The sequence below is a fragment of the Cajanus cajan genome, chromosome 6 (assembly GCF_000230855.2).
Source record: "Cajanus cajan strain Asha chromosome 6, NIPB_CcT2T_4, whole genome shotgun sequence".
Taxonomy (NCBI): domain Eukaryota; kingdom Viridiplantae; phylum Streptophyta; class Magnoliopsida; order Fabales; family Fabaceae; genus Cajanus; species Cajanus cajan.
This window is the reverse complement of record NC_138522.1, coordinates 19,936,221-20,008,309: the sequence shown is the minus strand read 5'-3', so window position 1 is coordinate 20,008,309 and position 72,089 is coordinate 19,936,221. Positions and strand designations below refer to the sequence as shown.

Below are 72,089 nucleotides of genomic sequence, written 5' to 3'. Positions count from 1 at the left end.
AATAAATTATTAATTAACTTAATATATTTATTCATCTTAAATCTAAGATATAAAATTCAAAAAATGTATTTATTCTTGTTTTATTTTCTAATTATCAACCATTAATAAAATACATTTATGCTAATTGTCACACATTTCACATTATGTCATGCTTACGCCACCGCTGTCGTATCACACGCCCAGTGTCATGCCACACATACATTTGTGCTAATTGCCACACATTCAATATTATGTCATGCTCACGTCATCGTTGTCGCATCATAGCCCAACGTCGTGCCACCTATACATTTGTGCCAAGACATCACACCATAGTCCACAATTAAATTTCACATCACATGCACAACTAACATTTCCACAATAAGTCATACACATATCTTGCGCAACCTCCTCATACACATCAATCTTTAATTTATAATTAATTTACATTCCATCCAGCACACATCATTTATACCTCTTCATACAATAGTCATTATTGGACATCTTATGATTTACAACCATCATCAAAATCCATCAATATAATACCATAGTTCACAATCTCACATCAAACTCATTCAATCATATCATAAGTATTATAAGACATCACTAAGAAATCATAAAGTATCACAAACATGCCAAAAAGGGAGTCCCAGAACGTCAAAAACGCAAACTAAAATATATTACCCGCGTTGGGCATCGTAAATTCTGATAGCTTAACCTCTACTTACTAATTTGACCATAACTTGAGTTACACACATCCTTTTTGAGTGATTCCAAAGCCATTAGAAATCTAACACCCAAAGCTACAACCTTTGTGAAGAACATGAAGCCTAAAAATCTCGTTAAGGTCACCTTTAATATTTCACGCACTAGAATGGAGATTGAACTTATAACTCACATAACTCAATCAATTCTTAACATTTTTACACAATTATAGAGTCTAAATTATAGCCCCAAGTGTCTATTTTCTAACCCAACAAACGAAAATTGATTTGGTTAATCACACAGAAATATATTACAAAAATACTAAGGTATATTCATAAGTAAAATCTCTTAATTAATCATTAATTCATATAATTAAGGGTGCTCATCAATCTACAAGAACCCTAACTTACAGAGCATATCCTAATAAATCCAATTATCATCTAGATCATCAATTTTATCAAATAATATAACAATCATATTTACAAATTAATATAAAACCCGATTGAATCACTAATTTTATAGAATCTTAACTTAAATAGTAAAACTCCCAATTTTTTCAAAATCTAACTCATAGACACTTTTCTACAATTTCGTTCTCTCTCCCATATCATCATCTTCGCTAATTTTTCCCATATTGCTAATCCTGATCAATACGTATAACTTAATGGAATCATCGATTCTTCAAACAGAAACAATTGTAAATTTACCAATAGCCCTACGAAATTTCTCCTCTACCCATTCCCTCATGTGACTTTGCATACAAATAAATTCTTTTCCCTCATACTTGATGTAGACACCCAATTTCATCCAGACCAACAAAAGCAATGAAATGGATGTCCATTATCAAAGAAAAATAGCTCCCAAGTATAGAAACAATAGGACACGAATAGTAATTATTTTCTTTCTCTTCTTATAGCTTGACGGAAGAATGAGAATGGAGAGGTGAGAAGGTTTAGCTTGAATTTGAAGGGATAAAATAAGATTTGGGTAAGATTATAATTCAAATCATGAATAGTAATTATTTTTCTTTTTTACTTTTCTCCATAGATTTTAAATCCTTCTCTCTTCTATTTTAAATCTACAAGATTATAAAATAATTAAGAAAAGGAGAAGAGTTAAAATAATTAAAATAAATAAAAAAGATAAATATAAAACACTTACTCCAAATTAATAGTTATAAAAAAAATTGTTGGAAACTAAATTTTGATTCGTATTAAAAATATTCTTTCAAATCATAATTAATGTTTCTCATATGAAAATATTTAAATCTCATGTACTAAAATAAATAATTTCTGATAATTAAAAAAAATTATTTATACAAATTAATTTAAACCATACAAATAAACATAACAATTAAATTCACATAACAAATAAAATTACATACTTGAACAGGATGAATAAAATGGTGAAAACAGCTTCTATCCAGTTAATTTGGAACAATCATAAAAAAATTATATTCTATAATAAACAAAACAGTAATATTTTTAAGGAACGATATCTATTAACTACAATTAAACACAAAATCATGATAAAAAAATGAATGTATAAATATTATCAGAAGTAACGAAGAACGAAGGTAAGCTTAAGAAAATTGAGGTAACAAAAGATATTATAAGAAGTAATGAAGAAAGAAAAAAACTCAAAATTGATCTCACAAAAGTATAACGACATTGTGAGATCATAAAGAGATTCAATTGAAACAAAAATTCATCTCAATAATAAACAAACAATTGCAATTAACAACTAACTAGTATTTTAGCTGTATAATCTATATGTTAAATATTTATTATATATAATTAAAATTGATAATAAAGGCTAAATGCCTAATTTGGTCCTTTATAATATTAAAAAGTTTTAATTTGGTCTCACTTTAATTTTTTGTTTCAATTTAGTCCTAATGTATTTTAAAAGACATCAATGTGGGACTTTCGTCCAAATTCCACAAACGACATTTAAGAGTGTCCAACATGGAAAACAAATAAATGTTTCATTATTCATTGAAATTCCAACGTGGCTTCTTTCCCAAACGTGAGAGAAGAATTGTTCACCCACCGTCACCAACGTTCGTGAACTCTAAAGGGGACATTCGTGAAGAAGAAGAATCATTCATGGTGAGTGACTCCTAAGAGCGCATTCGTGAAGAAGAAGTCACGTTTGGATCTTATTCACATTAGATAAGTGTTGTGTTTAGGGTTTTTTGATTTAGGGTTATTCCATTGAAGGGTCTTATTGGGTTGTTGTTCATATATAAGTTTCGATTTAGTGTTTGAAATCGTGTGGGACCGAAAATGGGTTTTGTAATAAAGGGTTTTTTATTGTAGGGTTTGATTTTGCTTTTCGTGTGGTCCCAAACATGGGTTGCTGACATCTTATATTCTCTTTTGCATATGTTGGCATGTATAGATGCATATGTTGGGCCACTGATACAGTGATAGGCTTATCCTAATTTAAGATGGAGGTTCAAGTATGTTTCCAAGTTTTAAGATACCCAGCAATATGGAAGATTATAAGTGGGAAGTGGGGTTGTATTTTTTGAGTAGAGAACAATTTAAAGAGGCATTTACAACATATGTTGTTCATTCAGGGAGAAATTTAAAATTTACAAAAAATGATAAAAGAAGAATAAGGGTCATAAGCAAACAAGGATGTCCATGGGTAGCATACTGTGACAAAGTACCTTATGAAGAAAGTTGGCAATTAAGGAAGATTATTGATAGACATACATGCAGTAGGGACCACAAGGTGACTTTGTTAAGTTCAAAGTGGTTAAATGAAAAACTTAAAACTTCAATTAGGGAGAATCCAAAACTGAAATTGAATGATATTAGACAAAGAGTGTAAAGGAAATGGAATGCTAGCATCTCTAAGGCCATGGCAGTAGGTGCAAAAGTTTTGGCCATAACATATCTACTTGCAAGGGAAACCCAAGTAATATGCCAATACCAAATGAAGCACCTCAACCCACCTAACCATCTCAACCCACCCAACCCTCTGAACCCACCCAACCATGTGAGCCCACCCAACCCTCTGAACCCACCCAACCATTTGAGCCCACCCAACCCTCTTAACCCACTGAACCCTCTCAGCTTACCCAACCCTTTCATCCCACCCAACCCTCTCAACCCATCTAGTCATCTCAAACATCTAAGGAAAAGAAATCAACAAAGTCATCTCAGCTAAAGAACAATTTCAGGGAGAAGTTGAAGCCTAGGAAAGCACGACCACAATGGAAATCATAACAAAGTTGAAGATTGTTGTGTGTTGGTTTTATTTTGAAATAAACAGTATTTTGTATTTAGGGTTTATTGATGATTTATGATGTAGTAGACTTTTGAGACAGTGTTGTGTATGACAATATTAAGTTTTAATTATATGAAAATATTTAAGTTTATGAGACTATTCTGTATGACATTATGTATGACAGTATTAAGTAAATTTGATAAAAAGAATGTGCTAAGTAAGAGCCGTGAGAATCACCCCTGTGATTCTCAATCACACTCGTGATTTTCACGGTGTGAATCACATAAATAAATATACTAAGTAAGAACCATGAGAGTCACGCCTGTGATTCCCACGATGTGAATCACGTCAATAATTTGCTATATATGTACCAGCGCGCGAATCACGCCTGTGATTCTCAATCACGGCTGTGATTCCCACGACGAAAATCACTTCTGAAATGTGCTATGTACCAGCGTGAGAATCACGCCTGTGATTCCCACGGCGTGAATCACTTCAGAAATGTGCTATGTACCGGTGTGAGAATCATGTCCATGATTCTCAATCATGCCCGTGATTCGCATGACGTGAATCACATCAATAATCTGATATGTAGGAGTGCCAGAATCACGCCCGTGATTTCCACGTATGCATCTAGTTGGCATTTACGTGATCAATATTTAGCACCGTTTGTGAAATTTGGACGGAAGTCCCACATTGATGTCTTTTAAAATAAATTGGGACTAAATTGAAACCAAAAATTAAAATGAGACCAAATTGAAACTTTTTAATATTATAAGAGATCAAATTAGGCATTTAACCTATAATAAATTATATATAAAAATAAATAATATGTTTAAATTTGAATATATAAATTATATTTTAAATTTATAACAAATAATTTATATTATAACACAAATTTTATTTATTTATTTATAACTTATTTTAAATATATTAATTATTTAATTTATAAATTAAATAATTTTGATAAATAAAAAACAAATTAGATATTAAGTTAAAAAAAATCTCTAAAAATTTAATTGTCAAAGAAATTCATAAAAATATTTTCGTATAAAATAATGATTCATGTTTAATATATAAGAATTGATTCGTATTTAATATATAAGAGTTAATATATACTCACAAAACTTATAATAAAGATAGAGTTAAAATTTAAGAAATTAAAATTAATGAGTGATAGAAGGTATAATGTGGATTGTCACCAGAAACAAAACATTAGCCTCTTGAAATAAAATAGCCAAGGTAAAACATTCATATTCTTTGTCTATCCTCATTTTCTACATGTCAAGAACATTTTACATAAAATCTATTTAATTTAAAAATTGAACTCATGCTATCCAAAATTTGAGTCACTCGTAATAATGAATTATATATGAATCGGAAATTATTTGTCCAATTACAAATAGATATTTAGTTGCAAGCACATAGTGCTGCCATAACAGTTTCACATCTTGAATACACATTTCAATATTTGCTCTTTACATGGATATCAACACTCAACCTTAAGCAGAGGTTAGCCACGAGACAAAGGATAACAACTAATAAAAAGCTCAAATGTAACATATCTATGAATTTGATATATGCTTAATAACATTCATCAGGCATAGTAACTAATAGCATGTTTGTATAATGGTTTTTCTCCGTCAAATAAGAAAGTTATGTGAAATAGCTTTTCTGTTCAAAGGAATTTTGGAATTCGAGATGATACTTAAACAAACATATCCCAAGTGACGGGCATTGATGACACACAAGACAAGGAAGTGACAGTGATGCGTGAGGAGGAAGGGAGGCTTCACCGGTAAAAGGATTTGCTTTCATTATATACACACAAACCATAAGGACGTTGTAGCAATTGAAGTTTCCTCCTTCTATTTGGTGGTTATGATTCATTCATCATTTATATGTACTCTTAATTTATGTATAGTATGTCAATGTTTTTCTATAAATTTTTCAATCAATTTTGTCTCTCAACACAACAAGAAAAATTATTATTATCTACAAAAATTTTTCCGTAAATAACGTTTAATTATCTACGGAATTTTTTCTGTAGATAATATTTAATTTTCTACGAAATATTATCTACGGAAATTTTTCCGTAGATAACGTTTAATTATCTATGAAATTTTTTTTGTAGATAATATTTAATTTTTTATGGAATATTATCTATGGAAATTTTTTCGTAGATAATGTCTAGTTATCTACGAAAATTTTCGTAGATAACATTATCTACGAAAATTTTCGTAGATAAGTTATCTACGAAAATTTTCGTAAGGGATATTTTCGTAGGTAAAACATATTTTTATTATCTTTTCATTTTTATTTATTATAAAATAATTAGAATATTTAATTTAACATCATTAAAAAAATAATCATTATAAAATTTATTCTTTTTTAGTTTAATTACTTATTATAATACTTTTTAGTTACCGTATTGACCAAAAAATTATTTTTAATTAAAATATATTTTAAAATTTTAGTTAATTCATTATCATTCACTCACTTTATTAAAAAGTGATAAAATATAATTAATTTTTAATTAATTTAATAAAATAAAAACTTTAAATATATATTTAAAATCTGTAACAATTTCTTAAATACAAATATTTAATTAATTAATTTTAATATATACTAAATTTAATATTAGAAAATTTATAAATATTTTAGTTATAATTTTTTATTATCTTTTGATTTAATATTGGATTTCTTTTGATTATGAAAGATAGTAAATAAAATCTAAAATCTGTATGAGTTTGTTTGATAAAAATGTTTAATTAATTTTAATATATAATAAATTTAATATCAAAATATTTACCTGGATTTGAGTTATGATTTTTATAATCTTTTGATTTAATATTGGATTTAACTGAAATAAGTCATTTCTTCAAAGACTTGTGCTCTACCACATTGAAGGTTGAGGATTTGGATAGAATGGAACTAAACATTCCAATTATTCTTTGCAAATTGGAAAGAGTATTCCCCCCGCATTCTTTGATTCAATGGAACATCTACCTATTCACCTTGCATATGAAGCACAACTTGGTGGTCCAGTTCAATATAGGTGGATGTATCCATTTGAAAGGTACTACAATTATCATACTGTTCTATATAACAACTAGTATTGTTCAATGTTTATGAACCCTAACCTATTCATATAATTTTATAGATTTATGGGAGATTCTAAGCGATTAGTGAAAAATAAGGCGAGGGTTGAAGGATCGATATGTGCATCTTACATACACCACAAAACAACTCATTTTTGTTCTCATTATTTCCACAACTCCATGTTGTCATCGCAAAGTAGAAATGAATCGGAAACTGAAAGTGATAGGTGTCTATCATCGTTGTCCATATTTAATCAACCAACTCATCATTCTGGGAATCAAAAATCTCATTGGTTAAGCCGGCAATAATGGGAGTCAGCCTATGTTCATGCTTTGATCAATTGTACAAAAGTTAAACCATATCTTGAGTCAGTATTTTCCAACAATTGATTTTGTAGTATAGTAAATCAAACTTTATTTTTGAACTGACCACCTCATTCATATTTTTTGATAGTTCATTCCTACAATTAGAACAAATAAGTGAATCAATAGCTTCTTCTCGCATACATGATGATTTCCCCAAGTGGTTTAAGGATCATGTACGTAGCACAAATTTTATTTTACTTTAACATTACTTATATAAAACATAACAAATACTTTGTTGAATATTGTAGGTTTACAATGAACCTATAAGCGTCAAAAACCAACACTTGAGAGAATTATCACTTGGTCCGTTCATTGAGGTTAAAGAATGGCACACACTATATGTGAATGGGTATAAATTTCATAACCATGAATGGAGTCAAGGTAAAAAGACAATAAACAGTGGAGTTTATGTCAAAGGGCTTACTGAAGGAGGTGATGATGATTTCTATGGGGTCATCCAACACATATATGAACTAGAGTACAATAGTTCAAGTTCTCCCAAGAAAGTCATGCTATTTTATTGTGACTGGTATGATCCATCACGAAGAGGTACAAGAGTAGATCCCAAATATAATGTTGTCAATATTCGCATGGACAGAAGATATGTGGCATATGATCCATTTATTATTGCTCATAATGTAAGGCAAGTTTATTATGTCCCATATCCAACATCACGAATAGATAAACGCGGTTGGTGTGTGCCAATCAAAACAAAGCCTAGAGGTCGTATAGAATGTCATGTGGAGGACGATGTACCGTACCAAGTAGACCAAGTGTCACACGTCAATGAAGTCATAGAAGTAGAACCTATTTTAGGCTTCCAAGATTCACAAATTCTTGTTGAAGAAGAAGATGAACCATTCGAGATACAACCAGTTCATTTGGAAGAACATATTAGACAAGGGGAATTTGAAGACAATGATTTGGAGCAACATTATGATGATGAAGAAAGAGAATTTGAAGACTATGATTCGAAAGAGGACAATGAAGAAATAGAGATGGATAATGAGAATTCTGATTCGTCTGACTAAGATTATAACTATTATAGAAATTATGAGTAGGAAAATATCATGTTCAATTGTAACATCAATGTTTAATTAATATTTATATAAAACCAATATATATTGTTTCTCGTAGTAATCACTTGATATTTGCATTGTTTTAATTGCTACATAGTATTTAATTATAATGTTTTAAAAACCATTAGCTAACATAATCATGTTTAATTCTATATTGTGAAATGTTTAAATATTGAATCACCACAATTTGTTAATTTTTTTTTTTTGCAGATAATGGCATCAGGAGGTGCTGATAAGTTTCCCAATGTCCTTCACTTGGTGGCAACAAAGGAAAAAAGGGGAAAAAACCAAGTTATGTTCTTAGACTACCTAAACAAACAACCCAGCCACTTGTAGGTTTAGAGCCCATAACTCCCCAAACTGAACTCCTTGCACCCATGCCTCACCAAACAGAAGTTGCTACGAGCACACCTCCCCAAACCCAAAATACTGGAACCGTACCTCCTAACACCCAAATTGCTACACCCCCATTACCCCAAACCCAAAATGCTGAACCCACATGCTCCTAAAAACAAAATCAGTTACCTTCTTCTAGAGCTTCACATTGTGAACCTAGTAGCAATGCATCACCAATGTCAGTACCCTCCAGACTTATTGAAATTCCTACTGGAGATGAAGAGCAAGTGTCCAACAATGATACATCACCATTCAACAATGAAGATCCACCAGCTGGGTCTGTTCTTCCAATGATTGAGCCTTGTAATGATGGGTAAAACTTATAATTTTTGCTTTCTAAATCCTATTTTTTCTTCCCCATCATTGAACTGATTAATTTTTTTTTCCAATTTAATTAGGTTTTATCCAAGCAGAGTAGCATCTAAGGCAATCACATTGACTATTAAGCAACAATTTATTGAGCCATGGATTACTTGGGGTGCAATGACGGAAGAACAAAAAGATATATTCTTTTAGTGTTTTAAGGTACATAATTTGTTTATTATCATTCTGTTATAAAGGGATTACGTTAAATGCACTAACTTTGTAGTCATGAATAATTTAACTGCTTCCTTATTCTGTTAATGCAGAAAAAAATTTTCATGGAGACCTGAACATGAAGAGAAGATAAAAAAAAATATTTCACACAAAAGCATCTCATAGGCTTTCTGAAATGTTCAAGAAAGCTCGTCAAATAAACAAGAAGCCTGATTGGATGTTTGATACAGTTTGGCAGAGTTTGATTGCCTAGTGGATGGCCCCAGAATTTAAAACAAAGAGTATCCAAGCTAAAAAAAATAGAGCATCTGAGAAAGGTGGAAGTCTACACACAGGTGGCTCCATCACCCGTCACGAGCATGCTATCCGGATGGTAATTACATTAAACTACTATATTTTATTTAATATAATTTTAGAAATATGATGATTAACTATTTATACAATTATAGTCACAAGAGTTGGGTCGCCTTCCACATGTTGATGAGTTGTTCCACCAAACTCATGTACGGAAGCTTACAGGTGATTTTGTTGACCAAAGATCTAAGCGAACATATGTGAGTTATTTTTTTTTCGTATTATTTCTTTATTCTTTTCAATTTTAATCATCTTTAATAAATGTCACTTCTAAACATCTTTATTTGTGAAATAGGATCAATTTGAGACTATATTTAATCAAGCTAGGTCTGAGGTTGCATCTTGTACGGGAGGTTCTGAAACGTCTTCTATGGACCCAGTTTAGGAAGAAAGACTCCACAATAAGAGTTGGATTGTTGCTGCTAGTGGGGTTACAAACAAAAGGTGACTTTATGGGGTTAGAAAAGTCACTCCTCCATTGACATTGGTGGATACCTTCACAAATATATCTTCTGCTCGTGCTACTGACATTCAGACAAAATTATTCAATTGGAAGAGAAAGTCCATAAGTCTAGGGAGGAGGCTCGTCAATCTAGGGAGAAGGCTCGTCAATCTAGGGAACAAAATGAACGCTTGCAACGCCAGTTTCAATCCCTGTTCAATGTTATTCTACCTCTCCTATCTTTTGATACACAACATATTTTGCAACAACAAGTGGATCAACAATTTCATGACAACCACAATGACCAACAACCACCACCTACTGGACACTATGAAGATGACTATTAGTTAGATTTTTTTTTAGATTATGGATCCACAACTATTTAAATATTTTTATTAATATTTTATTATGTATAATTTTATGCAAAATAGTCTTATTTTACACTATGACATGGAAGCTAATTATGCATAATTGCTATGGGTATTTAGATTTTAAAGATGTTTGATTTCATATTGTGGTTATAGGATATTTAAAGAAATCTGAGAAGTGATTTTATTAATATTTCTGACTAGGTAAAACTATTTATAATGATTGGTGTGGAAAGGTAAAACAAAACAATCTATGCTATGTTGAAATCAGTTATCTACGGAAATTTCCGTAGATAAGTTACCTATGGAAATTTTCGTAGGTAAGTTACCTACGAAAATTTTCGTAGATAAGTTGTCTACAGAAAGTTACCTACGAAAATTTTTGTAGGTAAGTTACCTACGGAAAATAAGTTACCTACAAAAATTTCCGTAGGTAAGTTACCTACGAAAATTTCCGTAGATAACTTACCTACGGAAATTTTCATAGGTAACTTATCTACGAAAATTTTCGTAGATAAGTTACCTACGGAAATTTTTGTAGATAAGTTATCTACGGAAATTTTCGTAGATAACCTCATCCGTAGATAAATTCTGTATCCGTAGATAAAATTCGTAGATAATGTTACCTATGAAAAATTTTCTATAGATAACGTTATCTACGACCTTATTATCTACGAATTTTTTTCCGTAGATAATTATCAATTATCTACAGATTTTTATCATTATCTATGGAATTTTTACGTAAATAATACTAATTTTTCTTGTAGTGCAACAAAGTTGTATTATTTTGTTTTATTATGAATTCTTTCTATAAAAGTTTTATTTATAATAGATAACGAGCTCACAATCATAATTGGGGATGATAACAAACAAGGTAATTAAAAGGATGAGCAGATTTGAGTTCGAATTTTAAATAGATGGTTTTATATTTTTAAAACTTTTATCTATCCTCATCAAGTTTTGTTATTTATACATTTTAAATAAATTAAATTTTAAGCCAATCTTTTATACTAATATATAAAGAGAATAGTTCTTTTAATAATCATCTTGATCTTCATATTTGATAGATCATTATATTCTTTCATTATTAAAAAATGTAAAAAAAGTTAATATTTTTATAAAACCAAAAATCTTAAAGTTTGAGGGTTAATCACAACACTAGTTTAAATAAATTAAATTTTAAGTTAATCTTCTATACTAATATATAAAGAAAATAGCCTTTTTAATAGCCACCTTGACCTCCATATTTGGTAGACCATTATACCCTTTCATTATTAAAAAAATGTAAGAAAATTAATACTTTTATATAATCAAAAACCTTAAAGCTTGGGGATCAATTACAATACTAGTTAGATCAACATACTTTTATTATTTAATCTCAATTTTTATTTCATTTTTAATAGAGTCATGAAGTGTATTGATTTCACTAATTATATTATAATGTAAATAATATATGAAAATAATAAATAAAAAATAATTTTGAAAAATAATTAAAACGTATGATTTTAAGTTTTTTAATTAATTCCTCTCAAAAAATGTTTTTTTAATTAATTATTGTATATTTATATATACATATAAATATTATATGTATATATATATATAGGGTTATAATTACACCGGCGTAACTTTTACCAAGTATTACACTGCTTAATAACTTTATATTAAATGTGAATTTTGTAAATCCAAGCGTTAGATTGAAATTTCATATCACTTTATACGTGTATATCAAGTTTTGTTAAAATTAAACAATAACTTAAAGATAATCAAAGTATTCATATTTTAGTGTATTTTGAAATGAATATATTACATCAATTTTGTTTTATAAAAATGAAGTATCAAATCATCTTAGATTAATATAAAGTTTTATATATATGATATAAGAGATATGAACTTTGAATCTAATAGTTAGATTTACAAAATTCACATTTAATATAATTATTAAATAATATAATATTTAATAAAAGTTATATCAGTGTTATTATAATCCCTTATATATATGTGTGTATATATGTGTATGCACATGTTTCTCTATTGTAACAAAAAGATATATAAAAATTAAATAGACGGATACGGAAGCGGGGTAGAGACATAAATACCTGAACCCAATTTTTTAAGTCAGAAAAAATCTTTACTCAATAAAAATAGTTTTTTCCTGTCAAACTTGAGTCAGAGTCAAATAAGTTACTTATGGATGTAAATTTATGATATATTTGCATTCGAGACATTAATTTTCACGTTTAACTTAAAATAATAAATATTAAATTTTAAATAAATTCACACTTGAATATAAAAGGAAAAGAAAAAATTACGTTAAAAAATAATACCAAACACACACTTAATCTAACCTAATTTTAAATATCACAAAAGTTAACGTGAAAACCATAAAACTGGCAAAGCCCGTGGGTCCAATTCTGAACCATAATAATTTCTCTGAAAAAAAAAAGTTAAGAAACATAATTCACTCATTTTTTGGTCCATTAGTTCCTCAAAATTTCTAGCATGTGGCCACGATTCATTGTCTTCAGATTCCATCCCCATGGCCATGGCCACTTCCAACCTCTCTCAGCCAATTTGGCGTCCATTCCCCACGGCGTGCGCCGCTTTCCGACCAACCAGCACCGCCGTCAGCCTCCGGCGGCACCGCAGAAGCAACAGCCACTTCAAGTGGGCCATTCAACTGGGCCTAGCCGAGCAAAGCCCACCAAAATCAACCTTCGACATGCAACAGCTCGTGGGCTTTCTCTACGAGGATCTCACGCACCTCTTCGACGATCAGGGTATCGACAAAAGGGCCTATGACGAACGCGTCTTCTTTCGAGACCCAATCACCAAACACGATACTTTGGATGGCTACCTCTTCAACATTGCTCTTCTCAAAACACTCTTTAGACCCCAATTTCACTTGCATTGGGTCAAACCGGTTCGTTTCACCTTTAATTTAACCGCGGTTAATTGTTGATACTGTTTTCTTCTTCATGTTAATGGAGTTGCTATAGACAGGACCGTATGAGATAACTACAAGGTGGACCATGGTTATGAAATTCGTGCTGCTTCCGTGGAAACCGGAACTGGTCTTTACCGGGACCTCGGTTATGGGCATTAACCCAGAAAATGGCAAGTTCTGTAGCCACGTAGTAGGTTCCAAGTTCCAACTCTCTATGCCGTCAAATGATGAGTTATTTAAGTGTTTTTGATGTTTTCTAAGTAAATTAGAAGTTTTGCCTTGTCAACCGCTTGTACTAAAAATCACTAAAAGAACATCACAAGAAGCAATGAAGGAATTGCATCTAAATTTTTTATGTTTTTAAGTGGAGAGATGTAACTAGTTTCGTATGGGTGTTGAACTTATTTATTATTCCTCAATTTCCCAGGATTTTTGGGATTCAATAGAGAAAAATGACTATTTTTCGTTGGAAGGTTTGTTGGATGTAATCAAACAGGTATCGCTTCAGTTTCACAATCGTTGTATGTATGTATGTATGCCTTGTATGTTCATTCTCTCAAAGTCTTCCAAATTGTATTCTGACTTGGAAGCCCTGGCATTTTGCAGTTGAGGATTTATAAAACACCGGAATTGGAATCACCCAAATATCAAATTTTGAGAAGGACAGCAAATTATGAGGTCAATCTTGTCTTTCATCAGCATGATTTATATTGCGTGATAGTTTAATATATTATCCGTCATTTCTGATGTAGTAGTGTGTTCCGTGATGAAATAATGTGGCATTTTGTTTAAAGAGGATTGTGTTAATGCTGCTTATATCAAAAGGTTTGTGATTGCATACACTGCCACACTACTGCATATCAAATGTCAATTTAAAAAGAGTTTGTTCATCATTTCATCAACCAATACACCAAAAATTCAAGCGGCAAAACATAAAGATTGGTATATGTCTGAGTACAACATTAAATTTTCAGAATTGTTGTCTGATGAGTGTTTGTTCCTTTTTGAATGATGTAACAGGTTAGACAGTATGATCCATTCATAGTAGTAGAAACAAATGGAGACAAGCTATCTGGGTCTACTGGCTTTAATGATGTTGCTGGGTAAGATATGACATATCAAATGAAGCTGTCTTTTGTTATTAGACTCTCAACCTCAGATAATGTGGAAATGTTAATCATCCCTCTCTCTACACAGATATATATTTGGAAAGAATTCCACAATGGAGAAGATACCAATGACTACTCCTGTGTTCACTCAAGCCAATGATGCTGACCTGTCCAAAGTTTCGATCCAAATAGTTCTTCCGTTAGACAAAGAAACAGGAAGGTATGTCCACTGAGTTTGGCTTGTATCAAAATTTGAAGAAATTTTGTGCTAAGATGCATGTCTTAGCTTAATAAAGAAATGCAGTTTTGTAGAAGAAAATAATCAACATGAAAAGAGTGTAGTATCTTTAGTTGAATTTAAAGGTTTGTGCTTTCTGTTTAATCTTTTTCCCAGTTTACCAAATCCTGATAAAGAAACAGTTCGCTTGAGAAAGGTTGAAGGAGGCATTGCTGCAGTAATGAAATTTAGTGGAAAACCTGCAGAGGATATTGTTCAGGAGAAGGAGAAAACCCTGCGGTCTAATATCATTAAAGATGGTCTTAAACCTCAGCCTGGTTGTCTACTTGCACGGTACAATGATCCGGGTCGAACATCAACTTTTGTAATGGTATGATTCAAATCCTGCTTGAGTGTTCACTGATTTTCAAAAGTGAAAAATTATCGATGTCATACCCATGTCAGATACCGATTCTCCTTGGATACTTCTAGATTCATATCCAAAAAGTATCCAATCGTTTTTCATTTATTTTTTTAACTTTTTTTCTAGGATACTTTTTGGATATGTATCGGAGTAGTATACAATAACACCTTTCCTTGAGCTTCTTGTTCAAAAACATCTATTTCTTTACTAAATTCTACATCTACTTAAATTTTCCTATAATTTTTTAGTAACGTATCCAGGACGTATCTTATTCTAAATTTAAAAAAATTGTCATATCTCCATATCCGTGTCGTACTAAGTATTCGGGCTTAATAGGTGTTTTCCTTTAGAATCCTGTAGGCAGGTCTTTATTATCTAGCTGGAGTCTATGTCAAAATAGGAGTATGATAGGTCTTTATCCGGACTTGGGGATTTCTTCTTTTATTTTAGTGAGGTGGGATAGACTGATACTGTGGATACACAATTATGCCAAGTACATCTGATCACAAACCAGACTATGCCATTCACTAGGAGAAAACATGAGTGTGCTCTTTGGTTCTATTTTTCACGCAACAATAGAATTAGCTTTTTGGCTAAATATGAAAGTGGCATATTTCTGTTTTTGTTATCCAACATTATCAAAATCAAGTTGGTGGAGGCAAAGCAAGATCCAAAAGGAGGAAGATATCATCATGATCGAGAGCCACTGAACAAAGCTCTTCTTATTTGGAAGTTTAAGAAATAGAGGTTGCAAGCAATCTTAAAGCTTTCTTTTTTGGAAGCATTTACAAAATCAATGGTCAAGGCAAAATTGCCCCTTTAGATTGGTTGAGTTCATGCCCTTTGTTACATGTTCAACATTTAGACATGTCTCGAGACATTCTCCAACAATGGTGATTTTGAATTCAAGACTTATTGTAGCACCAACTTGGTGATAGGTGTTGTATTTTTTAGTGATATTTTAAAAAGATTAATATGTTTATTTTATTTTAGTTGGAAAATTAGTTTAAATTAATTTTGTTTTATTAAACAAATATTTTCCTTAGATTTAGTCTTGTTGACTTGTCTTTTGGACTAAGTCTTATCTTATATTTTGACTTGGTCTTTCAATAGTTGGTTACATGTTATCTTATGACTTGGTCAAAGGTGTTTTTGAGAGTTTTTCTTCATTAAAAATATAGCATACAGAAGGTTTTGAGAAAGCCTTTCACACATCTCCTTTTTATCACTTTATAAATTTCATGGGTTATTCTCAGTTAAACTCTTGCTAGTTTTGTTATCCCAATTACTATTGGGAAGAACCTATTATATCTTGGGGGACTTGTGCATCACATGAATAAGTCCTTAAGGATAATGCTATCTCACATCTCAGGTTATTTACATTTTTGATGATACAGATTTTAGTTTAGAAGGTGAATCGTGTTTCATGATTAATCATGGAGATGGACAACAATGTACAACAATCTTAAGGACTTATATTGTCCATGCAAATCCCTTTGGACTGTTGTAATTTTACAAAATCTAATCTTTATGTTCTCGAGTAGAAGGATTTCTTTTCCAAATAATAGGTGCAAAAGGATTCTTTTATTTTTTTTCTACTCACATTGAAAATTGAAGTTCATGCAAAGGAGCTTCATATTCTGGGACATGTGGAGCATATTCTATTAATGGAGCCAAGTTTCAATGTGACGCCATTTTTTTTAAAGAGAAAAAATAACTTGCTTTGTAGTTTCTCCATTGTGACAAATTGAGAAGAAGATGGAGGAGAACAACGATAAGTCAATCACAGGAGTAGTGGTTCTCGGTGCACGTGCTCCCAAGAGACTCTAGATTGGAGCATAACGGAGGTGCTGTGGAGGTTGACTGCTCTAGGGAACTTTCCTCATAATAGCAATGGAACATCATCATTGAGAATTGTGCCGTGCTCGATGTGCGGCGGAGCCTTGCATTTTGTCATTGCAAGTGGATCGCATTGCTCACCAGCTACGAAGGCTTCAAGCAGAGGTCGCACTGAGCTTCAACCACGAGCTTTTTGAGGTTGTCAGACTTCATTAAGGTGCCTGGTTAATCCCATGGAGTGATAAAACCATGGTGGTTGACATCTTTATGTTATTTTCATCTCTATCCTGTAAGTAATCCAAATTATCCTAATTTCTCAAATAAGCCAAATGTAGCCTAAGATCTTGGATTGGTGATCGAGATGTGGTTGTGACTATTTTTCAACGGAACCATTTTCTAGGCTTATTGTAAAAAAAATGAGAATGTGGGGGAGTGTGGTGTTTGTGAATGTTCGCATGGAACTAGTCCGTGAGGTTAATTCCGTGTAAAAGTGCCATGTTCGTGGTGAATTGTTTCAAATAGGGTTGAAGGCACAATCAGATGGACATTGTGACTGATCTGCATTGGTATCCACACATATTATGGAACAAAATTTCAATCATCTTGGAACCAATTATGTTTATGTCAATAGGCTTTGGAGCATTGTCCTTTCTAGAAGGTGAATTGTGTTTTGTGATTAATCATGGAGGTGGACAACAATGTACAACAATAGGGAACCCTAATACTTGCATGAATGTCTTCATGACCTGTGATTTCTTTGATTGGAATCTTGCTTCCACCTAAGCTAATGGGTTCAGGATTTGCAAATTGGGAAGAGGGGGTGAATGGGTGATAAATATAAACTGCAGGATTATAAACAAAATTTGAGGTATGATTTTAATGGATTGGAGTTACATGATGATTGTCCTGATTAAATTGTTATGGCTATGTTTGATTTGTCCAATTTAATGGGGTTTAACCAAATTGATGGTGATTAAGACAGTGTACTATTAAACCCCGAAAGCCCGGTGTTTGACAAAATATCAACATCAATTGAGAAAGGTTTTTCTTCTGTAGTTCTTAGAAGCTTTGCCAAGAACCTGGTTCTTGCCTTCTATTCAGATCCATATATACCCACTTTGTTGGAGACTTGAACTCAAGCAGTAGATCTCCACCTCCTCTCCATAGGAATTTCAACAAAAGAGCTTTCACTGTTTACTGGAAAAATAGTTTCAATGTTGGTCCTTTATGAATTCTTACGGGATAAGTACTGTCTCTCAACTGTAGCTGATAATATATTAACTGTAGAGAATGGTGAGTTCTTGGTGAGACACAAAGAACTCCAATACGAAAGGATAAGCGCTGTCGAAATTGAAGATTACCCACATGCCACAATTTTCCATCACATACCTTGGCAGGTGCATTGGGAGAATAAGGTGTTCGATTAAAGTCTTGTGATATTGTTGGCTATGAATTGTGTTAAATATAATGGTTTCTTGATGGGTTGTCTAATTCTAGGAGTGATTTTAGGGAAAAAGTTGTAGTACAAATGAGCATTCAAGGATAGGAAGGGACTTGGTTTTGGGATTGAGAAAGTTGTCAATGACCTTGCTTAAGGCCAACTTGATGGCACAACTTTTGACAAATTTTGCATGGTACTTTTTGTTGGCATTGCAGCTCGAGCTCTTAGGTGCCGTGGACCATTGTCTAGTAGCTATCACGAAGAGTCATTCTTTTCTCTTTATGCCTACCAATGCTACCACATAGACTATTTGTTACAAAGAATAATTGGCAAAACACTGAAAACAACAAAGCCTTCCTTTTTCAGTGTATAAGTTCCTTGTTCAAGCTGGTTATGGTTCATTACCACCACCAGCTTGAGAGGGGCTGTTACAAGTTGTTAGTTAGTTGTGGTTAATTGAGGTAGTTTAGTTTAGTTAGTTGGTTGGTTCAGATTAGTTAGTTTCTCTTACACTTTTGTAGATACTTGTATTTCTGTATTGTATGATGCTCCTTTTTCATATTAATCAATACAATGAGTTGTTTCTATGGAACTCCTCTTTTGTTCTTTGAACTTTATGATGTGTGGCCACATCAAATAGGTGTTACTTGCATTACCCATCTAGATTCTGATTGTAAGTGATTAAACTTTATATTAAGGACTTAACTTTAAAAAATAAAAAAAAATGTAAATAAATTTTAAGGACTCAAATATAAAGGTACATCTATCCATGCACCTTATCATACATTATGCATGCATAGTAGAATTGTTCCATCTTCAGCAATGTTCTAATTGCTCGTTTTAAAGTTGTAACCTTAATTTGTTATCGTCTGCTTAACTAATGACAATTGCTTCATTTATTTTGTGGCTCATGACATGGTAGAGGAATGAAGTGCTCATATGGCTAGATGAGTTCTCGTTGGATTAGCATCAATGCAGTAAACGTAGCTGCTTTTTATATCTTTGGCTGAGTATATGAAAGATATTGTTAGAAATTCTCTCATACAAGAAGGGTTGTTTGGAACCAAAAATAGGCTATTTACTACACATCGAGTAAAAAGTTAAATAGCGGATGATTGAAGTACATGTTTATTAGTTGCTACTCATCAAATTGTAAAAGAAAAGTAAGTGTGCAGTATGCAGTTTCATTTATTCTTTGTCCACCTGCAATTTATGTAATTACATTATTCAACAAAGGAAAAGTGCTGCGTTATGATACCTACTTTTAAATTCGAATTCTAATTTCTATTCAAGTTACTTCACTGAAAATAGACCACAGCAAGTGCATGCATGGATGAGTAGTGTCAATATCACACATAATTACTTAAACTATCAACTATTACCAAATTACACTATTTGAGTAATCAAAGAATGAGTAATGAACAATGAAAAGAAAATAAAGTATTGAAAATCAGGACAATATTTAAATTTTAATGTATAGAGGTAGAATGTTTACATTTAATGTAGATGTTTATACGCAACAGAACCAAAAAAATAAAAACGAATACTTAATATAGGGGAATCAAAATACCCTCTAATTATTTCTAATTAATACAAGGCTTAAATATGTGTTTTATTCTTTTGCAAAAAGAAATTGTCAATTTTAAATCATTGACATTTTTTTATGATATATATATATATATATATATATATATATATATATATATTTTATATCTTATCATTACCTTCAATTAGTTGTCCTAACATGATTAAATAACTAAAGAATATTAAGATGATTAAGGTAACAAAATATTTTAAATCAAGATATTTAAATTATTTATAAGTTCATAATTTAATTAAGTAATGTGTTTATTAATTTATATAATAAGGTAAATTTGTGTTTTTAATCTATTTTTTTTAATTTTAATATATTATGAATACTGTTTTTTTATTGACTATAATATTATTCATACTTTTTCAAGTCACTGATTTACTTTAAATATTATATTTTAAATATATATGAAACTTATTTATATACTTATAATTTACTTTTAATATTATATAGTGTCTTTGTAGACTTAATTATTTATGTGATATATTATAAATCAATAAATTATATTATAATTTGACGAAATTGATGAATTGTAATGTAAAAATGACAAACAAGTATTAAAATTACATTTTAAGCATCTAAGAAAATTATAATATTTATAAAAAAAATTACAATGTTAAAAGTAAATTAATAAATTGAAAAGTAGGAACAATATTAAAAATAATAAATATTGTTGTTCATAATATATTAAAAAAATAAAAAGATTATAAAAAAAAATTATATTAACTGTCTTATTCTTATAAAATAACAAATACATTATTTAATTAAATTATCGACCTTAAGATAGTCAAATTATCTTAATTCAAAATATCATTTTTTACCTTAATTTTCTTTAACACTAGACTAATTATAATTAATGGTAGGACTAAAAAAAGTAGTAAGAAAATGTAACAAAGATCTAAAACTAACAATTTTGTTTTTGTAAGGATTAAAACGAGATAGAGACATTTTTGCAAGGACTTGAAAAATATTTTAAGCCTTAATACAATAAGCATATATAAGCCTATATTGTGATGCCTCTAGACACACGATTTCAATCCAATATGTCTCTATCTTTCCTCCCTTTTAACATGGTATTAAGAATCTAAGAGAGGTAAACCCTTCAATTGGCTACTTGCTACACTCACTATCTTATAATAAGCACGTCAGTACTTGAAAAATGAGAAAAGTTGTGCAAAATTTAGCACAACCGTGCTTAGAGGCAACATGCCCATGCTGAACCTTATTTGGCCAAGCATGATCTTCTAACATGCCCATGCTGAACCTTATTTGGCCAAGCATGATCGTTCTATGGAGTGACATAGTCATGCACAATTATGTGAGCAATGTGTTATTTTTCTTGTATTGGTATTCTTACCTTTGGAATTATGGGAGTAGATAATGTAATTTTTATGAATGAAATAGAAGAGAATGTAAAACAAGAATACAATGTTTTTAAAGATTAATAATTTAAGAGATGGTGAATATGAGTCATGTGAAGGAATTATTTGTAATGTGATATATGTGTATTGAGCAAGAAGTATGAAATTGTGTTAAGTCTAAGTTGTTACTTAGTCTTGCGTTAAGTCTAAGTAGAGACACTCAGTCGCCCGTTAAGTATAGGCATTTATTAGACAGATGTTAAGTCTAGGTCATAGGCTTAGCCATGTGTTATGTGTTGTATATTGTATTACAAAAAGGAAGAAGTCTTATATCGATTGCTTTTGGAGAATGGTTTATATATCAAGTTGTGTTATAGGCATACTAAGAGGCTAACAATAATGAAGAGGCTCGCATGCATGTATATGGGCCAAATGGATATGTTGTAGTGCAAATCAATCGATTTGCCCCCCCCCCCCCTTATGCGCAAGATACATGGTTTTTTTTTTGTAGTTTTTACATCTTTTTAAATTATTTTTTAGAGTAACAATTTTAGCATCTCCAGGAATTCATTACTCATACCTTTTTAATGATGGTTAGGATTTGAGTCACAATCGATCAAGATTTTAGCCACATTAATGGTTAATTATCCTTTATTAGCTTTGATTGTTTTTTAATTCATGCAATGTTGAAAGGGAAAGGAATACCGAGCACAAATATCTCTTCTCTCTTTTTACTCTAGGTTCTGAGCTTTTTTGATTGCTAATTTTGTAGCCTCAGTTACAAAACTGAGACATTCTTATTGTATCTTGGGGGCTTGTTGATATTGTAGATAAGTCCTTTAGGATAGTGCTAAACATGTCTCAAGAAATTCATCTATTCTCAATTATTTTTACTACAATCTAAAGAACTTATAAATGGTTATCAACATGATTCTCAACCTGCCAACCACTCTTGTTGTTGCCATTGTTGCCTTGACATACGCGAAGCCATTACCCGATGTCTCCAAAATCAATGTCTTTGCTAGTCAAAACTTTCGTTGGTGGTAGGAATGTGTTCATACCTTGCTCGATATGTACAGAGTTGTGTTCACTCTTACCACTTTAAAACCAAATTTTGAGACAACTGCCAAACATATTGAAGATTGGAACCAAGCTAATAAGGTATGTCGACGTCACACTTTATTGAGTGCATTATCTAATGATTTGTTCGATGTGTACTGTTCCTACAACAAAAGCAAGGAAATTTAGGAATCTCTCATCCTCAAATACACTACTGAGGACGTGGTTAGGCAACAGTTCATCATTGGCAACTACTATTGTTGGACGATGATTGATGACAAAGACATCAAAAGTCATATCAACTAGTACCATAAGCTACTTGAAGATTTGAAGTTTGAAAATATCACACTGTTCGATGAGTTTGTATCCTAACTACTGATTGAAAAGTTGTCTGAATCATGGATGAACTATAAACAATAGTTGGAATACAAACATAAACAAATTTCATTATGTACCTGATCACTCATATCATCATAAAAGATACCAACAAGAAATAATGTGTTGTTGCAAGATTGAAGGCACTATCTACTAAAAGCAAATATTATACAAGATAAACCAACTTGGAAATGGTATGATAACAAATCTAATCATAATGGAAAAAAGAAAAATCATAATAATGTCCCACAAAATGTTGCACCTAACCCTTCCTTTAAGAAAAATGGAAACTGTTATGTGTGTGGAAAGCTAGGACATCATGCATCTCAATGCAGATATAAAATGACGAGATTTGACAATCCTTCTAAGCCTAGGGCCAACCTAGTTAAAGGAGATTATATTATTGTTGCATTATTTCTTAAGTAAATGTTATGACCAATGTAAGCAAGTGGGTAGTTGATTTTGGAGCTACCAGACATATCTGTGCAAACAAAAATGTGTTTACCTCCTACACTCCTATGGAGAATGAAAAAGAAAATGTGTACCTTGGTGACTCTAGTACTACTCTAAATCTAAGGAAAGAAAAGGTTCTTCTAAAGATCACATCTAGGAAGACCCTGACTTTAAGTGATGTGTTGCATGTGATGACTATAGTTAATCTAATTTTTGTAGCATAATAAAATAAGGATGGGGTTAAAGTTTCTTTCGAATTTGACAAAATTGTTAAGACTAAGAATAATGTGTAGGGATATTATGATCAAGGACTGTTTGTCTTGAACCTTTCAAAAATTATGAATGAATATACTTTTTCAGTGTTAATTGATTCGTATGACATGTGACATGCTAGATTAGGACTAGGGATGACAATAGGACAACGCGTGTGCGAGTAATATCCCCTTGCTACCCACTCAGTTAGATAAATATCCTTCTTGTACTCGTCCTCATATCCGTGTGAGTATTCATTAAGAGGGTACTTACATATTTTTTTTAATATCCATGATACCTAAGGATATCCATGGATATTTATGTTTCAAAAATAAATATTTTTTTAAAACCATTTTAATAATTATATTTATTTATTATAACAATTTTTTTCCAAAAATAATAGTTCAAAAGTCAAAACTTAAATTATTCAAATAATATACATAATTTTATTAATCAAGATTCTTCAGTTTAAAAACTAAATTTAATTCTTAAAGTACTTTATTCCCATAAACTTAAAAAATTTAATATGTAGTTATGTAATTAAATATTAACGAGTATCCACAGGTATAAATATTATGATATACGTACCCACCCGTTAGCATGTGGGTATACAAAAATACTTGTACCCATTACGCGCATTTACTCATTTACAATATTCATTTTTCACTCGTGGCAGATTATATCCGTGATTATCCATGGGTACGAATTTTTTTGATATCCTTAATTAGGACATACAAATTCTTCTTATACTATTAAATTACAAAGTTTGGCATAATGAATTTGCATGATACAAATATTAAAAAAATGTGATGTTTGTGTTGAATCAAAGTTAGCTAAGACATCTTATCCTTTTGTTCAACGTGATTCTGAATTGCTTGATTTAATTCATTTTAATCTTGTTGATTTAAAACAAACTATGTCTAAAGGTGGTAAAAATTACTTTATAACTTTTATAGATGATTACTCAAGATATACTAAAGTTTATCTTCTTAGACATAAAGATGAAATATAAAATCAACTTAATAGAAAGATTAGAAGGATTAGATTAGATAAGAGAGATGAGTACAACTTGTTTAATGATTTATGTGAAAAAGAAGGTATTATCCATGAGGTAACTCCACCTTATCCACTAGAGTCTAATGGAATAACTGAAAGGAAGAATAAAAGTCTTAAGGAACCGATGAATGCTTTGTTTATTAGTTCCTATACACTTGATAATCTTTGGGAACAAACTTTTTAACTGTTTATTTTTTACATAATAGAATCCCACATAGGAAAACTAGTAAGACACCTTATGAGTTGTGGAAAAGGTATCTTCCAAACTTAAAGTACTTGAAAGTGTGGGGGTGCCTAGACAAAGTGTTATTATCTTATCTAAGAAAAAAAAATATGAATTAAGACTTCCAATTGCATGTTTATTGATTATGTAGAACATAATGTTGCCTATAGGTTTCTTGTCTTCAAAAATATTGTTATAAAATGAATACTGTCTTAGAAACTAAGAATGTTGAATTCTTTGAGGAGATATTCCTTTAAAGGTTAGAACCAATGCTAGCATTAGAGAAGATCTTGATGATAGTTTTGAACAACCTAGTGAAGCATGAAGTGAAAATATATGTGAAGGTATTAGAAGTAAAATACAAAGGAAAGTTAAATCTTATGGAGATGATTTTTGTACTTATATTATTAATGGTGATCCTTTGAGTTATCATGAGACTATTAGTTCTTCATATGCAGATCTTTGAAAATAAGCCATTAAGATTGAAATTGATTATATAAAAAATAATAACACTTGGACATTAACGGATTTACCTAAAGGAGAAAAATCTATTAGGTGTAAATGGATCTTTAAGAGAAAGTATAACCTGGATGGATCTATAGACAAGTGTAAAGCTAGATTGGTGGCTAAAGGGTTTACTCAAAAACCAAATACTTTGACACTTTTGCTCCAATTACCAGGATTTCCTCTATCCGTGTTTTGATAGGCTTATTGTCTATCTACAAGTTAACAATTCACCAAATGCATGTGAAGACGACTTTCTTAAATGGTGACCTAAAAGAAGAGATATATATGTCCCAACTTAAAGTGTGTGTGGTTCTTGGTGATGAAAACAATATGCAAAATTTTTAAATCAATTTATAGTCTAAAACAAGAACTGAAACAATGGCATGAAAAGTTTAATGATGCTTTGCTAAGTGATGATTTTAAATCTAGTGATGTCGATAGATGCGTGTACACAAAATCTGTAAATGGTGATTGTGTCATAATATGTTTAAATGTAGATGACATGTTAATTTTTGGTACATGTTTTGATATAGTTTCAAGAACTAAATCTTTTATGGCATCTAATTTTGATGTGAAAGACATGGAAGAAGCAAGTGTAATCGTAGGAGTTAAAATTATAAGGAAGGGAGATAGTATATTACTATCCCAATAACACTATGTTGAGAAACTTCTCAAGAATTTTGATTATTATGACTCTAAGTTAGTGAGTACCCCTTATGATGCTAATTCTCAATTAAAGAAAAACATAGGAGACCCTATTGCTCAATATTAGTATGTACAAATCATTAGGAGCCTATTAAATCTATGAATTTCTTTAGACCTGATATTGTATATGCAGTTAGTAGACTAAGCATATTTACTCAAAATCCTAATGAGGATCATTGGGATGCACTTGCAAGATTGATGAGATACTTGAAAGATACCATGGATTATGGCATTATATATAGTGGATTTTCTTTTATACTAGAAAGGTATAGTGATGCTAACTGGATCTCATATTCAAATAAGACAAAATTCACTAGTGGTTATGTGTTTGCACTTATCGTAGTGCAAATTAATCAATTTGCCCCTTACATGTGAGATACATAGGCTTCTCTCAATTTTTATGTCTTAAACTATTTTCAAAAATTAAAAGGTTACAAGAGAGTAATGGTTTTAGCATCTTCAAAAATTCATTACTCATAAAACCTTTTTAATGACATCAAGATTTAAGCCACGGTTCTTAATTACCCTTTATTGGCTTTGATTGCTTTTTAGTTCGTGTGATGCCTCCAACCTCCTATATACAATAATCTTTGTTGAAGGAAAAAACAAATCGAGCACAACTGTTTCTTCTCTTTCTCTCACATCTATACTATGGGTTTTAAGCTTTTTTTCTTGCTAGTTCTACAACCTCAGTTAGAAAATTGAGACATTCATGGTGTATCCCAGGAGGCTTGCATAGATGTTACATATAAGTCTTTTATGATAGTGCTAAACATGCCTTGGGAAATTCATATGTTCTTAGCTATTTTTACTACATTATGTGTGAGATACGTGTTATGAGTTTGAATGAGTCCATGCGTAACATCCATATTTTGCTTAGAAGTATTGGTTTGTGAATTCCATTAGGAGGGTCTCCATGATCTTTTATCTTAACCTTGGGCTTTTTTTGTAGTTAAGATTTTCTTGTCAATGTTGGTCCTAGTAGAACATAAATCTAGAAGGGGAGTTGAATAAATTCTTCACTTAGATGGCTTTCTATGGTCTTTAAATTTTTTTCTTATTCTCTTCTTTCTTATCCCAATATCAATTAATCAAATTTAGATTACAAATCATTACAAAATATCAGATATAGAGTGCAACAGATCAAATAGTTGTAATCCAAATTGATTTTAGAAATTACCTTCTTTCTTTTATTATTACCAACAAAGTACAGAGATATCTTAATGCCCGTCATAGAAGCACACAAATGGTACAAAAGATATCGAGAAGCGTAGATTCAGCAAGCGAACATTAAATGCAAAGTCAGAAGCATTAAATGTCACAATCCATGAAGATCTACAAACCAGATGATAGGTAATTAAGCATAAAAACGAAGTTTGCTCACAGACGAAAGAGGACTACAATCAGAATGAGACACTGAAATATTAGACGAAGCCTAGAAGGAATAGTTAAGGCAAGACATGAACTAGACAAGTTGAGACAGATGAAGCAAGTGATGTAGGAAACCGAGCGTCAAGAGAAGAATAATTGGAACACGTATATACGCCAATTGATCATAAAATACTCAGACAAAAATGTGTCTAGTACAACTATCCCAGAGCGCAAATCAGACAAGGCATATGACTAAGGTCAAAAAGAAAGCCAACTATGCATCAGACGAAAGATAACACAGACTGAGAAACACTCCAAATGGAAACAATGTTTGTCTATTCACATTGTTAATCATACCAAAGAAAAGTCAAAAACTCAGACGCTGAAGCAAAAGTCAAAGATTGAAATACACAGGACCAACAGATGAAGATGAAGACTAGCACGCAAGCAAATAAAGAATTAAGTCTCAAGAAACAAGCCAAGACATCATCTATGACCACACAAAAGCTTTCAACGTAAAACACGTGATCTAAGTGAAGAAACAAAGAAGAAGAGAAGCACGCAAAAGCATAGCATGCATGTGTCAGAAAAGTACATTACTTTTTCAGAAAAGGACAACGACTATATTGTTGCATGACCAGAAAAAGACAAATAATTTCTTGGTCTTAGATAAAGTCAAACAATGCTGCAACAGGACAGAGAAGAATACACGCAATGTCTAAGAACAAGAAGCAAAATTTAATGCAAGGTCAAATGCATTAAATGAAAGGATCAAATTAGTCATTAACGACTATATTAGCTTTAACGGACATATGCAACGGGAAGCTCCGCGTCAACGGACATATTCAAAATCAAGCAATGGGCAGATTCTACAAGAATATATATATCATTACCTAAAACCTTAAAAAGGGGAGGCAAGAAGCAATGAAAGAATGATTATATGCCTTGTCCTGGGCTTTTTGATTAGAAGAAAAAGAGTGATATCAAGCCCGCGAGACAGAGACCAGAGATGAGCATACATAGTCATATGTACAATTTAATATTGTATTTGCATCTCTGTAGACTAAGGTGTTTGAAATGTAAATAATGGACTAAACCTTAGTGAGTGTTGTAAACCTATGTATCCTCTCCATGAGAGTAACCCAAACACTTAAACACAAGTCTCTGTAAAACTAAGGTAGCAAACCTTAGTGACAGTAGGAAATTTCCAATCCTCTCTGTGAGAGTAAAGTATGCACTCAACCAAAACTCTCTAGCCAACATTGTAAAGACTGAAGAGGCTAGGAAAACAATACTTGTAAAGCCTGGAAGGGCTTGTCAAATAATACTCATTGCTAGCTAGAAGTGGCTGAGAAGAATATGCTAGCATTGGTGAGTGAAGCCGAAGGGCCAGGAGTGGTCGAGAATACTTGGAGAACTAGAAGTGGTTTAAGAATACTAGCGTTGGTGAGTGAAGCCGCCAGGAGTGGTCGAGAATACTTGGAGAACCAGAAGTGGTTTAAAAATACTAGCGTTGGTGAATGAAGCTGACAGGCCAGGAGTGGTCGAGAATACTCAGGGCTAGGAGTGGTCGAAAATACTCAGGTCCAGGAGTGGACGATAATACTCAATGTTCTTCATTTCATATCTAGTGGAACCCTTCAATTTGAAGGAGACTGGACGTAGCTCTATTGAGCAAACCAGTATAAAATGATTGCATCCTTTTATTTACTTAGACGCAAATCTTCCATACTGATTAAACATTTGTGAAAGACTTTGTCCGGTGTTTATATATCTTTAAAACAAATTTTAGACGAAGACGCCAACTTTGCTTGACAAACTTATTACACTAAAAGTTTCATCTGCTACTTATCCTTAAACGAAACTATCTTGAAAAGGAAAATGTAAGAACTTTAATTAATATTTTTACGAAACATTTTCCCTAGTGGACAATAAACCCTTCAGACGCATTGATTGTATGTTAAGCAAACTCTGTATAAACGTCTGATATTCAAAAGTGCAGTGGACGAAGAGCACTACTCTTGTGAAAATGTTTAAAATACCTTTGTTCACACACACGCATTCAACCCCCCTTTCTATGTGTTTTTCCGCTAACCTCAATATGTGTAGAATGATCTTGTACAAAGATTAGCTCAAAAGTTTCTTGAAATCTTTTCAAGAACTCATCTTCTTTAATCAATCTTTAGCACTTGTATTCTTTCTGAAAATTTTGTGATATATTTTTGTTCTAAAAATGTTTTTTAGAGCATATATGATCTCTCTTTTAAGTTTTTGAAAAAATTTATATTTATAGTGCAAAGAGGATTTCAACATTTAAATTTTTTTTAACAGTTGTAATCTATTACCTGTGAAGGTAATCTATTGCTGATTCTTACAAACCGAAACCACATTGATTTTGGAATAGAGGTAATCTATTACCAAGCATGGTAATCGATTATCCTGTGCTTCTTAGTAAGCATATAACTTAATTTTCACAGTGGTAATCGATCACTACATTGGGTAATCGATTAACCCGATGCTAAATCACTAGTTTCACTTAAAAGTTACCATGGTAATCTATTACCAAACATGGTAATCGATTAAAATAGTGAGGATACTAAGTTTTAGTAATCTATTACCTGAAATGGTAATCTATTACCTCACTTAACATTTAATTCTTTTGAATGATTCAAGTTTCATTTAATGTTAAAACACTTTGTAATCTATTACTAGACATGATAATCTATTACATTATGTTTTCACATAAAATGAAAATCATTAAGATATGTTTACTAAAAAACAAGATAAGTTTTGAAAATAAACAATCATAACAATCAAACACATACAAGCCTAAGTCTTGTGAAACATTCAATACAATATCCTTTTAACATAGGTCAAAAATATAAAATGAAGCAATCTTAAACAAAGCTACATCAAAACTAAAACTACATCTTCAAAAAGGCTTCAGAGTTAACAATCTCCCCCTTTTTGGTTTTGATGAGCCAAATACCAAAAGTGCTTCATGATATAAGACTTGTGTTGCTTGAACTTGCAAAACTAATGAATAGTCCCAAAGCAAAATGTTATGCAACTCTAATATCAAGATTAAAGACTTGTGTTCAAACATATATCAACAAAATTATATCCAATAAACATAAGACATAGTATCATCAATTTAAACATGACATAGTATCATCAATTTTCTTCAAACACAAGACATATCATCAATTTTCTCCCCTGTTTGGCTTAATCCAAACCAAAAAACAAAGTAAACAGAGAAAACAAATGGTGTCCAACATAACACAAAACAAATATTGACATAAAAGTAAACAATCATAAGTCATTATAATCTATAAAATATAAATTGTTCAGACATAGAAACATAAGAACAAAATACAATCCAAAAATTAACATTGTTCTAATCATAAATTGAAATGCAACAAAACATCAAAACATTAAAAATGCAGTGCCTAAAGATATGTTCAATCCAGGCTAGTGTGCTCATTAAGATAAGGAATGTTTATAGCATCCAGGCATTCTGAAATGGACTCAAAACATTCATTGAGTTCTTGATAGTCTCACCTTTGAGATTCCCTAATGGCATTAAGTTTTGCCAGCACAGCGGCTCAAATGCTGAAAGAGGCTTCGACTCTTCTACTTCAACTTTAGCTTTTGCTTCTGCTTCCACTTTAGCTTCAAGTTGAGAAGGCTCTCCAGCTTCCACATCGAGCACCAATAGCCAACCAACATTTGTCTTGACCAGCTTCATCATCTTCAAGGCTTTATCCTTGATGTCAAGAGTTTCCCTTGTTGATTCCCCTAGCTTCACCTTCTACAGGCACCTTATAATGTTCCAACAACTTGCTAACAAAAGATCACATATGGACACTTGTAATCCATAAGCCATGAGAATATTGATATCTAGTCTTCAACATTGTGTCTTCCACAACATAGAGCCAATCAATCTGAATATTGTTCTTAATGGAAGCCATGAGAATCATGTCATCTTCACTCATCTGAGCATGATTACTCCCTCTTGCTGCAAAAATCCAGACTATGACATAATGTAGCAATTTGTCTTCAATGAATAAACCACCTATATTAAGGGTTATTTTCTTCTTTTCACGCTTCTTAGCTGCCTTATCAGCTTCCCAAGCAGACACATCCTTCAATAGACTTCTGAAAAATGCATCTTTTCAATTACGAAACCTTTTTTTCTTAATATTTTGAAAATTTAGAGCAACACCTTTCCTTTCTAGACCAGTAATAGATTTAAATACTTCATTAGACAAAATAATTTCAATTCTTTTCATTTTAGACACAAGAACAACATCATTATTCTTTCTCAAATTGGCATAAAATACATGGACCAAATTAGGATAAAATAAACTGCTCAGATAGGAAAAATTCTAAGCACCCTGACTCTTTAATAGAGACTGAAAACCAAAACCTTGATTACCGAGCCAAGTAGGATAGAGTACCTTTGGAGGAACAATGTCCTTACAGACAAAGGACTCATTGAATGCTTCTTCTTGGATCTTTCGTGTGAACCGTAGATGAAGAAACTCTTCAGCTATTTCAGGAAGAGAGTTTGAACACTTCCTTCTAGAGGAACTATGGCCTTGAGTAGTAGTGAGGGGCATTGGGTAGTCACGGTTTGGATGGTTCTTAATGCACTTGCCTCTTCCGAATTATGCCATTGATAGAGCTTTAGAAAGAGAGAAAAAAATGGGTTTTGAGGAGAGGAGAAAAATGAGGTCTCTTTTAGGGTTAGTGATGGAAGAGAATGGACCAAGAGTCCAACCACCAGAGCCATGGCCAGGAGATTACAAGAAGATTTGATTGCTTCAGAGCTTGGTGGGCCCAAGCTATTCTTCACATGGGCTTTACAATGATCCACCTTATTTGTACTTAACATAGTAGTGTAGGATTTATATGTTTTGGTCTTGTTTTTTTGGGCCACCTAGATTAGGTTTTAGGCCATAGGCTCAGTGGGCTTTTTTTTGGGCTTTATGGGCCTTAGGTATTTTGGTACCCAATATTGGACACATTTTGCTTCTTTTATTTTTTCCTATTATTTGTATTTCATAGGCCATTAGAATAGGAAAATAGAGAGAAAACTTAATTAGCCAAACTTGCTAAATCAAAATTACATTTAGAGGAAATTTGAGTTGCATTTGGTTCACATGTGTTAAGCCAATGGTGGTTGCACATGGGACTTCCCAAATCAACTCCAAATTACATCTAAATGTAACTTTGATTCACAATGGAACCAAGTACATGGCTTAACACATGGTGTGACCAAGAAATTTGAATTCAAATCCCATTTAAATTCAAATTTTTGGCACCAAAGCAAGGCATGGGATTGGCGCCAATTGTGCTAGCTTCATTGCCTATAAATCAAGTTATTCTCTCTCATTTCATTCACTTTTGAATATATGAGAAATATGATCATTTTGCTTCAGCAAAACTCTCTCTCAAAAGTCTTCTTTACGCCTAGTTCTTAGGGAACCTAGAAGGCTTATAGGTTAGGCACCTTCTGAGAAATCCTTTGCTCCTTTAGCCTTGGTGCTTCCTTCATTTTCAATTCCGCAATTCATCTTCATCATCTAGATCTTGAGCATCCAGAATCTCCTCGAGGAAAAGATCAAGACATTGGAGCAAAGTTAAGGGAAGTACATCATTCACTTCACAAAGTTTTGTCATCGGTTAGAGGGTTCATGGAGATTGGGAATGAGAAGGGGTGAGAGAAATTTGAGCGTAGAGACATTTTTAAGTTCAAAAGAGGAGGTTACCAGCAGTTATTGTCGTAGGTAATCGAATACAGGTCGTGATAATTGATTATAAACTAGGGTAAAGGAGTAGAGTAGGGATGGAAAAATTACCCGCACCCGCGGGTATCTGCGGGTAAAATCCGCTACGGATAATAAATGGATAGGCTAATTGGGTACCCGCGGATAATGGGGACAGATAATTTTTTACCCGTTTATAAATGGGGCGGGGGCGGGTATGATGATATCCATACCCGCGAGTACCCGTTTAATAATATTTCTTAAATATCCTAATTATCCTTGTACCACATAACCCTAAAACTACACTCTCTCGTCTTATTTTCTTACAAAAGTGAGGTTGATGAAGTTATCAACATGTGTCAAGCATATTATAGAATTATGTTGGATATAATTTGATTAATTTTCTAGCTTTGATTGGACCAATAAAATTTATGTATTTTAAGTTGTTTACTTTTGTTTGGAATTATGAGATTGAATTATTGTAACTTTGTGATGAGACTTTAACTTACTTGTGAGATTGATGTATTTTAAGTCATTGATTATCTTACATTTTTATTATTATTTCAACAAAATTAACGTTAAATACAAGTTCAAAATTAACATTGAATTTTTATTTTTAATATTTCAATGACATTAAATATAAACTTAAAATTATTTGTAATATAATTTTTTTAATTTCTTAAAAATTTATAAATATCCATGGATATCCGTGGATATTCAAGAAATTCATGGATACCCGCGCGGATATGGGATGGGTATGGGGACAATTTTTATCTAGCGGGGCGGGGGCGGATTTACTATTACCCGCCCCCGTGGGGCCCCATTGCCATCCCTAAAGTAGAGCATGTATATTGTGAAGGGTAATCGATTACAATATGTGGTAATCGATTATTCCAGTGAGTATGCATCAGAATTTGGTTGAATCAGCAGAGGTAATCGATTAACTCGAGTGGTAATTGATTATCTCTATTATCTTTGAGCATAACTCTTCATTTTAGCATGTTGTAATCAATTAACCCATGTGGTAATCAATTGTCATAGAGAAATCAAGTGCATATACCATAAACAAAGTGAAAAATGTGATTTCCCATGAATGAATGAACATCTATCATATTTTTTTGCTTCAATTAATCATTTGTTTCATGCATAAACATACTATAACACATAAGCATTGAGATATATAGCTTAGGCAAGATTTGACTCACTAATAATACCAAGATTCATTCTTAGCTTGTAAATGAAGTTAGATGAAAACATATAGAAGGGGGGTTGAATATGTGTGAGTGTGAACAAAGGAATTTTAAAAATGTTTTCACAAGGAAGCTCTTTTTCGTCCAGTAAAAATATTATTTTGAATGCTTAACAGAAACTGTGCAGGCTTGGTTTAAGAAAAGATTTTAGTGTCTGAGAGTTTATCGTCTGCATAAAGAAAATTCTTCTTAAATGAAAACCATTCTTTAAGATAGTAAATTAAACAATTGTGGTTTTCGTCTGAAGATAGTTGTAATGAACGATAAGCATTGAACGAAGTTTTCAGTATGATAAATCAACTAAACGAAATTGCGTCTGAAACATAGAAAAATAGTGCAAGTATTTTTATACTGGTTCGCTCAAGCTGAGCTACGTCCAGTCTCCTTCAATTGAAGGGTTCCACTAGATATTCAATGAAGTACAAGTATTATTTGTTCAACCTCTTCAGGCTTGCAGTGAGTATTCTCGACCACTCCTAGTCCCGAGTATTCTCAACCACTCCTGGTTGGCTAGCTTCACTCACTAGCTCTAGTATTCTTTGTTCAGCCTCTTCAGGCTCTTAGTGAGTATTCTCGACCACTCATGGTCCCTAGTATTCTTAACCACTCCTTGTTGGCTAGCTTCACTCACTAGCTCTAGTATTCTTTGTTCAGCCACTTCTGGCTTTTAATGAGTATTATCGACCAACTCCTAGCCCGCTAACTTTACTCATTAGCGCTAGTATTCTTTCTTTAGCCACTTCTGGCTCTCAGTGAGTATTATCGACCAACTCCTGGCTCGCTAACTTCACTCATTAGCGCTAGTATGCTTTGTTCAGTTGCTTTTGGCTCGCAGTGATGATTCTTTGACAAGCCTCTCCAGGCTTTTACAAGTATTCTTTCTCTAGCCTCTTCAGGCTTTACAAATGATAGATATATGTTTTGGTTTGAGTGTTTGGTTTACTCTCACAAAGAGGATACAAGAGTTTGCTACACTCACTAAGGTGCATGTTCCTAAGTTATACTTAGAACTCCTTAGTATACAGAGATAAATACAAAATTTGTCCATTGCAAATGTCCGTTAAAGCAGAATATAGCCGTTCATGACTAGTTGGATCTTTCATTTAATGCTAAAGATCTTGCATTATATGTTGCTTCCTGTTTATAGACATTGCGTGAAATCTTCTATGTGTGTTAGCTGTTGTGTCTGACTTTAACTGAGACCTAGGAACTTTTTGTCCTTTTCCGGTCATCGTAGCTATAGAGCGTTTTCCTTTTCTGAAAAAGTGATGTACTTTTTCTGACACATGCATGCTTTTGCTTTTGACTTGTTTTTCTTCTTCTTTGTCTTTTCCTTTAAACACGCGATCATGTTGAGAGCTTTTGTATGATCGTAGAAGATGCCTAATTTGTCCCTTAAGACTTGATTCTTCAAATACTAGTATGGCAGTCTTCGTCTGCGTCTGATAGTCCATATGCATCTCAAGTTTTGATCTTCGTCTAAGCATTAGTCCTTAATGCTTTGCCTTTCTATGGTCTGGTCAACATTATAGATGGATAGACTTTATTTCTGTCTAGAATACTTTTTAGTCTGTGTTGTCCTTCATCTGATATGTTGTTGACTTTCTTTTGATCCTTGACCAGCCTTCATCTAAGTTCTTATGTCACGCTCTAGGTTGTGTTTGACACACCTTAGTCTGATATTTGATTCATTATCGTTTGGCGCACATTTCATGTTCCATCTATCATTCAACTTTGTTTACTTTTTTTTTTCACAATATTGATGACTTCGTGTGCTCTTCTTATGAGTGTAGACGATATATGATATCTTTCATTGTGTATAGTGGACTTTAGACGCTTTTCAATATTCTTCGTCTACGTCTGGAATTTGAGTCTCCGTCTAAGAGATAGACTTTGACTTTTCCTTTCGTCTGGGTTGACCTTTCCTTTAGTCTGATTTGACTTTTCCTTTTATCTGTTCAATCGTGAAGATGGAAGATTTTAATTCCGTCTAGAACGTTTCTTCGTCTTGTATTTTCCATCGTCTGATACTTTGTTGACCTTTGTCAATAAACTTCATTTGATGTCTGTACGGACTTCATCCGGTGCTCAATCAACTTTTTTCTTGTTCTTGATTTAGCCTCGTTTGATACTTGTTTTGGCCTTTCATCTGATACTTCAAGATTTTGACTAGTAGTATGCCTTGTCTTGTATATGTTGTATTTTCTTCTTTCTTTTGATTGTCTGATGTTTTGTACAGACTTCATGCGATGCTTAACCCACTTTTGTGTTGTTCGTTATTGGCCTTGTTTGGTACTTGTGTTGGATTTTCGTTTTGACTTGGGATGTATCGTCTAAAGCTTGATCATTCTCCTTCTTATGCTAGACCATTAGGCTTCATCTGATGTTTGTACTTTTGTCTGACTTGGATCATGCTTAGTTTTGATGTTTGATCAATTTTCTTCTTGTGCTAGGCTTGACTTCATTTGATCTTTTCGTCTAATGCTTGAAGCTTTTACCCTTTATCTTGGTTCTGGAGTAGGAAGTGGCACGTGCACTTGCTCTATTCTTCGTCTTGCCTGTACTTATATTTTTTTGAAACACTAACACACTTGTTAGAAATAACACCATGTATTATATTTGTCTCATTCAAAACTTGCTGGGAATTGCTTCGTCTGACTTAACTGTAAAATCTTTCCATAAGTAGGGGCTTTGTGAAGATATCAACTAGTTGTTTTTTCTAAATCTATAAACTCGATATTGCGATCACCTTTCTCTACATGATCTCTTATATAATGATGATGGACTTCAATGTGCTTAGTCCTTAAGTGTAAGGTAGGATTCCTTGAAATGTTGATAGCACTAGTGTTGCCACACTTAAGTGGAATTAATGATGATAATGTGTGGATGTTACAATGAACTTATATATGAACTTATTTTATGAAACAAAAAAGAAACTAAATAATTGAAAGTTAACTACAATTAAAAAACTAAACATAGGTGCAACCCCAAGCGTGTAGTTCAACGGTAGGGGTTGATCCACGCTTAAGCAAGGTCAAGGGTTCAAATCCTGCCTTGTGTATGCAGCCGCATTAAATCTTGGGGCCAACTATCCCACCCTTTGAGATGCCTCCAACGTAGCGAGAAGATTAGTCATTGCTATCGGCGGTGGATACTCTAGGGACGAACAAAAGAAAACTAAACCTAAGTGCTTATATATCAAACGAGAATAACTGTATTTTTAGGTACTATTCTTTTTTAGAATGTTTGTAAGGATTATTTCAATTTCTTATCAAATTCATTTTTATTTATTTATTATTTGTGAATTAATTCAACTTTCATCTTCTATATATTAAACATGAAAGTGAGAGTGTTTGTAAGAGTTATTCTCAACATGAGTATTTTTAGGGATCCTTCTTAGTTTTTATCTAATTCAATCTTTTTATTTATCATATTTATATATGAATTAAGTTTTAATATTTTTAAAATAAATTATTAATAATTAAAAAATAATCTTGTGACGCAATATAAATTATTTCATATATATAAATTATAATCTATATATTTAAAAATATTTATTTATATAAATTTTAAATATAATTTATATCAGTGTTTTAAAACCCGGACCGACCCGGCCGGTCGGACCGGTTGGACCGGGAACCGGTGGTCCAGCCGGTTCGACTCTGAAGTTGGATCGGTTATGCAGTCAACCCGTTTTAAACCGGATTGAATCGGTTAATTTTCCAGTTCAACCGGTAAACCGGTGGGTCAAACCGGTTCAACCACTTTTTTTTCTTATTTTTTTTTAAATTTTTTTAAGGGACCATAAATCACAAAAATAATAATGAAAATTGAATCTCTTAATGAAAAAGTAAGGAGTCTTATTAAATATAACAATGACTACTTATTCTAATATATTTGTTTGCAATATATACAACTTAAATAACTTTTATAGTATATTATTAATTTTAAATTATATATTTAATAATGCAATATTTATGTAAATATTACATATATTATTTTGTGATATTAATTGCAAGCATATTATATATGTACATATTATTTATATTTTTAATTTGTATTAATATACCGTTTAACATGTAATTTTTTTATGTATTTTTTTACAAAATAAAAATAAAAATAATTTTAAATAAGATAGAAAAATTAAAATTTAAAATAAGATATGAATTTATTAAAATTTATAAGTATAAAATATATTTAATATAAATATTTTTTAATAAAAATCGAGTCATGCGGTTCAACTAGTGACCCACCGGTTCAACCTTTGACCCACTGACCCAGTACTTTAACCGGTTCGATGACCGGTCCGATTTTTAAAACTATGATTTATATGTTTAAATGTATTATTATTTTTATATAGGATCTATTATAAATCTTATTTATCTATTAATTACATTAATTAAATTTAATGTAATTAATGAATTTTTGAGGAAAACAGTTGTAAAAGAAATTATTTCTTTTATATATACTAATTTTATATGTAATTTTTCATTTAATTTTATTTTAAAATTGAAATAATTAATGGTTTAAGATGTTGTTATAGTTTACGATATTAATGTATTATTATTCTTTTTATAAGAATATTATTTTAGAAAAAAAATCTTTAGAGTTAGCATTTTTGAATATTTTACTTTAAAAATATTTACATAAAAGTATTAATATTTTTATGTAAAATTATGTTTAATTATATTTCTTATATTAACATAATAAATAATAATTTTTATAATTACTATTTATGATAATTTAGAGAGAAAAGATTGATACAGAAGTTGTTCACTTTGCTAATGTGCTATTTTTTTTCCTAATTATTTTTATGTAAATTTTATAATTATTTTTACTTTAAAAATGCAATAAGAATATTATTCTAGATGAAAATTTTCTAGATTAACTTTATTTTTAATATTTTACTTTAAAACTATTTACATAAAAATCACCACTAGAATTTCTCTTATTACATGCGACTTTTCCTGCAAATTTTTCATAAAAATTTGCAGGAAACGTTGTTCCTACAAATTTTTCTGCAAAATTTTATTTGCAGGTAGTACCTTCGTGGATAATATATTTTTGCGAATTTTAAAATTCGCATGAAATTTTCCTACAAAATTTCTTGCGAAAAAAATTCACAGGAAAGTTTCCTGCAAAAAAAATTCGCAGGAAATCTTCCTGCAAAAAAAAATCCGTAGGAAAATTCGCAGGAAAGTTTCTTGCAAAAAAAAATTGCAGGAAATTTTCCTGTAAAAAAAAATTTGTAGGAAAATTCGCAGGAAACTTTCCTGCGAATTTTTTCGCAAGAAAATCTACAGGAATGTTTTTTACGAAAAAATAAAAAAAATATTATTATAAATTATATATTTTAAGAATTCATAATCTTTTTATTTTCATGCCTCATACATAATCTTTTAAATTCTAAGATCGTAGATTATAAGCCTAACACTTAACCATACAATTCAACTTATAAGGTAAGTGTTGCCCCAACTTATATACTCTTTAATTGTTTTATTTTCAATCGATGTGGGACTTGGAGATTTTTTTAAAATATTAAACTTATGAATTTAAATAATTTTTTATTTTTCCTGTGAATTAAAATTTGCAGGAAAATCTGCAGGAAAAGTTACCTGCAAAATTTTTCTACCATTTAGTAAACATTACTTGCGAATTTATTTTTGCAAGAAAATTTGCAAGAAATAAAATAAAATTCTTACAATATTTTCTGCAAATTTTTACCATGGAAATTTTTTTTCCATGATTATTAAAATTGTAGCAAAATTTGTAAGAAATATCTGTAAATTATTTTTTTGCAGGAAAATTGGCAAAAAAATTCTGCGAATATTTTTTTGTAGGAAAATTCGCAAAAAATTTCTGCGAATATTTTTTTACAGGAAATTTCGCAAAAACTTTCTACGAATATTTTTTTGCAAGAAAATTTGCAAAAAAAATAACACTTTTCTAGTAGTGAATATTAATATTTTTTATTTAAAATTATATTTAATTGCTTTTCTTATATTAACATAATAAATAAAAAATTTATAATTACTATTTGATATTTTAGAGAGAAAAAATTATTCCAGAAATTGTTCATTATACTAATATATTTTTCCCCACTAATATTCATTTTTTTAGTATGTAATTATAATTATTTTTATGTAAATTTTATAATTATCTTTTTTAAAAATTATAATAATTTAAAATTAATGTCTATTTTATGATACCGTTAATTTCTTATATTAATGTATTATTCTATTATATAATTATATAAATAATAGAATTTTAATTTTATTTTATAAAACTTGTATATAGAAATATGCTGGAGGGAAGTTTTGCAGAGAAAATATAACTTATTCTCTTTATATTATTAATAGATATCAATATTTTCTTTGAATATTAAAAATATACTTATGGGAGTAAAAATGTATCACAAATTTCATTTATGTGAATCAAGTGTGACAATAAGTTTTTTTTTTTTTTGGTAAGAAAATACAGAGAACAAGATAAAGGAAGAAACTAAGGCTTGACAAACAAAATGTTGATAACATCAACTAAAACAAAAGGAAGGAGAGTTGATGGACATATAACTATAATATTAAAATGAGAAGCAGATTTAGCTACCTCTTTTGCTAACAAATTTGCAACAAAGTTGTCTTGCCTTAAGTATGCTTGAATGAGAGGTTCAAAGAGAAGCCCATGAGAGACTAAATAACATTAATGATGCTAACGTGTGGACGTTGCAATGGATTTATGTATGAACTCATTTTACGAAACAGAAAAAGGAACTAAATAATTGAAAGTTAACTGCAATTAGAAAAACTAAACACAGGTGCAATTAAGTTAACTAAACTTATCATAAGTCCGTAATACAAAATCAATCACAAAAAATAATCTTGCATCAAAACATTTTTGAGGACTAGTTTTCCCTTAACATGTTTGTGAAGATTCTTTTAATTTCTTATTAAATTTATTTTTTTTATTTATCATTTGTAAATTAATTTAATTTTCATCTTCTATATATTAAACATAACGTGAGAACATCTGTAATGGTTATTTTTCAACATGAGTATTTTTAAGGATTCATCTAAGTTTTTATCTAATTCAATCTTTTTATGTATCATATTTATTTATAAATTAACTTTTAATATTTTTAAAATAAATTATCAAGAATTAAAAATAATCTTATATACAATATAAATTATCCATCTTATATGAAATATAAATTATTTATTTGTACAAATTTTAAATATAATTTATATGTTAAATATATTATTTATTTTTATATATAATATATTATAAATTTTATTTATCATTACTAGAAAAGTGTTATTTTTTTTTTTGCAAATTTTCTTGGAAAAAAATATTCGTAGAAAGTTTTTGCGAATTTTGCTGCAAAAAATTATTTGCTGAAATTTTTTCCGAATTTTCTTGCAAAAAAATATTCGCAGAAATTTTTTGCGAATTTTTCTGCAAGAAATAATTTACAGATATTTCTTACAAATTTTGCTACAATTTTAATAATCATGGAAAAAAATTTCCATGGTAAAAATTTGTAGAAAATATTGTAAGAATTTTATTTTTTTTCTTGCAGATTTTCTTGCAAAAATAAATTCGCAAGTAATGTTTACTAAATGGTAGAAAAATTTTGCAGGTAATTTTTCCTGTGGATTTTCCTGCAAATTTTAATTCGCACGAAAAAAAAAAAATATTTAAATTCATAAGTTTAATATTTTAAAAAATCTTCAAGTCCCACATCGATTGAAAATAAAACAATTAAAGAGTATATAAACTGGAGTAACACTTACCTTACAAGTTGAATTGTATGGTTAAATGTTAGACTAAAATAATCTACAATCTTAAAATTTAAAAGATTATGTATAATGCATGAAAATAAAAGATTATGAATTCTTAAAATATAGGATTTATAGTAATTTTTTTAAAATTTTTTTCGTAAAAAATATTCCTGCAGAATTTCTTGCGAAAAAATTCGTAGGAAAGTTTCTTACGAATTTTTTTTTGCAGGAAAATTTCCTGCAAATATTATTTTGCAGGAAAATTTCCTGCAAATTTTTTTTTGCAGAAAAATTTCCTGCAAATATTTTTTTGCATGAAACTTTTCTGCGAATTTTTTCGCAAGAAATTTCGCAGGAAAATTTCCTGCAAATTTTAAAATTCGCAAAAATATATTATCCCCGAAGGTATTACCTGCAAATAAAATTTCGCAGAAAAATTTGCAGGAACAACGTTTCCTACAAATTTTTATAAAAAATTCGCAAGAAAAATTGCATGTAAAAAGAGAAATTCTAGTAGTGTATCTATATTATATATCTATACTATATATAAAAGAAATATCTTTTTCAGTAATTACTTTTTGGTTTTTATACTTTTTGTTCTTTATATATATATATATATATTCTTTCATTTTACTGTAATACGTAAAATGAACCAGTCACAAAATAATATTTTTTATTTCTTAATGGAGGAAAAATAAATAAGATAATACAACAATCGCATATTTATTTAATTTCTTAGTAGAGGTACTACCTTTTTCCCTCCCATTAGCCGTATAATGCACGTGCTTAAAAAAAATAATTAATATATTTTCCTTCACTTCTTTTATTTTTAATGGCAACCTCCGATATAATCCATTCGTTCATCAAAATATCTGCCGGGTAGGTAGGTGAATTTTTCTACTATTATAATATTTTTTTAAAAAAATTCTCAAAATAAATCCTCCCTCTTAATATTTACAAAAATTAATCTCGTAGATTTTCCGAAAATCAAATTCTAAACGGCATTTTTTTTATGTAAAAATTATTTTATTAATTATATAAATTTATATAAAATAATTTGTAATATTAATAATTTTTAATTTTAATAATTTATAACTTTAACAATTTATAATGATTAAAATGGGTCTTGTTTTTTTTAAAAAAATATATAATTATATTTTATTTATTATGTAATTTTAAAATAAAATATTATTATTATAATTAAAAAAATATGTATATAAAATAAGGTATTACGTGTATTTGTTTATTTAAATAATTTAACTTTATAAAAAAAATTTAATGGTATAGAAAATTTTATAGTGCATATATAATAATAATTATTATTATTTTATAATATTAATAATTTATACTTCTATAAAGTAATAAATTTAATAATTTATAAATTTAATAAATTATAATTTTAATAAGTTATAAATTTAATAAGTTATAATTTTAATAAATTATATTTATAATAAGTTAGAAATTTAATAAGTTATAATTATAATAAGTTAGAAATTTAATAGATTATTATTTGAAAAATTATAAATTTAATAAGTTAGTATGTATTATAAATATATATGTGTTTAAAAATATTAACAATATTTACAATTAAAATATATTTATAATAAATAAATTGAATAAATAGTTTTTTAAGCATGATAAAAAATAGCATGTATAATAAAAAAAAATAGTTATGTATTTTCTTTATATTATTTGTATAAGTTATATTTATGGAAGTTCTCTTTAGTTACGGATTTGGTCACAAAGTTGAGTCGTTGTAAGTTGGCCAATAATCTTCGTGTTTGAACTCTCCTAATTGTTCTTTGTATACCTTTAAAACTTGTTGTAAGGTATAGATGAGAGATATATAGCTTTCAAAGTTGTGTTGCGTGCATGTAAGCATGAAGTAAGTACATGCAAGTAAGGGATATGAACTTTTTGAAACTTGTCACAATCACATCACATCTCATCTAGCCTTACTGTAAATCTCTCAGTGGGTCAAACTTCTCCTAGATGTTGCGTTTCTTCCACTAAAAATCTAATGCTTGTTCTGTCAAAGTTGATGACTCTATGAGTTCGCCTTTGATTGTGTATCTTGAATAGCTTTAGCTGCAATCTCTGAGTAGACATGTCTACCATTAGTCATTACATCCACCTCCCTACCTCTCTCAACAAAGAACTTGTTGTAACGGGTGTATGTCGCCATTACCATGGAACAAATTGACAAGTTTCTTGTTTTCTTTCAGACTGAATTAATAGAATCTGTTAGGTTTGTTGTCTTGTGTCCCTAGTGTCGTCCATTGTCTCATGCCAGCATCCATTTTTCCCTTGGGATGTTACCCAACCATTGTGTTGCTTCAACATTATTATCTCTTACTACGTTGTAATAGTAAAAAAATCTAGGTTCAGTCATCCCATATGCTGCAAAAAAAATTATAAGTTAAATCATGAAAACTAAGTAAGAAAGTTTAAAAAACATTAATGATAATACAAACTATAGGAAAAAATAAAATTATCCATGTTGACGACATCCTTCTTGAGTACTGCATTTTTGAATCATTGCATGAAGTTTTGTGCAATGTGTCTAATGCAATAGACATGGAAAAATTTGTTTTCTGCCCAACCACTTCCATTTCTGGCGTATGCACTTCTAATAGTCTCGTGACAACTGAAATGAGGCACAACACGTCTTGCGGTGTTACATACCTCCTTAAATTTTTTTAGAAAAAAGAACCATGAATCGCTTGTTTCACCTTCAACAACAACAAATGCAATGAGAATTATATTGTTGCGTCCGTCTTGCGGAACTATCACCAATAGCGTCCCTTTGTATTTATCATATAAAAATGTTCCATCCACTTGAACAATTGGTTTGCAGAAGGAAAAACCATCAATGCATGGCTTGAAGATCCAAAATAATCTCTTGAAGAAAACACTCCCCTCGTCCAATAAGCCACCTTGGTATGCTAGTTGTGTATTTAATTTTCAGATGAAGCCTAAAACATATATTTGCATTGCTTGTAACATAGCTGGTAACTTGTGGTATGACTCCTACTAGTTTCCAAAGATGTTTTCAATGGCATGTTGCCTCCCTAGCCATCCCTTTCTGTAACTAATTGTGTAACCCATCATGGACTTGATATGGGCTATGATGGTTGATATCGATGTGGATGGATCAACCTCAATAATTTCACAAATGATTTGAAAAATCATTCGTGATCCCAATTTATTATGATATTGTGAGATGAGTGGGGAAACACATGTATGGAGGCCTTCAAGCTTCATGATTTCCCAATGTTGCTCTCTGGTGCGCAATATAGCATGACATCTTCAATCACAGTCATGATGAACGCATTCCATGACAAGTCTAGTTGTGCTTGACATCTTAACCTTGTAAATGTAATGATTCACAATGTGAAATCTGTTTATGACATCTTGCACTTGTTCTTTTATCTGGAGGCATTGGCCAACAAAGAGTGTTACAGGCGGATACACAACCATTTCACGATTGAAGACATGGCTAAACTCAGGGTCATGTTCTTGGATTTGATTGGCGAAGTCTAGAAAATGTGTAGGTGGGTTGTATATGGCTAATGGTTTTGGTGGTGGAATATTTAGAAGTGGGAGGGAGTCTTTTTCATCATCATCTTCATGTTGGGAGAGGATTTCGTCTTCGTTCTCGCTAAAAGGATCAAAGAAATTTTCTGTTGGGAGACCAACAATGACATGTTCTTCAATGGTGTTTTGTACATTTGGCTGAGAGGGTATAGTTTGTTCAAATGGATGGGAGGGTATTTCATTGAGGTCCATGAATGGACCAGTTAAAAGTTGCGTGTAGGATTGAATGTCGTATTTGGAGGGAATATCATATGAAGGACCAAGTGGGTTTGTGTTTTGGTAAGTTTGGTAAATTTGGTAAGGTAAAGGTGAAGGTGAAAGTTGTGGTGGATGTGATTCGTTTGTAGCAAAGATAACATATAATTCAATACATGATTGAAGTTGATTAGAATCGTAAACATCGAAAAGTGCCTCAACATCTTCGTCATCATTCAACTCAACATAGATGTAGTTACTAACCCCTAGGCCAAGTCTAATAGGGTAGCGAAAATGTATGGTAGCCAACAATTTGGACGATCTCTACACAATTGACATGAGAGAAAGACAAGATGAAAACTGGATCACAAGACATGCACAATAGATAGATTTGTGGAATAATAGATGTGAGCTGACATTAACAGGTCATCCAATGCAAGGCCCATTGTGTCACACATGAGAATACATGGAATGGTACATTGCCAATTCCATCCATTTCCTATCTGTGCCACCACTAATAAAAAATTCAAGGAGGAGCCATCAACAACTGCGAACTACCACATCATTTGATACCGGTACGTCTTCCACACTATCATATCACAAGATTGCATCATTTCCTCCACCAAACATCACGCTTGAAGAAAACATAATTGATAGAAGGCATTCGTTTGCAACAACTTCGGAGGATTTCTTTACAAGCTTATTTGGAATTGATTTTATAGCTCCATCTTCAGCATAGAGTTACATGCAGTCTCTTTATTAATCAGATTTTACAAATGAACCTAGTAGTTCCTTAGCTGCTTTTTGATAAATGGCCCTTCAAAATGACTCAAATCCTCCACAAGTTCGTCCGTGATTCCAAGAGCAAGAACTACAACGAAGAAATCCACAACATAATAGATGTCGTCCTTGTTGTAGAACTGACCATCATTACGAAGATATTTAATTAATATATGTAATTATGGATTGCTTATGGATTGCTTTCTATTTATGAATGGTTTCTTTTATTAATAAACACAAATATAACTTATTAAAATTATAACTTATTAAAATTATGCATTATTAAAATTCTAAGTTATTAAAATTATAATTTATTAAAATTCTAACTTATTATAATTCTAACTTATTAAAATTCTAAATTATTAAAATTATAAAATAATAATAATTATTAAAGTTATAAATTATTAATATATAAACATAATATTATTTATTATATTTAATAAGTTATACATTATTAAAATTGTACTTATTAAAATTATAACTTATTAAAATTAAAAACTATTACTATTATAAAATTATTATTATTATTATATATGAACTATAAAATTTTCTATACCATTAAATTTTTTTTTTATAAAATTAAATTATTTAAATAAACAAATACACATAATACCTTATTTTATATACAATTTTTTTAATCATAATAATAATAATTTATTTTAAAATTATATAATAAATAAAATATAATTTTGTATTTTTTAAAAAATAAAAAAATTAGACCCATTTTTTAAAATTATAAATTATTAAAATAATAAATTATTAAAGTTAAAATTTATTAAAATTATAACTTATTAAAATTATAAAATTATTTATTATTAAAATTATAATTCATTAAAATTATAAATTATTAAATTTATTACTTTATGAAAATATAAATTATTAATATATTAATTTTTATAATTATAAATTATTTTATATATAAATTTATATAATTAATAAAATAATTTTTACATAAAAACGGTTTGGAATTCAGTTTCTGAAAATCGAATTCCAAATGCGATATAAGTTCAGTTTATAAATACTAGAGAGGTAGAGACACTTTGTGTCTCTAATAATTATTCATTAATAAAATATTAAAAAGTTGTGATATTTATTTAAAGAAAATTTTAAAAAAATTTACATTGAGAGTATAATGATCTATTAAAAAATGGAGACCAAAAAACAGTTATATCTCCTATATCTTCTTTATAATAGTTATAGATTAGGAGAGAGGTTTATTTTGGAATTTTTTTTTTCTAAGTATTATAATAGTAAAACATTGTAGGTAGGTATGCGACTAGGATTCAGTCTTGAGATTCAATACCAATGTCAATTCCACGGCCATTCTCCACGGCCATTCTCGACGGCGTGCTCCACTCCCGGCCACCAAGCGCCGCCGTTAACCACCGGCGGCACCTCCGATCTCCTCCCGAGCCCCGAAAACGGGCTCTCAAAGCTGAAGGCAATAACAACTTAAAGTGGGCCATTCAAGTGAGGTCAGCCAAATCAACGTTCGACGTGCAACAACTCGTGGACTTTCTCTACGATGATCTCACACACGTGTTCGATGACCAGGGTATCGATAAAACGGCCTATGACGAACGTGTCTTCTTCCGAGACCCAATCACCAAACTCCATACTTTGGATGCTTACCTCTTCAACATTGCACTTATCAAAACACTCTTTAGGCCCCAATTACGCTTGCATTGGGTCAAATCGGTCGGTTTCATCTTTAATTTAATTTTTTAACCCCACTCAATGTCGTTTTCTTTTTCTATATATGTTGTCATATTATTTCTTAAGCTTTAGTTTATTTGACTAGTGGAATCGCTATATATAGACAGGACCGTTTGAGATAACTACAAGATGGACCACGGTTATGAAATTCGTTCTACTTCCGTGGAACCCTCATGTGATCCTTTCAGGGACTTCCGTTATGGGCATTAACCCAGAAAATGGCAAGTTCTGTAGTCACGTGGTACGTTCTAAGTTTCAACTCTTTAGTAGCAATTATTTAAGGTTTTTTTTTTTTTTTTTGTTAATTAATCTAAGTCATGGCGTTTAAAATTAAAAAAAGAAACTGTGCAATAAATTTATTGTTGTAATAAATTTTAATAAATTTATTTAGTTATATTTATAATGTTAATATTCAATAAATTTAATTACTTGATGGTAGTCTCTGAGTTTTGATATTTGATAAGTGAAAATCAAACTAAATTTTTTTTATTTATAGGCCAGAACGGCCCGTTCTGGATGCAGAATGACCCATTTTGGTTCTACTTTTTATGTGCTAATTTTGATTTTGGAACAATCTGTTCTGATCCATTTGCCATGTGTTATTTTTTAATCCGGAACGACCCGTTCTGATTTTAGAACGATCCGTTCTGAACGTGAACAATAAATGGTGTTAATTGGAAAAATAAATTTGCACAGTTGCTATTTGGGTAAATTTTTTTAAAAAATAGTATTATTTGTGTAAAAAATTCTTGTTTAAGAATCAAATCAAATAAGATTTATTCCTTAAAAAAATTCAATTGTTTTAAAAAGATCAATTTAAACAAAAGCGTAAACAAATGGAAAATTACTTATTTTATTAAAAAAGTTTTTTTTAAAGTTTTTTAAAAAAGGGTTTTTAATTTCTTAAAAAACAAGAAAAAGCTATTCTTTTTAAGTAATTCAGACAAACCCATAAAAAAATAGAAAAAGGTTTATTTTATTAAATATGTGCTTTTAAAAAAAAAAATAAACAAACTTGTTCAAAATCTTGTACTGAAAATCATTGTTGGTTAGTATATTGATTATTTAGGTGAAACTCTAATTCAACTCGATAACACAAAAAACAATAAAAGAATTGAATCTACGTATTTTATGTTTTTAAATAGAGAAATGTTACTATCATATTGGCGTGGAACTTATTTATTATTCCTTAATTTTCCAGGACTTTTGGGATTCAATAGAGAAAAATGACTATTTTTCTTTTGAAGGTTTGTGGGATGTAATCAAACAGGTATCCCTTCAGTCCTACAACCGTTGTATGTATGCCTTGCATGTTCATTCTCTCAAATCCAAAATCTATTCTAACTTGGAAACCTTGGCATTTTGCAGTTGTGGATTTATAAGACACCGGAATTGAAATCACCCAATTATCAAGTATTGAAAAGGATGGCAAATTATGAGGTCAACCATGTCATTAACCAGCATAATTGTTCTTGCAATGATAGTTTAATATATTATCCATCATTTTTGATGCAGTAGTTTGTTCCATTATAAAATAACGTGCCATTTTGTTTATAGAGGATTTCGTTAATGCTTCTTATAGCAAAAGGTTTGTGTTGCATTTTTGTCAACACTACCACACTACTGCATATCAAACGTTAATGCAAAAAGAGCTGGTTCATCATTTCATCAACCACTACACAAAAATTTCAAGTAGCAAAACATAAAGATTGGTATATGTCTGAGTACTAGATTGAATTTTCAGAATTGTTATCTGATGCCTTTTTTTTCCCCCCCTTTTTGAATGATAAAACAGGTTAGGCAGTATGATCCATTCATAGTAGTAGAAACAAATGGAGACAAGCTATCTGGGTCGGCTGGTTTTAATGATGTTGCTGGGTAAGATATATCAAATGAAGTTGTCTTTTGTTCTTAGGGTTTGTTTGGATAAATTTCTCTATAAGTACTTCTAAGAGAAAAAAATAAAAAGGAAAAATGAAATAAACTTCTCCTTAAGTTAATATGTAGAAGTTCTCTGTTATTGGTTTCACCAAAATCTTATTTTTAACTTATGCATTACTTTTAATTTATAGAGAAGTTTATTTCAATTTTTTCTTCTTCTTATAAGTACCTCTTGAGAAGTTTATTCAAACAAACCTGGCTTTCAACTTGAGATAATGCATAAATGTTAATCATCCCTCTACATAGATATATGTTTGGAAAAGATTCCACAATGGAGAAGATACCAGTGACTACTCCTGTCTTTACTCAAGCCAGTGACGCTAATCTGTCCGGTGTGTCAATCCAAATAGTCTTTCCATTAGACAAAGAAACAGGCAGGTATGTCTACTGAGTTCGGTTTGTATTCAAATTTGAAGAAATGTTTTGCTAAGATGCATGTGTTAGCCGAATAAAAAAATGCAGTTTTGTAGAAACATAATAAACACGTATCTTTAAATGAATTTAAAGGTTTGTGCTTACTGTTTAATCTTTTGAACAGTTTACCAAATCCTAATCAAGAAACAGCTCGCTTGAGAAAGGTTGAGGGAGGCGTTGCTGCCGTAATGAAGTTTGGTGGAAAACCCACTGAGGATATTGTTCGGGAAAAGGAGAAAACCCTGTTCTCCAATATCATTAAAGATGGTCTTAAACCTCAGCCTGGTTGTTGGCTTGCACGGTACAGTGATCCAGATCGAACATGGACTTTTGTAATGGTATGATACATAACCTGTTTGAGTGTTGTCAACTGATTTTTAATAAGAGTTGTGAAATGACTTGAGAAGTGGAAGCTAAAAACAATAAAAGTGAAATAACTACTTTTAATGTTATTTTGCTTATTCTGTGAACCATAAGCTAAGTGCTGCCCCACTTTTTGGACTCAAGGCTAGCCTCGGTTGATGGATCTGAAAGGAAGATAATGTCAGATGGAGAATTTGTTTGGGACATTACATCTGTTAAAAGATAATGCAAGTGTTTTTAGTGTAGATAATTCCTATTGTAGATACCTGATGACAGACAGGTGTTTGTAAAGATTAGGTTCAAGAATATCAACTTAGAGAAAAATTAGAATGAGTCCTATTTTTTTGGAGTGGATTTGTGTTCTCAATATTTTCCCTAGGAACAAGCCAAAACTTGAAGCGTGACTAATCAAGTTCAAATCTTACCAAAAATTGATAGTATAATCTATTACGGTGGAGCATTAGTTGTTCCTAGATAAAATTAGGCTTAAACAAGCAATAGATAATTTGAGGGAGTTATTGATAAGAAATTAATGGTTGATAAATTATTATTCCCTTCCTTTAGACTTAAACAAGATGAGACAAACTACTAATGAAAATTTGGTTTCAATACTATTCCTTGAACCCTACCTGAACCTAGCAATGGCCAATGGTAGATACTCTAAAGTACTCTGCATTGCTTCCATTCTTTTCCATCAAGCCATATCAGTCTACATTAGGTAGATCACGAGATTCAAAATGAATATCTCTCTAAATTCTTATCTATACCTCTTGATGTCTTATATCTGTTACGTGTTTCCCTTAGAATCCTCTAGAAGGGTCTTTCTTTTCTAGCCAGAGTCTATCTTAAAATAAGGGCACGATAGGTCTTTATTATTATTTGGGGATTTCTGCTTCTATTTTAATGAGATTAGATAAGCTGATACTAAGTCTTAGAATTTGGATTTCGACCTTACTCATCCTTACAAAATTGCTTTATATACACTATTTTCTAGCCAGAGTTTTCTGCTGTATGCATAATTCATAATATATAATGGTTTGCTTCTATTTCCTTAGTTTAATACTTCCAAAAGTTATTACCTTAATTTGATATTCATCTGCTTAACTAGTGATAATTGCTTCATTTATTTTGTGGCTCGTGACATCGAAGAGGAATGAAGTGCTCATATGGCTGGATGACTTCTTGTTGGATTAGCATCAATGCTGTAATCGTATATGAAAGATATTGTTAGAAATTCGCTTATCAATAAGGGATGTTTGGAACCACAAATAGGCAATTTACTAGGTGATGATCATAAGGTTAGGGGTGTCAAATTTGGTTCAACTCAACGAGCCCACTTGTATAACCAACGAGTTGAGTTGCTGTGCACATTTCAACCCTAGTAACCCAACTCGTTCAACTTACCACCTCTACGGATCAAATGATGGGATGAGTTTGATTGCCCATCTTTTCAAAGTTTATTTTCTTACTAAGACTTATTTGTAATCATATTTGGTCTTATTTTGTTATTATTAGACTTATCTGTGTTGAGTAAGATAATTCAAATATATAATCTAACAGTATAATTTGAATGTACAATTTAAAGGCATAGTTTGTAGGTATCGTTTATATACTTTTAGTGCTTTGTCTATCAATAGATATATGTTTGTAACATTTATTGACAATCAAAGTTTCTATACTCTAAGTATGTGTTAGTGAAAGCATTAAGTGTAAAAGTGGACATTTATAAATTTAAGTGTGAGAATAAAATTTTTTCTTTAAAGTTTTGACTCTTTATTCTTAGTTATCTTTGTAAGTGTGTGTCTTTTACCTCCATCAAATTGGTATTTAGAACTTATTGTTTTGAAGAACCATTGGGTGTGTGTGAAACACACTAGTTTGCAAGTTATTTTGTTTTGAGAAAAACTTCATCTTGTCAATTTATTTTTTTAACTTGTGGGAATATTTTATTCTTTTATGGAATTCTAAAAGTTCAAAGGGAAAATCATGGTTGATTTTTATGGATCTTTTCTTACCAACTTGCCTATTTTTTATGGTAAGAACTTTGAGCAATGGTGCATAAAGAATGGTGTTATTTTTTACTTTTAAGAAGTGCTAGAAATTATAAAGAATAATATTCAAGAAGTGGAGGAAAGTGTTACAAAGGTGCAAAGATGCAAAGATATAAATCATAAGAGACTATTGATATAAATATATTAATACAACAAAATACAATTCAATTGGTAATACATAAATTATATAACCAATATAAGTCATCACATAAATTCAATTGTATACATATATATATAATGCAATGGACACAAACTTCAAAGTGTATATGCATGTGACATCGGTCAAATTGATTGTCAACTATCAACTATTGCCTGAAGGCTCAACTGTTGCCCGAAGACTCATTTGTTATGTGTATGATGTATGTCACACAAGACTCAATGATTTATCATATTACAACAATTCAGATCCATAATTGTACATCAATTTTCTCATCAATTCATAATCACATTATGGTTAAGTTTTTTTTAGACTTCTTATCATATAACCCTCACAGGACCCATACATATCAATTGTATCAATACTAGAGCATATCAATCGATTCATACATAGCTCACAATCATGTCAATAACATATTCACATACTAAAACTAGTTATCAACATTAATTAGTACAATGATTATACATGTTCGCAATTTAATTACGATAATTACACAAGATCATTCGATACACCTCAAGATAGAATTATTATGAAATTGTCTAATCATATGTTAACATACTAACCAGATTCACTAAGATCAAGACCACTAAGCATTTAAATGCATAACTTAATTAGTCACGCAACCTCATCAATATCACACATTACGTCTTCAGACAACATTATCACCGAAACACCTCAAGTCGTTAACAATTAACTCACTTCATAACTTATTTACAATTGTTTTCTCCCATGATTTATATTTCCTAAACATTGATATAGGTACCCTAAATCGTTTGTAAGATCAAATACTTAAAGGGTAAATTCATTCATCATCACCATTCACAAATTAGATTTTCATAACTTAATTTTCTAAGACCTCACAAATTATTGATATAGGCTTATTTCATAGTTCATTCTTCTTTTTGACCTTGTATTTTTTAATCAAGTAGTGTAGGTAATTTTGTCCTTGTATTGTTTTTACTAAGGATGTAATTAGCATACTAGGAGAAGTGTAACTAGCTAGTCTTGTTAGACTTATTTGGGCTTGGATAGCCCAACTCCTTTTGGCCCATTGGTATTGGATGTCTACTTTCTTATGCAAGTGGTTTGGACGTCCAAACCAAGTCAAGTTTGTCATCCAAGTAACAAATTAAGTCATATGGCTTTGATAGTGACATCTCAACAAACTTGTTAAATGTAATCATTACTTAGGTAGTTGTAATGATTAGGTTGGATAGTTGGAGTTAATTTAAGCTAACCTAAGTTATTCTTAAACTAGGATTAGCTTGGTATGCTCCATAAGCTTCTAGATAATTGACTAGACTTCTAGACATTTAACTAGAGTTAGTTTAGCTTAAGTATAAGATAACTAACCATGGTTACATTTAATCATGGTTAATCTAACTTGTACCAGAAATCAACTAAATTCTATATATTGTATCTTTGTACCATTTTGATGAAAGTGACTAGTGGAAGTGAAAGTTGATCTTCTACTAGTTCCATTTTCAAGTCCAATCTTCTCTTGAGACTTAGACTTCTTCACGGAACAAGCATCAAAATCCAAGAGCTTGATGGAAGCAAATGGTGGTGCAGTTATCTTCTTGAAGAAGAAGAAGAGGTTTAGAACCAAGGCACAAAGGAAGGATTCCTATGCGAAGGTTCTTAAGGAGAGAGAGTTCTCCATGTTTTAGACCTTTGAAAGTTGAGAGAATTTTCTAAAATTCTAATCTCATAAACATCAAAAGTGATTACAAAGCCAAGAGAAAGACTTATATAGTGGAGGGAAGCTTATGGTGCAAGCTAGACTAACTATGGTTCAAGAGAACCATGGTTAGTCCTCTTACACTCAAACTTAATCGGCCTAGTTAGTTTAGGAAGCTTGTGGAGCAAGCTTCTAACTTAGAAGCTTGGGAAACAAGCTAAGTTAGAAGCTTGTAGCACAAGCTTCCCAAGTGTGTAAGAGAAACTAAGAAATTTGGCCAAAGGAAGTGAGCTAGGCGGCCTTGGTGCTTTCCTTCACTTCTCTAAATCCAAAAATCTTGGAATTGGTTTAGTTAGTTTCACCAAATGATGGTGAGACCTAGCTAAATCAATTCCTTAGAAAAAAAATAGAGGAACACAAGCCCAATATGTAAAATTTAGCCTAAGTCCACTTTTGGCCGAATTACTAGTTGCACTTACACACCTTACTATTTGTCACCCCACTTCTACTACTAAAAATATGAAAATCAATAACCCTTAATACAAGGTCAAATGGAGCAAAAGTCTCCAAGTAACATACCCTAAAATCTAAAAGGAATATCTTATATGTAAACACCAATTTTATTCCACTAATCCTTTTACTAATTTTTTTCTCAAAATTTCCAAATTAATGATTTAATAACAAGTAATTTACAAATCAGATTTTAACTTAAATAAAAATATATACAATAATAATAATAAAAGAAAATCAGAAAAAGACAAAGGAAGAAGGAAACAATATCTTCCTCTGTACCAAAATCTCTGCCATCCTACACTTTTTTGTTGCCCTTAATTCTCTTCCAACAAGTTTGTTGAGCTTCTCTACCATAGACACCAACATGTCCCTAAGAGCATGCTTCTGCCATATATGCTTCCAAAAGCATGAACTTGGCACCAACTGCCAAAGAACAATTAAAACGATAGTGAGTCTATAAATATTCTAACATAACATGAACAAATTTTTTCGGAGGAAAACAGAGAGAACCAAGGATAATAACCAAATTTCAAATAGGGAGAACTCAAGCAAAAGGAAAAAGAAGAGGCTAAAGCAGTGCAGGTATCAATTACTCTCTCCGATTTTATTTAGTATGATGTTGTTGTCATGATATAGAATGCAAATTAATTTCTAATCATTAAAATAATTTTATTTTTTTTAGTGAATCTTTTACCATGAAACTAAAACCCCCATTCTCAAATCTCAACAAAGCATTTAACAAATAAAAAATCAGTTCTAATAGGAAAAGATAGTAATAAAGAATAAAAGAGAAGACTAATCCGTACCAATGCGCCAAAAGAGTCGGTTCCTGATGGAGGACCATCCTTGAAGACACATGTGGGCCTCATCACTAGGTCCATGACTAGGAGTTAAAGAGGAGGAGGGAGTTCACACACCAAGGGACACTCTCCTCATGATCATAGAGTATTAGTGCTCTCCTAAGCCTCATTAGTATAGGGTTTTTTATTTTCCAATTTTACCCTTGTATTATGGGGTGCTCTAGATGATTAGGGTTTTTAATTTTGGGCTAGGGTGTTAATTAGAGGGTGACGCATGTTTTTGGTGTCATTAGATCTATTTTTGGTGTTAGAAAGGCTTAGGCCCAAGTGGAGGGCAAAGGTTGCATGGTCTTATCATGCACCTAGATATAGCCAATCTAAACTCAAAGATTTCATCCTTGGCCACCAAGTTGCATCTAGGGTTCATTTGCATTTAATTTGGAGTGCATTTGCCTACTCCAAATGCAACCCTAGATGTCTCCCCTCATATAAATACTCAATGCACTACACCTTGTAAATACTTTGGATTATATAGATTTTGAGTGAGCATTTCATGCCTCAACATCTCTTCCTTAGTCACTAGGTTTGATTCGTCTAACCTCCTCCTATCTCCCCCCTTGGAGAGTAGGAAACCTAGAGTGGCCTCCACCTACACTTGGAGTGAGCCAACCTTGAGCAATCCTACACCATAACCCAAACACTTCCGCCACCCTAAACCCATTTCACGCCTATCACTTTTGTCCACCATAAACTATCCTTTGCCTAACCTTTGGTGAGCCTAGATCATAGGCAAGGTGTCTCCCTTCAACACACTATCATCAACAATGGAAGGAGGGACTCCATCAGTTTCCATGAACACCGGAAACGATTTCCGGTAGTGATGTTGCTCACTTTCGTCTTCTCCCTCACTTCCTTATTACATAAACGAGCCGCTACACTGACCAAATCGTCGTAAACACTGTTGTGAGCCACTGTCGGAGGCGAGTTCCGACAATGGTGAAACCCCCTTCTCCCTGTTCTCTCCCTCTTTGTCTCCTCATTTTCGCCACCTTCCCAGTCCCCTCCGCATGGGCATCAACCTCAGCCGCGACTCTGCGATGATGTGGGTCTTCTTCCTTGCGTCAACAAAGCGGAGCCGCGCGTGCAACAACCCAAATCGTGGTGTTTCTCTTCGTGAACTCTTGCGCCGCTCATCTTCCCTTTGTGTTATGCGAGATAAGTTGTAATAGCAACAACCCTAATGCCCCTTCCTCGTATTTTTTTTGTTTTTATTTTTCTGTTCCTTTACTTTGTTAAGCACGTGGGCTAAGCCCCTTTTTATTTTTCTGATCCTTTTTGTTAAGCACGTGGGCCAAGCCCCTTCTTATCTTTCTAATCCTTTTGTTGAGTAGGTGGGCAAAGCCCATTTAGTATACTAATGTATTAATATATATATATATATATATAACAATCAGATTTTTTTCTCTTTTTCTATTTTTTTGGGTTAAGATTTGTAAGTTATGGTTAGATTAACATGTTTCGTAATCTTGATTATTGTTGGCATTTATTTACATTTTTGGAAAATTAGTATAATTATTTGATTAAACTATTTCTCCATATATATATATATATATATATATATATATATATATGTGTGTTTTTGATAGATTCTCTTATAATTTTAGTATGCTTAGATAATAGTAATAATAATAATTATTATTTTAATAATAATAATAATAGTAGTAGTAGTTATTATAATTGTAATTATAATAATAGTAATAATAACAATATCAATAATATTAATAATAATAACTATGAGATTCTTCATCAATATTTATATTAATAATATCTATCATTTTAAAAAAGGATTATTTGAATGTAACATTGTCTTGATTCTAGAGCTTAAAGCTGCAAGTTGTGACAATTTGTTATCTTAAAATATTCAATATAAATATTTAAAGTCATTATATCAAAGATTTTATTGGAGGAATGATTAATTAGATGTGATATCTTTTTAACCTTTAAATTTAAGATACAAGTTGTGACAACTTGATATCTTTAAATTTTTTCTACAAAATAAAAATATTCAACCAAAAATCTTTTAAATATATACCATAGTAATAATAATATCTATAACTATAATTATAATTAAAATTAAATATTTTATTGAGTTGACTTTGGTATACACCTTAGTCAATTTTATATTTTAGGGTGAATGAGCTGAGACAGTTCAAGAATCCTAAATTTAATAAAAATATCCAACCAAAAATATTTTAAATATATACCATAGTAATAATAATACCTATAACAATAATTATAATTAAAATTAAATATTTTATTGAGTTGACTTTGGTATACACCTTAGTAAATTTTATATTTTAGGGTGAATGAGTTGAGACAGTTCAATAATCCTAAATTTAAAAAAAATAAAATTTATTTAAAAAATATCAACACACAAATATTTTTTACAAAGAACTACGTGACTCTGATTCTCTGTTGCATATGGAGATACATAGGAGCAAGAAATAAATCTTGTCGAGCCAATTTTTTTTTAATCTTTTTTATATAATAATTTTGATTTTTACAAAATAAATGTAATAATTAAATAAAATACATTTTGATTGTTATAGTTAATTTTGATTAATCTAGGGTGAGATAATTATTTTTATAAATTATAAATAATTTGTTTAATTAATTAAAGGTAATCTTCTTAGGACGAACGTTGTGAGGTGCTAATATCTTCCTTGCACGTAATCGACTCCAAAACTCAAAAATTTGATTTCTATAGACCATTTTTTATTTTGTGGTTTTTTTCTAATTTTTTTTTCCATAAAAATAAACATTGGTGGCGGCTTCATTGTTTTCTAAATTTTATTTTCGTCGTCCTGTTGCGATCTCAGTTGTGACACTATAAGAAAAGAAAGAAAGTGCCTTACAAATACAAAGGCAAAATAAACCTATACAAGTAACTACTATGTATATACAATCCTTCTTTGGTCTTCAAGACTAACCCATACCTCTTAGGTCCTTCAATGTATCACCTTTTGGTCTTCTTGGCCTTGACATGATTCCGTCATACCCTCCCTCTTGAAAAAGATTTGTCCTCAAATCTCGAGGATCTTCATGATAGCCATCATTACCTACAATTATAAAATATCATTCATGAGAGGTGACATATTCAAATAACAAATGTGAAAGGAATACCCTAAAACGAATCCTTCCAAAGAACCTATCAGAGAAATTTAAATTAATGACACTAGACCTTCTAAGGTTATGGATAGGATCCTCTCCTAAGCAAAGTGTAGGCGTGTAACTAAAACCTAAGAATGTTAAAACTAAGACTATAACATCTTAAGAAATTAGTCCTAACAACTAAACCATCTTGCCTAAACTACACTATGTAGTAACCTAGGCATTTCCTAGAAAATAAGGAAAATACTACTAGAAAACTTCCTAAACAATTTTGGAGTATATTATTTGCTAGATAGTTATGAGAAGAAAGTGTCAAAAGAAGTCTTAAAGACTCATATAATCTAAGTTTATCTTGTAGGGAAGTAGTCAAATTAAGTTCAAGTGAATGTGAACTTCCCTTAAGATCAAACTTAGAATATAAGACACTATAAGTTGTATCTATCAAACAATATAATATAAGAATTAGGTGCTTTATTAGAAAAACTACGATAGAAGGAGTTCTAAAGAAAAGAGGATTATCTACCTTGGGCACCACCAAGGAAGTAGCACAAGAAGTGAGACTAAGTGAAGTCCACTTCTTCTTCACTAAATCTTGAAGTTGAGATCCTTTTTCTTTTAAAAACGAGCTTGTTTTTGAATCGCCACTTCATGACTAGTGGCAACATAAGGGTAAGAGTCAAGGTCTTTATGAATGAAAAGAATATTTTTCAAAGGGTTTTTAGTGATAAAAAAATTCTCTTTACTCACAAGTCCTTTAAAGGATACATTTTCCTCCTTACTCTTCCCTAAGTGAAATGATTTTTTTTCTTTCTTTTTCTTCTTTTCTTTTGAGTTTCATTTGTGCTTGATCCTTAACCACTTGTTGAGGTGAGAGAAAATGAAACACAAATTTCTTTTCCTTATGTGTGAAAGTGATTTCATTAATAAGACCATTGTGCATAGTTTTCTTGTCAAAATTGCCAAGGTCTTCCTAACAAAATATGACAAGCTTCCATTGGTACTACATCACATAAAACTTAGTCTTCATACTTCCGAATGGAAAACTTGACCTTCACTTGTTGGTCAACTAATATGTCTCCATCCTCATTGACCCAATGTAGTTGGTAAGGTTTAGGATGTGGGATAGTAATTAAACACAACTTCTCAACCAACCCAGTGTTACAACAGTTGCACCATGAGTCACTATCTACAATGAGAGAACATGCTTTGTTTGAAACATTGCATCTTGTATGAAAATGTTCTCTCTTTATGATAGAGTACCACTAGGTTGATTGTTAAGGAGTCTCTTAATCATTAGAAGTTCTCCTTCATAAGGATAAACCAACTCCACATTAGACTCTTGCTTTATTGTTTCATCCTCACTCTCACTTGAAGAGGAGGTAGTAGTCTCTTCTTGACTACTATAAGTGTCATGCCCATCAGACGATGGATAATCTAAGAACGAAGCATCCTAGACAAAATTAAAAGTCTTTCATCTACATTGTTGACTAGACGAAAGAAAAATTCAAAGTCTATCTGATGGAATAACACTAAGGCCAAGAAGACCAAGAAGTGATATATTGAAGGAGGCAAGAGGAATGGGTTAGTGTTGAAAAATCATAGGAGGAGTAAGCCTACTTTTGGGACTTAGCTCTTAAGTTTTTATAGCATTTATTTTTATTCCTATTTTTGCCCTTGTCTTTAATTTCCTATTTTACCCTTGTATTTTGGAGTATCTTAGTCATAGGATTTATTTTCTTTTGTATTTCCCATTTTACCCTTGTATTATGGGGTGCTTTAGATCATAGGTTTTTAATTTTGGGCTAAGGTATTTAATTAGGGAGCTAGACACATTTTTCGTGGTGTTTGGACCTATTTTTGGACTTAAAAAGGCTTAGGCCCAAGTGGAGGGCAAAGGTTGCATGGTCTTATCATGCACCTAGATGTAGCCTAACTAAACCCAAATATTTCATACTTGGCCACCAAGTTGAATCTAGGATTAATTTGGGTTTCATTTGGAGTGCATTTGGCACCCTAAATGCAACCCTAGATGCCTCCCACTCCTATAAATACCCTAGACAGCACACCTTGTAAATACTTTGGATATTGAATATAAATAGAGCCTTTTGTGCCTTTATATCTTTTCTTAGTCACCCTTGGCTAATTCGGCCACCTCCCTCCCATCTCCACCTTGAGAGAAACAATCCTAGAAGTGGCCTTCATCATCATGAAGTGAGCCAACCCTAGAGTACCCTTCTCAAGCATTTCCTCAAACACCGTCTACCCAACCTCCATTTTCGTCCATTCCATCATCATCCACCCTAAAACCTTGGTCCACCTTTGAAGAACTTGATCCTTGGAGAAGGCGTCCTCCTCCTTGCTCATCATCTCAAGTTCATGCAAGTAAGGATGCCATCACTATCTCTTAGACGGAGACTCAAATTTTCAGATGCAAACAAAGTATATTAACATGCGTTTGAAGTCCACTACTCATAACGAGAAATATCATGTATCGTCTCCAATCATAAGAAAAGCACACAAAAGCATCAAAAATATGAAAAGGAAGAAAAAAAATAGAAGAGCGTGAATTTGCAAGTTAAAACTGCGAGTGTCAGAGCAAGTACATCTATTTTTATAAAAAGACAACGCTTTTGCAGCTACACTAACAGAAAGAGAAAAGAAATACCTAGGTCATGATTGAAGTCAGACATAAAAGAGAACAAACAATGCAAAGGACTTCACGTAACTCGGATTTGGCAAGCAAACATTTAATGCAAGATCAAATGCATTAAATGAAAGATCTACATAGCCATGAACGAACTGCTATCTGCACCAAAGGAAAGCTCCGCCTCAACAGACACATTCAAATTCAAACAAAAGGCATATTCATCACAATGCTATAAATATCAAGACCTAAGAAGATAAGAATTAAGAAGTGAAGCAAAGTGAAAAGCAAACATTAAAAACAATCTTACATCTCTTCTGTACAGTCTTGTATATCTGTGTAAAACTAAGATAGCTTATCTTAGTGAATGTAGAAACCATACTATCCTCTTTGCGAGAGTTACATACACACTATAAACACATATTCTTGTAAAACTAAGTTTGAATACCTTAGCGAGTGTAGAAACCATACTATCTTCTCTGTGAGAGTCGCATACACACTCAAAACATCTATTTTTTGTAAAGCCTGAAGAGGCTAGAAAAAGAATACTTGGGGAACCAGAAGTGGTTTAAGAATACTAGCATTGACAAGTGGAGTTGACGAACCAGGAGTGGTTGAGAATACTTAGGGAACTAGAAGTGGTTTAAGAATACTAGCGTCAGCAAGTGAAGTTGACGAACCAGAAGTGGTTGAGAATACTTGTAATCCGTTGTGATTAGTGGAACCTTTCAGTTGAAGGAGACTGGGCGTAGCTCAAGATGAGTGAACCAATATAAAAACCCTATACACTCTTTATTTTCTTTCAGACAAAATTTTATTTAACTATTATATCATTGAAAACTTCGTTCACTAATTAAATACTTTTCACAGTAACCTCTTTTAGACGAAAAATACATTTGTTCAATTTATTACTTAGAAAAACATTTTTACCTATAAGAAATCTCTACCTCAAGCAGACGATAAACCATCAGACTAAAAAACCTTTTTTTGAGCCAACCATGCATAGTTTCAAGTGTTCGAAGTAATATTCTCATTAGACGAAAAACTATCACCTTGCGAAACGTTTTTAAAACTCCTTCGTTCAGACACATTCAACCCCCCGTTTTGTGTGTTTGTCGCTAACTTCAAAGGTAGGTTTCCACATTATCCTTTTCAAAAAATTGAGGGAGATCCACCTTGGATTCCCTAGGTTTAATAGTCCTCCTAGGGGTAGGTTGATAATGGTCACCTATATTAAGGCTTTCATTAGGAGAAGAGTATTGTGAGTAAGTGCTTCTACTCTTTCTCTTTCTTTTGATTTCTTCTCTCAATTTTTCTTCCTCTTATCTAAGAAGTCTAATTTCTTCTTCTAGGATAGCAAATTGAGCCTCTCTTTCAATCTTTTCCTTCTTTTTCAAAATGGCTTCCTGCTTCTTCCATAGTTTAAGTGATTTAAGCTCTTTAGCAAGGTGAGAAATACTTTTTGGAGAGTTATCACTTCCACTATAGTCAAAATGATGATACCTCTTAAACAAACGAATTTTTCACACAAAAATATTTTTGAAAATAAATATTTTTGGTGCTAGACTTAGCACTTGGAGGTCTAAGTACACAAATTGAACTATGGAGGGAGGTGAGCTACAAAGAGCCACTTAATAACCAAGCCTCTTCAAGTAGAAATTACTAAACCCCCTTGTCCCTTGTCTTGCACAAAAAATTTTCAAAAGAGAAAATAACAAACAAGTTTCTAAGTGTCCTAGCTAAATGTTCCTAGGTGTTACTTTGGCCTTTGGAACCTTGGTAACACCACTAAACACGTATAGCAAAGGTACAATCAAAACTTAACTTTCAGAAAACTTAAATGACTGAAAACTTAAACTATACGTGTAAAATAATAAACCTATGTGGGAGCTTGAGAAGCACTAAGAGATTTCAAGGACCACTCCCACCAAACACTAAAATGAAATTACCCTATTTGAAAACACTAGGGAGAGATGAAGATGTACTGAAGACACCTTCAAGACACTCCCAATGGCCTTGTACACAAATGAAATTAAAATTGCAATAGAATTAAATGAAGTGGCTGCACCAAAATTTCAAAACAAAATCAGCCACACAATTAGAAACCAAATTAGAGACGGATTTAGTGAGAAAATTTTGTGACCGAAAAAATTCTGTCTGTAATTTTCGTTTCTAATTTCCTTCAAAAATGTTCTTCAAAATTTTAGTTCCTTCAATTCCAATTCAGCCTCCAATCCTTGCAGCAACTTTCTCACAAGTGTTTCACTCCTTCTTTGAGGCAATCTTAATGGTGATTGGCTTCAAGGTGTTTTTCTACCTCAAAAGTCTTTCACACTAAGAGAAATCAATCTCCTAGGCCTCCACAAACATCCTAAGATGCTACCTTTGTATCTTTGCCTTCCAATCCTTCAAAGAAGCATTCAAAACACCAAGTAGTAGCTGGAATACAAAGATAAAATTTGAAACAACACAATTAAACAAAGCTAAACCAAATGGAGAACAAGATGAGATAAGACTAGAAGGATTGCCAACAAAAATAGACAAACTAGAATTAAGGCACAAAAGAAGGCAAACACTTCAAAGGATTCCTATCAATGGATCTAGAATAGATTACAAACCAAAAAGCTAAGATTAGAAAATGCAAAACAAAATTAATGAAGAGTATATGTTGCTGGAAAATTAATTGAAACCGAGAGCAAGAATTCTTTGATTTTTCACTCCTATTGGCTTTTTTTTTTCTTTTGCAATCTCTTTTCACGACTTTTTTTTTATACAATCAAGATTTTAATGCCTTTTATACATGTATATAAGTCTCGGATTCAATGTGAAAAAAAAATTATAAGAAGATTTCACGACAAGAGGTTCACAAGTACTTGTGTACTTCTTGTATTCAACAAATTTTTTTTGCACATTTCTTTCAAAAATTTCATGCACACATGTTCTTTGATTTTATTCAACCTTTTGTACACTTTGAACCTCTGTTTTTCTTTGTTTTGTTTGATTAAAAATACACAAAAGATTTGGCCAAAACAAGGAACTTAGGAAGCAAGTAGTGTTGATGACAATTTTTTTAACAAAATTTTTAAGAAGACATAATGGAAACCTAACTCTAAGAATTTGCTAGAACTAATAGAAAATATGAACTCAAAGATGCAAGTAAAAAGCACTCAAAGCACATTTAGGTTCAGCCGCACAAGAATATGTTCAAAACAAAATCGAATCAACACATGTTAACACAAATAGGTTCAACAAGCTAGTCTAGGAATTTATGACATGTAAAAAAAGACTACACATGACTTCTAGACAAAACTTTTAGGATTCACAAATCAAAAACACATGCTAATAACATTGTTCATACACGTATTATGAGTTAAGAAAAGGACTCAAGCAAAATAAAAAGGCACAAGCACAAGAAACCTAAAGCACCACACGGTTTGGTTCAAGATTAAGAACAAGCAAGATTTATGAACCAAACCATCAATGAGACATGTAGATCTATCAAAATATGTTCAAGATTTTAGATCTATACAACAAACATTTCAAGACAAGAAAGAAGACAATACATGACCGAAAAATTAGTAGAAGAGAAAGAAACACATAACCTCAAGAGCTACCATTGCTCTAGATGCCAAAAATGATGGAAGTGACTAGTGGAAGTGAATGTTGATCTTCTACTAGGTCCATCTGCAAGTCCAATCTTCTCTTGCAGCTTAGACTTCTTCATGGAACAAGCATCAAACTCCAAGAGCTTGATGGAAGCAACAATGGTGGCGCGGTTATCTTCTTGGAGAAGAAGAAAAGGTTTGGAGCCAAGGCACAAAGGAAGGATTCCCTTGTGAAGGTTCTTAAGGAGAGAGAGTTCTCCATAATTTAGACCTTTGAAAGTAGAGAGAATTTTCTGAAATTCTAATCTCATAAACATTAAAAGTGATTACAAAGCCAAGAGAAAGACTTATATAGTGGAGGGAAGCTTGTGGTGCAGGCTAGACTAACTATGGTTCAAGAGAACCATGGTTAGTCCTCTTACACTTAAACTTGACCGGCCTAGTTAGTTTAAGAAGCAAACTAAGTTAGAAGCTTATAGCACAAGCTTCCCAAGTGTGTAAGAGAAGCTAAGAAATTTGACCAAAGGAAGTGAGCTAGGCGGCCTTGGTGCTTTCCTTCACTTCACCAAATCCAAAAATCTTGGAATTGGTTTAGTTAGGTTCACCAAATGATGATGAGACCTGGCTAAATCAATTCCTTGAAAAAAAAAAACATGGAGGAAAACAAGCCCAATATATAAAATTTAGCCTAAGCCCACTTCTAGCCCAATTACTAGTTGCAGCTACACACCTTACTATTTGTCACTCAACTTCTACTACTGAAAATATGAAAATCAATGAACCTTAATACAAGGTCAAATGGAGCAAAAGTATCCAAGTAACATACCCTAAAATCTAAAAGGAATATCCTATAAGAAAATAAAGAAAGTGCCTTACAAACACAAAGGCAAAATAAATCTATACAAGTAACTACTATGTATATACAATCCTTTTTTGGTCTTCAAGACTTACCCATACCTCTTGGGTCCTTCAATGTATCACCTCTTGGTCTTCTTGGCCTTGGCATGATTCCATCACATTTTGTACTAACTTTGAGTGTTATTGGAATTGGATGAAAATTTTTTCTCTAATTCTCTCTCAAATCTTATTTCTCTCTTTGAAATTCTTCTTTTTCTCTTATCCTTTCCTAAGTGTGGTGGGAAATTGAAGAGAATTATCACTATTCAAGAGATTGACATCACCTAAGGGAGATTCTTTCTTCTCTTGTGTGTTAGAAATGGCTTCTAACGTCAATGGAACCCATTGAAGGAGCTTGAGGAAGTCCAAGAAGTAGAAGATCCGTCCAAGAAGCTTGAAGGAGAAGTTACATCAATCTTGTCTTTCTTAGGGTTTCCATCATTTGGTATCGGAGCAAGGTCTTCTCACTACAAGAAACGTTTCATTTTGTGATGGTTTTTTAGTTACATCGGTGACGGTTTTAACCGCCACTAAATTATCTTGTAGCGATTCCGAAACCGTTGCAATGTCAAGCGTCGACAAGTATATTTGCGGTAATTTTTAGAATCATCGTACAAACATCCGCAAAATGTTACTGAAATTGCGGCGGTTTTGAAACCGTCGCTAAATAAAAAATTGGATATGGTAAAAGTTAGTGGCAGTTTTCAAAACTGTCGTAAAAACAACAACAAACTATGTTAATGAAATTGCGGTGATTTTGTAACCGTCGCAAAATATAATTTTGAAACATTTAGCAACAATGTGAAAACTGCCGCAAAATGTAACATTGTTTAACAATAATATTGAAGCAGTTCTAAAATTGTCGCAAAATGGCGAATACATATCAACCATTTTTAAGCAACACTTTTGTTATTTGTAATAATTTAACTTGTTTATTCATTCTTTTTTCACCTAAAAAACATATAAAATATAAAAGTAAACTGATACAAATAAGATAGATGAGATGAAAATGTCATTCATTAACTAAGATTTGAAATCCATAATAATTGCATAGGATATTTATCATTCAATCATTAAAATGATCCTTAACTTTACAAAGGTACATAAACATCAAGAAATATAAAGGTAAACCCTGAACAAATATCTAAATAGTCCTATGGGATAATCCTCCATTGTCTTCAGGCACATGACTAGATTGGGAAGATCGCCTCAAATCTCTTGGTGATTCCAAGTCCCCCACCTAAAATTAGAAAAATAAAACACACAAGTTAGAGTAGAAAAACTAATTGTATAATTAAGTTATTGTTTTATAAAGACTTATCTCAATACCTTATTTCCTTTAACAGTTTTCATAAGGAAAGCCAATTGCTCCTTTAAAACATCAACTTCACCAACTCGTGTCTTAAGCATTTCAATTTCAACTTGCAATTATGCTATTGTGGCTGCATTTGAAGGAGATCCAGATCTCATAGAAGAAGAGCATGATCCAATGATCCGAGTTGGTGTAACGCTAAGTCTCGTGCCCCTAACATATCCAGGATGCTCCTTTCCAAACACTTTCACGAAGGCCTCATACTCAGAAGAAGTTTCTTGAATTTCTTTATGTAATTGTTCCTACATACAATGTTAAACACTTACATAAGTATTCAAAGATTACTTATATGAGTGACGTTATAAATAATATACTATACTTACACATTTTTCTCTAGCATCTTCAGTCACAAAGGATCCATCTTTTTTTTTATTTTTTTTATGAGCAATTGGATACATATCTCCTCTACTATAATGTTGTCCATGTTGTGATTCCTGAGATTTTGCATCATACAAAAAATAATTATACAATTTATTTTTTAATTTTTTATAACAAATAGAATTAATGAAGTTTATATATACCATCTCATCCCTTTTCTAGCTAGTGTCTTTGATCCTAAAGTATGTGGGATCAACAACTTTTCATGATTTGCTGCATTTTTATCAGATATCTTCTACATTATTAACATTCCTAAGTGTCAATAAATGTAAGCAACCTTATAAACAATGGAATGAAAGCATATTACCATTTGTTTAGGGCTCATTCTAAATTGTACAAAAAGCCTTCAATGGTCTAGGTCAATGTCTAGTGGGTGCTTTCTACAATTTTCTTCCACAGAAATTTTGCAATTATAATTTTTATGAAACATCCTACTTCGAGTGTCCTTCCATTTCTTCCCCAAACTAGAGAAGATAAATTTCTTATGTTCTTGATCATTAACATCAAATTTTGCCTTCAACACAACATAATGAAAGTTATCATTAGTAAGCTAACAGATTCCACTAGAAATCAAGTATGTTTAGTTAGTTATAATTGATACCTTTATAGTCTCATTGTAAACATTATTCTTGTAATCATTTGGAACTTTTTTCCAAGTCTCATACATTATGGGGAAATTGTTGAAGTTGCTTGCAATTTCACCCCAAAACCCTTCTAATAAATTAGTTGACTCTCCTACTAGTTGACCTTCAACATTCCACTTGGTACATACCCTAGTGGCATCACGTGTAGCAAACACGTCTTACACCCTTAAACGTGTATTCCTAACAACACCCTTTTCATCTAACATATAAGTAAACAAAACATAAGTAACCCAATAAGTTAGGCAACAAAGAATAATAAAGAGAAACTAAAATTAGATTAGACATACTAATAACATCAACATTCCAATAGGTAAGGGATTTTTTCTGAGTTGTAGATGAATCTTCACCAAAATCAAGTTCAAGGTGTGGTGACATAGATTTAGATTGAGTAATTGAAACAACATGTATCTCATCTTAAGAAGTTGATCCAACGTGTTCAATGAGCACACTTTGAGGTAGATTAACCTCTTCACCTTGAAAAGTGCCCATAAAAGATTTGTTTTGTTCATTTGGCGTGGATCGACACCTAGTTACAATATGTCTTCTTGTACGAGGCATACCTGTACAAACCATAATGTTAAGTTTAATAATTATAATTAGAATTTAAACATATAACAATATAAGTATATAAGTTATAAATAGAAAAATGAAGATAAGTGTATAAAACAAAGAGTAACATTGAAAAATGTATTGTTAAACACAAAGATTTGTTGTTATTGCTAAATATTTATTTTCAAAAATATTTTTGTGTGAAAAATCACAAAGATTTGTTGTTAATCACAAAGATTTGTTGTTATTGAAAAATGTATTGTTATAAACATAAAGATTTGTTGTCATAACAAAGAGTAACATTGAAAAATGTATTGAAAAATGTATAATTAGAATTTTGGGCTGCATGTGAAACATTGATGATATGATATATTTTGTTTTTTAATCCATCCGATTTTGTCATTAACTTGTCTCTTTTGAACCCACCTTGAAAAAAAATCCAAGTATTCATGCTTAAACCTTGAAATGATCAAAAAAATGACAAGCATGCCACTTGTTTGATGAAATAGTCGTGAGTCTCTAGTGTGCTTTAGAGAGTCAATCATGCATGCTAATTAGTCCTAGCATGTTCCTTGATATTTAAGCATTCATGTGTGATTTATATCTTTGCACATATTGCTAAATTCGACCATCTTGCTTTCCTTTTTCCATTTGCACCTAATATGAACATGTTTTGCTTGATAATTTGAGGTTAGAAAGTGATTATATGTCCTTAATTTACTGCTGAACTTTATTGCACATAAAGCTTAAAGAAACTCAAATTATTGTCTCATAAGCCATCACTAATTGCTAAAAGGATACTCCAAAATTTTTGCTAATCAAAATCAACAAACATAAGTGTAAAACCCAAGCAAAAGAGGAATATTAATTTAAAAAAAAAAGGAAAGTGGCTGGACATTATCATTGAAAAAAAAATGTGCCAAAAACAAATGAAAAAAAAATACAAACAAAAGGGATCCTTTGCTAGACTTGTGGACTTTTGGACAATTTTTCCTACCTTAGCAATTGGAGTAAATCTTTGGACATTTGGACTATGCTTTAGTGGCTGAATGATACTTGAAAATTTAACATGTTAAATGCAGCATTTTATCAAACACTTGCTATGCAATTCTAGTGCCATTCTAGGAATTAATCTTTTGAGTGCTTGCCTTTTCTTAATGTGCCTTAATTTTACTTTTGTGTCTTCTTTCTACTCCTAAGTTTTGTCACATTTATCTCCACTTGAGTTTAGCCCTTTTAATTGTGCCTTTTTAGTTTTATTTCTCTGGAATCTTGTACTCTTGGGTGGTTTCGTCTTGATTTAGGTGTGGAAAGCTCCTAAAACCCATCACATACATTTTCGGTGAATTTATTGGAGGAGTTGTATGATTTGACTCCAAGACCTTTGGAAGGAATTCTACCATCAAAAAGAATGCATGCACCATTGAGAGGCTAACATTGGGTGTTTCATGTGAAGGGGTGGAGAATTGAAGACTAGAAGATCTACTTTTATTGTTTACATTTCTCTTTTACACCATTTCTTTTGGCCACTTGTATTTTTGGCATTTATCTTCCTTTGGTTATTTGGTTTGTAATTGGCCTTTCACTAAGTAGTTTTAGAGTAATTCGAGTAGTGCTTGTGGGAGTGGCTTGAATACCACAAAGGTCACTTCAAGCTTCCATCCTAGGGAATCCGACTACCACATGCTTTAATTGCTTTCTTTGCTTGCTTTATTGCTTTGGTAGTATAATTGCTTAGGATCTTTTACTTTGCTTATTTTCGTTTAGCAGGCTTCATTTTGCCTACTAGGAGGTCGTGCACACACACACACACACTTAATTCTTGTGCAAAAATTGTTTTGTAAGAAAACTGTAAGAGGGCTTAGTGATTTTTACTTGAAAAGGCTTGGTTTTTAAGTGATTTCTTGTAGTCCACCTCCCTTGATAGTTCAATTTGTATACTTAAGCCTTTTTATACTAATCTTGCACCTTAAAACAATTGTGAAAATCCTTTATCACTCACTCTTTATGAAAATCTTCAAACTCTTTTGAGAAAACCTTTCTTGAACAAAGATGAGTGATCATTCATATCATTCTAGTGTGTATATGCATATCTCTCACAGTAGTAGACCTAATGTTAGAGATGAACTTAGGGAATTAAAAAAGTACCTAAGAAAAAAAGAAGAGGAAAACATAAAAAGAGGGGAAGAAATTAGAAAAAGGTAAAAAGAAAATGCAAAGAATAATGAAGAAATAAGACAATTACTTGCAAAATTAGTTGAGTGGAGAGAAACTAGTGGATCCAAGCCTAGGGTTGTTCCAACTAGGTCTCAAATAGCCAAAGGGGTTAGA

At 31.5% G+C, this 72,089-nt stretch overlaps 2 protein-coding genes and 1 long non-coding RNA gene across 4 annotated transcripts; 2 read left to right on the top strand and 1 right to left on the bottom strand.

Moving 5' to 3' along the window:
- The first annotated feature begins 13,042 nt into the window (after positions 1-13,042).
- On the top strand, positions 13,043-19,813 carry HBP5 (SOUL heme-binding family protein). Of its 2 annotated transcripts, none has more exons than XM_020355885.3 (8): positions 13,043-13,484; positions 13,561-13,698; positions 13,936-14,004; positions 14,115-14,186; positions 14,529-14,611; positions 14,706-14,837; positions 15,012-15,225; positions 19,461-19,813. In XM_020355885.3, the coding sequence occupies exons 1-8, from the start codon at positions 13,101-13,103 to the stop codon at positions 19,503-19,505; spliced, it is 1,137 nt and encodes a 378-aa protein (XP_020211474.1). In that variant the 5' UTR covers positions 13,043-13,100; the 3' UTR covers positions 19,506-19,813. The 2 variants fall into 2 exon arrangements, with proteins under 2 accessions (XP_020211474.1, XP_082932973.1); XM_083076847.1 differs by having other exon boundaries at positions 13,344-13,484; positions 13,565-13,698.
- A 28,225-nt stretch (positions 19,814-48,038) lies between these two features.
- On the top strand, positions 48,039-53,836 carry LOC109796539 (uncharacterized). The gene is made up of 8 exons (XM_020356207.3): positions 48,039-48,560; positions 48,682-48,819; positions 49,780-49,848; positions 49,947-50,018; positions 50,374-50,456; positions 50,766-50,897; positions 51,058-51,271; positions 52,446-53,836. The coding sequence occupies exons 1-8, from the start codon at positions 48,168-48,170 to the stop codon at positions 52,488-52,490; spliced, it is 1,146 nt and encodes a 381-aa protein (XP_020211796.2). The 5' UTR covers positions 48,039-48,167; the 3' UTR covers positions 52,491-53,836.
- Positions 53,837-55,803: 1,967 nt separating this feature from the next.
- On the bottom strand, positions 55,804-57,961 carry LOC145958996 (uncharacterized). Its single transcript, XR_014434594.1, has 2 exons — positions 56,505-57,961; positions 55,804-56,121 (listed from the first exon to the last, which is right to left on the bottom strand). It is a non-coding gene; the product is annotated as an uncharacterized LOC145958996 (long non-coding RNA).
- Positions 57,962-72,089: the final 14,128 nt, after the last annotated feature.

Coding starts and splice junctions, on each gene's coding strand:
- HBP5 (XM_020355885.3), top strand. CDS start 13,101: ATGGCCATGGCCACTTCCAACCTCTCTCAGCCAATTTGGCGTCCATTC. Junction 14,005..14,114: donor TGTTGGATGTAATCAAACAG/GTATCGCTTCAG, acceptor GGCATTTTGCAG/TTGAGGATTTATAAAACACC. Junction 14,612..14,705: donor GGCTTTAATGATGTTGCTGG/GTAAGATATGAC, acceptor CTCTCTACACAG/ATATATATTTGGAAAGAATT.
- LOC109796539 (XM_020356207.3), top strand. CDS start 48,168: ATGTCAATTCCACGGCCATTCTCCACGGCCATTCTCGACGGCGTGCTC. Junction 49,849..49,946: donor TGTGGGATGTAATCAAACAG/GTATCCCTTCAG, acceptor GGCATTTTGCAG/TTGTGGATTTATAAGACACC. Junction 51,272..52,445: donor GAACATGGACTTTTGTAATG/GTATGATACATA, acceptor GTGACATCGAAG/AGGAATGAAGTGCTCATATG.